This window comes from Gymnodraco acuticeps, unplaced genomic scaffold (genome assembly GCF_902827175.1).
Source record: "Gymnodraco acuticeps unplaced genomic scaffold, fGymAcu1.1, whole genome shotgun sequence".
Taxonomy (NCBI): Eukaryota; Metazoa; Chordata; class Actinopteri; order Perciformes; family Bathydraconidae; genus Gymnodraco; species Gymnodraco acuticeps.
The window spans coordinates 4,680,545-4,731,652 of NW_022990583.1; the positions used below are offsets into that span (position 1 = coordinate 4,680,545).

At 39.4% G+C, this 51,108-nt stretch overlaps 2 protein-coding genes across 2 annotated transcripts; both read left to right on the top strand.

Annotated features, from left to right (window-relative positions):
• The first annotated feature begins 12,237 nt into the window (after positions 1-12,237).
• Positions 12,238-13,535, top strand: LOC117554049 (protein S100-G-like). The gene is made up of 3 exons (XM_034228265.1): positions 12,238-12,338; positions 12,974-13,113; positions 13,214-13,535. The coding sequence occupies exons 2-3, from the start codon at positions 12,979-12,981 to the stop codon at positions 13,334-13,336; spliced, it is 258 nt and encodes an 85-aa protein (XP_034084156.1). The 5' UTR covers positions 12,238-12,338; positions 12,974-12,978; the 3' UTR covers positions 13,337-13,535.
• A 2,054-nt stretch (positions 13,536-15,589) lies between these two features.
• On the top strand, positions 15,590-16,941 carry LOC117554088 (protein S100-A2-like). Its single transcript, XM_034228328.1, has 3 exons — positions 15,590-15,657; positions 16,543-16,685; positions 16,796-16,941. Exons 2-3 carry the CDS (start codon positions 16,548-16,550, stop codon positions 16,925-16,927), a joined length of 270 nt encoding a protein of 89 aa, XP_034084219.1. The 5' UTR covers positions 15,590-15,657; positions 16,543-16,547; the 3' UTR covers positions 16,928-16,941.
• The last annotated feature ends 34,167 nt before the right edge of the window (positions 16,942-51,108 follow it).

Genomic DNA, 51,108 nt, shown 5'->3' on the forward strand with positions numbered 1-51,108 from the left:
TCTCTCTTCCTCTGTCTCTCTCTCCCTCTTTCTCACTCACTCTCTCTCTCACACACAATGTGAAGATGTCCTGTTCTAACCTCTCTCTTTCCTTCCTTATGTATCTGGGTTGCTGTACACTTTCTCTCTGTGCTTCACCACCCTCACCTTGGAAGCTGCCCTTTTCCTTTCCACCTTTTCTGAACTTAATTTCAAGAGGGATTCAGTATTCATTAAATAAATTAGATTAAAATAATATATATAAATTATTTCTTTATAGTTAAAGCTCACCATACATAGCTGCACACATTTCTTTCATTACCGCAACAATTTTGTTAATTACCGTAACAGCCTCCTATATGACATGGTAATGAATGCAGAGCATTATGGTAATGAATGACCATAACACTAGCTAGCATAATAGTTAGCATAGCCATGATGCTACAAAAGAAATATTTGCACTATCATTCTGGCTCTATAAAAGCAACTTTTCTATTGATTTTGGAATCAATAACTTTAAAAAAAACATTATATAATACCCCATTACGGTAATGACAGTTAGTAGTGTACACTGGGGTGTCAGTAAATTGAATCTTTAACATATCTATAGCTTGACCTTGAAAGGACATCTTACCTTGTAGCTATCTTGCATCTTCTCTTCCATGCAATGCATCATGGGTAAAAAAAAAACTAATTTAAACAAACAGGAATTGTAATGGGGCCAAATAGGCAGTGCATCGGTAATGAACTTCACATGCTCCGGACACACATATTAATCCAAAAATATTTTAATTCATAAATCTTAGACCCAAAATAATTATATTACCAGTAAGAATGTACCATTTCAACAATTTTTTGTATTTATGTATGTATTCAATTGTGCAGATTTATTGTGATATTTTGGGGTTAAATGTAAAAAAATAAACTCCGGACGCATTACGGTAATGAATTTCTACATGGAAAAATGGTGAAAAAAATATGAATTACTACCTCAACTACAAAAATAGCAATAGTACCACATACAATACACAATGCAGTTTGATATAGAATTGATTATTTTGATTATTTTTGTAATTTTGTCTGTCAATTCCTCACAGACATGACCAAAGGTGGTTTCGTGAGAATCACCCAGCTGATGTCTTCTAATGTGCCTGCATCTGGCGCTGAGTTGCCATATTCCTTTCATGAACCACTTTCTGATATCCATTGTTGCAGATACATATAAATGATAATAGCCAAACTAACCTAGCAAGAGTGAAGTGACAGGCTGCTGTGCCGCATCTCACTCAAGACCCCACACGACTCAACCCAGCGAATAACCAGTCGCGCGCGCAGCCTTTCATTCAGAATTTCATTCAGAATATCATAGCAAAATAAAAAAAATGATATTAAACTAATCTTTCAACATAGTTTAAAACAAAAATAAATATTAGGACAAAGCCCTACAAATATAACAACAATAAAAATAATCAGTGGCGGCTCCAGAGTGTTTTTGTTGGGTAATCTATGGTAGGGCTAACCCATACAGTGCATGGTGGGGCTCAAGTCAGTATTTGCAATGTAATTACATACACGCTCCCCTTGACAGTGAAACGCCACGCGGGAGGTTTAGATTATTTCCCTGTCTCAATCCAAGTTGAACTGTATGAAATAAAAAGGCACATTTGTCTTGTAGTAAATAAAAAGGGCGACCTGGAGCCAATCCTGCAATTTCCCCACAGGTGAAAGAGTTGACATGCTGAAAACCCAACCTCTGTAGGGGGGTCTGGGGGGATTCTCCCCCAGGAGATTTTTTGAAATACTAACATAAAATACACATTCTGGTACTCTCTTGAGAATAAAAATAAATAAATCTATTACTACGCGACATATTTAAAAAAAATGAATGCCATTTTAGTTTTGTGTTACTTTGTTCTGAAAGCTGAACCTGCTGCTCCTCACAGAGAGAAGAGGGAAGAGGCTGTGAATTACTTTACATTGTGGATAAGGGTGGATAGCCCCCAGTGTTCTGTGTGTCAAAATGAAAGACAGCCACACACCTTGAATCATCAAACCGTGGAGTCTCATTTCATTATGTGTTGATTTCTATCAACACGTAATGTTGTATCGATGTATATAGAGATGTACTACAGCAAAAGTATTCTCCGTCGGGACTTCCTGCAACAACACAACGTCGTTATGGTGATTCTGATTGGCCAGAAGACATTATCAAAGATGTTCTATTGAGAAGATGATCACTACGTGACAAAACATTTCAAACCGTTTATAGTCTTCGGTATTTACTGCTGTCTGTGCAATTTACTCCGCGCGAGTTGGCGGACTTTATTTAGCTTACTTTAAAATCATTTTTCATGGTGGGGCTAAGCCATTTCTTGGTATGGCTGTAGCGCCGCCAGTGAACATAATAATGAAACAGTTAAAATGTTGTATTCAGCCCTGATTAAAACAGCGAGCCCAAATCCTGGATGGGCGGGCCCGGCCCCATGGGGCCCGCCCATGACGCCGGGTCTGTCGGTGCTAACGATTGTAATCGTAGCCTCCAAGTTAAAATCATAGACTGTATATATAAAGGTTAAAACTAAATAGACAAGCGTTAAGTAGGATAATACTGTTGAACAAACGGCTTCTGTTTGAGGTTGATAAAATAAGGTTACATCCTTGTAACTTAGAGATATTTTATTATGTAGGTAGAACTGTATGCATCTTAAGGTTAATTTAAATTGGCTATGCTCAAGTGTGTAGACAAGCTAATGTCGAAGTAGTGTATGTGAAATCAACCTCACAATAAGATGTGTGTATATTACAATTATTAATGTCATATTTCAAGATGATTACTTAGATATTACAATATGGTTGGTTGAGCTGGAGTTCATTATCGAGCTTACACGTTAACGTCACAGTCATCTGAAGAACGAACCCAAACCTTGTTGTTTTTATTAATTGCATTACCAAATGGGTATCAAATAAACAGTAAGCATTGGTAACACAACTTCCAAAGTTACAGTAAAATAAAAAGGCCCCTGACTCGGACAATACACAATCCAACATGTTCAACAGAAGAGAATCAGTTATATTGTTTGTACACATGGTACTTCACATATATATATATCTGTTTGTTTAAGGTGTCCAGGTGATGCAGACAGGCTGGACCAGAGAGTGAGAGACAGAACTGGACTCCTCACAGCAGTGAACTTCAGCACAGGTACAAATACTCTTTTTTCATACTGTACAAAGAATCAAGAAAGATATTGGTTTAAATGAATGAAGTATTGACTTGAATACACTGATATACATTCCATTAAACAATACTAAATACTAGATCACCTACACATCAGTGAAGTTGAGGGTTTTTTCCATGCAAAAAGTTACATTTAGATATTTAGCAATATGACTTTGTCAGCTTTCTAATTTAATGTATTGAAGGCAAAGATATTTAACACATAGTGAGAACTGCTACTATTTATCTCTCAATATTGTCTGTAAAAAACGTGGTAAAAGTTATTCTTTCAGTGAGACAACAGAGCAAGCTTCTACAGCTGCACTACGTTTTGATAACAGTTCAATATTATTTTGATAATAACATATATTTCAATGTTGATGAACTTCATACTGTTCATTCATAATCTGATTGTCTTTGTAGCTCACTGTTGAAATAAAAAAAAAAACATTACAATTACAAAATAATTATATCTACAGCCCCTAAACACACAAACACACCGCTTTCATAAATAACACACTTGTTCTGCAATAATGTTTTATATTTCCTGTCATTTTTGTTAGGAAAGGACATGCCTGAAAGACACAACATTTTCTCCTTCTCTGAGGGTCAAGAAGAACATCCAAGAGGAACATTAAAAGCTGATGCTATGAGATTTTAAGACCAGTACAGGACATTCACTAAGAAACTACTTTTATTGTAAAAACAGTCAGCTGATCGAATGCAGCTATTTCCACATCTACACTCCATCAGCTGATTATTTCTATTTGCCTCACTTTATGAGCTTCACAACATGTACCTTGTTTTGCAACGTCACAAATAAATGGGGCCAATCTTCAGTCAGATGTGAATGTGTAATCTAACATTTTCAGTAAGAATAATGGACAAAAGGAGAGCAAATACAATTTATTGAAATGTGAACCAAAAGTTAATCAAATGTTTTAAATAAAAAGCACATATGGACAGAAGGTGGAAACCTATTAAATGTATAAGTAAACACATTTAGTCAAATAAAGTGACAGACTAGGCCTGTGCAGTTGGTATCAGCTTTGCCCAGCATGGGCTCCTTCATCAGCCCTGGTCCTCCTCGCAGAGGAAAGACCCTCAGTCCTCTCCAAACCAACAGACAGGACGTCCATCACACGGAGGTTTCTCCCTGAAATCTCTGCTGCTCTCTGGACACCAGACTGTCTCAATCCGTCCGCACTGAATATGAGAGGGAAAAAATGAAAATAATAAATTCTTCAGACAATAAGAAACATAAAGTTGACTGTTGAGTTGCTCAGTTTTTTTTTAGATTGTCAATACTATTACTGTATAACTAATATCTCAGGTTAAGAGGCACATTCAAATAAAGATTGGTCTTTAAATACATTTTGTCTTTTGAATTGTTTGTCTAAAGTCAAGGATCTAGAACTGGTACTTAGTTTTAATGATACAGTCTGGTTATTATGCTGTTTGGAGGAGGCCTCACAGGTAAGAGCACTAACTAGCTACCATCACATGTACCTTAGCTTGACTTAAATGTATTAAACGTATAGTTAAGTGATATCAAAATATAAATAACTAATGTCATGCAAACATATTAATATTTGCTTGATTCCAGTGTTGAATTTAGCACAATTGCATACAAACGTTAAGGGGTTTTAAGATTCTGAAGTATTATGCTAAAACTCAATAACTTAGATTATTATTTATAGTTTTGCTGAATAGTTTCATGTCCGTTTACCTTAGAAACGTAAAATGTGACGGCAGCGTGCAGATGGGGAGCATGTTAGCTTAGCTTGGTAGCTTCGGCTAGCTCTGGAACTTCCAGCTCGGTGGCAGCAGGCTCCGCCTCTTTGCCCTTATTTGGAGAAGGCGGGAGTTGAACTCTGACTTCACTGTCGAGCCGTTAGTGGCCGACTCCGCCTACTAAGGGCTTCACGGCAACTCTGCAGAATCCTATGGGTGACGTCACGGACCCTACGTCCATTTATATATACAGTCTAATGGCGCGTTTCCACTGCAGCGGGGTAGCCCCGTTTAAGCGTCCCTAAGCGTCCTCGCTCTGGCCTCGGGCTGCCTCGCTGGCCGGCCCAGGCCGTGGCGCATTTCCATTACAGTTTAGGACCTGGGGTAGCAACGCAATGTAGGCGGGGCGATCGGCTTTGTTTTTGTTCACATTTCGAGTTGTTCCGTCGAGCTCCCGCTGGATTTGATCATCCCCAATGAGATGTAGGAACGTCGTCACCTCCTCGGTCGACCACGGTGTGCTTTTCTTATTAGACGTAGCCATTTTTGTAGCTCATCCGTTTACAAAATGCTGTTTATAAAAATGCTGCAAGCTTGCTTCTAAATATATATGCGACGCTCGGGATGAACTCGCGCGCGATCTTGTGACGATTCTCTCTGACCAATCAGCAGTCGAGAGTGTTGACGTCACTAGTTCAGCCCTGGCCCTGATCTGAGGGAACCACGATTTTATGAGGCCGGAAAAAGAGGGAAAAATTACCCGCTGGCCGGTACTAGGCTATATGGAAACGCCACCAAAAACCGGCCTGGCCGCTTGAGGACGGTTAAACGGGGCTACCCGCTGCAGTGGAAACGCGCCATATGTGAGGGACACGAAGATCTTGGGGGAGGGAATTCCAGAGCCTAGGAGCTGCCACTGAGAAGGCTCTGTCCCCAAAGCTGCAGAGTGTGGATGATCATAACAGATCAAAAAGTTCAGATTCATTTTACAATAAATCAAGGAATGATGCACTTCTACAAACAAAAACAACATAATTAAAACATTTAAACAAACTACTAAAAGTAGATGAACTACATTATTCAAATGTTTACAGTAACTTTTGATAATAACACAGGGGAAATAAACGAGGGCATCTCTTTTCCTCTCTCTCTCTCTCTCTCTCTCTCTCTACTTCTCGATCTCTCTCGTCTCTCCTCGATCGCTCTCTTCTCTCTCTCTCTCTCTCTCTCTCTTCTCGTCTCTCTCTCTCTCTCTCTCTCTCTCTCTCTCTCATCTCTCTCTCTCTCTCTCTCTCTCTCTCTCTCTCCTGACAGCCCGTCACTATCAGGGTTAGTAAACATGAATCCCTTGGAGGTTGTAGTGTTCATTTACCGTTGTGTCTTCTCTTTGCTTAATCGATTTGAAACCAAGTCTAACGTAGCTTAAACTTAACGTTAGCATTCTAGCTAACACAACACATGCACGCACCTTTCTCTGTGGTTTTTTTTGTAGTGACGAATGAAGTTGGATGTTGTGGTGGTCGTGTCACTGATCTTTATGCTGCAGACCCTGCATACCGCTGTTCTCTTCTTATTACCGTCATCGACAACATAATCCTTGAATCCAAACTTCATTATTTTTGGAGTAAAGCTAGCTGCTGCCATGTTAACTGAGACTCCTGCCTTCTAGTGGGTTGCCAGGTTTGCGCGCATGGCGCTATAATCACGTTTTTCGAAAAAACTAAACGTAATATCTCACTACAAAAACAAACGCCAATATTTAATTTTAAACAGTCAAGTCCTTTCAAGTCATCTATCTCAAGCTTAAGTCAAGTCTCAAGTCATGAATACCAAGTCAAAGTCAAGTCAAGTCTTTTATCAATGTTAGTCAAGCAAGTCTCCAGTCAAAAAATATGTGACTCGAGTCAAGTCATGTGACTCGAGTCCCCACCTCATACATTAGTGTACAAGTGTTTTTGCCTGGTCATTCATGGTGTGTACACCGTTATAAAAGTAGGCTTTCCCCTCAGTCCAACATATGTCTCATCTGGGACCAAGTTAGTGACACGGACGTGAACTCTCTACCTGGGAACCTCAACTCTAAGGTGAGTCCTGTTGGAAAGCAACATATTAGTGAATATGTTTTGTAAAAGGAAATACATTAAGTGTCATCTGTTTCGATATTGAATTGTCTTTTTGTACAGATACAGCCATGTCTCGTCTGCAAGAAATCATTAAAAACATGGTGGAGTGGTACGTGGAGTACTCTGATGCTGATGGCAAGTTGAGCAAGGAGGAGCTGATGACAATGGTGGATAAAGAAATTGAATGCGCTGAGATGAAAGTAAGAACCTCAACCTACTCACTTTACATGATGACAAATCACTTACTATCCTGCTTCTTCTTTATTAGGCAGGTGTGTTTCATGATTTAAACAGTAATATCATTTTTTTTTCAGGACAAAATCAAAGCTAAAAGATTTGAGAAGCAGGCACGTGATGGAGAGATCGACTTCAGAGAGTTTTCTCGTTGTGTGATTTCTCTTGCCAACAACTGCTACCACAAGAAGACAGGCAAGGGCAAAGACTGCGGGGACTGCTCCGATGAATGAATGTAAAACCTTTGAAGAGTTATCATTATAACGTGTGTATATGTAACACTAACTGCACTGAAAATGAAACTTTCACTGTCTCACTGTCAATTGGTTTTCGTAGGCTGTTCAATACTGGTCAAGAATGAATACAAATAATTGAGTTGAAATCAACGTGAGCGTCTTCATCTGTTCGGTTGTATGGCTATCACTTGCATAGTTGTGTTCAACGTTATTGCTGTGGATGAAAATGTGCATAGACTGCATATCTCCAAATTTGACAGATTTCTTAAGATGTAGGTCTCCACAACTCTCAGTCTACCTGTAACTTGTGTTAGGAGTCATCTTTTTGTATGAAACCATTTATCTTTACCTATTTGCAAAAATGTGTTTGAAAGCTCTGCATTTATGAATCCATCAGTCAGTTCCATCTGAATAAACAGAATGCACTTGATCTGAAATAGGTCCAAGTATCATGTCTGTAATTCAAAACCAAAGACAACTTCTTGCTGTGCTTTTCAATCAGAAACAATCTATTTTCAAACAGGAATCCTCAACCGCCAAATGCACACAGGAGTAGTTGCTGAATGTAAATTATGAACAAAACACAGAAGGCATTTGATGTAAAATTTTAAGGGGCTTGTACAAAATATTCAGAGTTTACCATTATGGCACAGAAATTCTATATTAACCATAGAATAATCAATACACTTGTTCATAGAGTCTTTTCGCAGGTGACCACTTATTCCATCAAACAACAGGAATGCTTCCATATCACTGTTTTGATTACATAAAATGCTACATTTTCATGAAATCACTATGAATTGTATCCACTCCCACTTGAGTCAGGGTGCGGCAGGCCATACCAGTAGGGGAAATTATTATGTAATATATTGTATGATACAGTGTTTAATTCAACTATTTGTGTGAGCAAGCAGGTGTATAATGACAACCAGTTGTGATATAAAGAGTTGGTATAAAATATCATTAAAGATTTTTAAATGCAGCTACTGTCAGTGACAGAAATATGAGTCTGTATGACATGAAATCTACACATACAGGTACTTTGTGTAAATCCACTCCAACAGTGGTCTGCAACGGACCCACAAGACTGCTGAAGCAAGCTACACCAACAGTAGTGGAAGCCTAAATGAATGCTAATGCAAACTTCAAAATGACTTATAATGAATCCCGTACAGAAGAAACAACACACAAGTAAATTAAGTGTTTTAGTTCAATATGCAACTCCCCCCTGCTTCAAATCAAATCAAGTTTTATTTATATAGCACATTTTTAAACGATTTTTGGTCGAGCCAAAGTGCTGTACATATAATAAAAAATACCCTACAGTAAAGACACTTTACAGCAAATACAACAGCACAGTTTGTGCATATCAGTATGAGAAAACGACACCCTCCGTCCTTAGACCCTCACATCGTACAAGGAAACACTTCCGGAGAAAATCCACAGTTTAAAGGGAAAAATGGGAGAAACCTCAGGGAGAGCAACAGAGGAGGGATCCCTCTCCCAGGACGGACAGACGTGCAATAGATGCCGTGTGTAAATCGAAGAGATAATACATTTTACAGCGTAGATAGACCAAATGTTTGGAAATGCATGTATCTGTAATAAGAAGGTGAAGGTGCTTCCTGTCGTTGTACACAGAATATGTCATGGAGGAATCAAACTACTTTGTAAAAATGAAAGGTGAATTTAACAATGTACATGGGATGCAAACAAATCAAATCCCTCAGTTGAGTTTATTTCAAAAAGTACCAACTTGACCACTGGTCTAAAAAAATGTGCCTTTTGTTTGACTTGCCAGTTTGTAACTTGTTTTTGAACAGTATACTTTACTTGCACCCTTTTAGACAATGTGTACAGCTTAAAGACTGGTCTAAACAAGGGGCCTATCTTTTTACATACCAGGGCAGAATGAAAGAGGTTCAACTACAGCAAAGAAAACAATTGTAAAATAAAAATAATCATGCCTTTCCTTGATATGGTGCAAAACTGTTTGAAATTGAAAATGGCAAATGCAAAATGTGCAGCCCAACAGTGGTTTATAAGATCTCAGAGAATAGATACTGATTCAGTTTACGTGCATTTTCACAACAGAAGGGATCAACCTCCCTTAGCAGCACCTTTAAGCAGTGTAAAGAACACACCCCAGCATGGTATTACTTCCGCCTTTGCAAGAAGCTATACAGGTGGCTCTTTTGTTCTATATTTTAAATCTCAGATGTGTGTTGTGTCTGTATTCTAAGGTCAAAGTCATTCAAATCATCAATGGTATCATCGTTAAACATTTTCCATGTAACATCTGAATGTACAAATGTAACTAAACAGAAATCAAATGAAAAGACGGAAATAAGTGAAGCACTATACCTTCACTGAATTACAGTATACAATTAGATTAATGTGATTAATTACATGAATATGAAGTAAGAGAAAGCTCCTAAAATACTCTTCATAGCTACAGCCAGAACAGAGCACTTGCATGACACACACCCACACCACACACAATTAAAAACTGGTTCGTAGTGGAAGGTTTTGTGGGCGTTGGATCAAAGAAAGAGTGAGAGACTATGCAGCACACACAGAAGCCTGCTTTTGCAAAAACAAGGAGGTCACTCCGAACAGTAATGGTAGTGTATGACACTCCAAGCTTTCATCAGTCCACAAATAGTTTATATTCATACATCAAAAACTAATACTGAGCACATTTATTTTACTTTTGTACTTGTATTTGCAGCAGTAAAACGTCTGTTGAATATCTGCAGATACTGCCACTGTGTGTCTCAAGTGTGTGCATTTCAACTGTCAGATTTATGTTTTCAGAAATTAAAAAAGAAAAACATGCAGGCACACGATGGAAAACCTTTGAGGCTTCACAGGGGTCCATCAAGAGATTTGTAGACATTTCAGAGATGAGATGTGAACTGATCTGAACCAAATTCATGGCAATCTGTCCAATAGTTGTGTTATTCATTTCAGTATTTCAGTTCACTGATGGAACAACTACTGACAGAAATCAGTATGGCTAAAAAAAACTGTTAAATCTGTATATTCTTCATGAAAGATAGACACATAATTTCAAAAATAATGCTGAAAAACTGCAAATCAATAAGTAAGCAAAGTAAGATAAAACATATTTTTGTGTGTATGCTGTTTGCTCTTCAACACAGTAAATCTTTGGGACTTCGGCATGCACTTGGATTATACACAAGAACAAAACCATAAGCCGTTGCATTGGACCATGGGAATTCAAATAAAACAACTTCTATGTTTGTCATTCTAGCAACACGCCTACTAGTGTGTTGTTGAAAAAGATTGGCAAGGAAAGGGTTAACCCTCACAATAGCTTTAGAGTTAGTAACTTAGTTACTTAGCAAATGTGTTCTGTAGATATGGGTGTGTTTCTGTAAATGAACAACGGTTGGGTGTAGTCGGTGCCTGCAAACATTCCCCACCAGTGAATCATGGTGTCTCCTGACTCTGCTTATCCTTTGTTGTGGTATTCTTCTTAATGTCTCTACAGGTGAATCTATCTCTCGGTACTTAACACCCATAACATTAATAATCCGATTTTACTGCACACAGCAACCAGTTGCAACATTTCATCCATCAGACTTGTTTTAACCTTTAGTTTCATACTTATGTTACTACTGTTTTGCTTCTTTCATGAAAACAATAATTAGAACAATTAATATCAACTAAAATAGACTAGAATATAAAGAGAGATTCCTTAGTTAGTCGTTTTTTAAACTCTTTAGCCTTGCTGTGAAAAACCCTGACAGATACCAGGCATGCAGGTACCTGTCAATACCTGCATGCCTGTCAGGGTTTTTACATGTAGTCATTTACTTTGTACTGGGATGCACCCTGCGAGGCCAAATGTGCTAGTTTGACTATAGCGAAGGATATTATTCTGAAACTTAAATTCGATATTGGCCCTGAAGAAAAAACAACGTTTATAAAGTGTGTCACGTACAAACAGAAAAATAACCAACGCAATAACAAAAAGGAAAGTTCACTGCAGTCAAGATATTGAAACATAAATGAATGAAATCAATGAATACAAGCAGAACACGTAAAGTAAACATCTTAATAATAGAAAAGTTATTAAAATACATTTTTGAAAGTGTTTCAAAAGAGTACACTGAGGTAATAGCATTTGTGTCCCTATTCAGACTTGGTGTAATTATGAATATTATGTAAGGTAATTAACTCCTCTGTTAAATAAGTTGTGAGCCATAGTTAGTATGTAGCCTACAAGTTTCTTGGAAACACCGTTGCCTATTCTAATGCTGATGGTTGATGGTTTGTTTAGGATTATAAACCATGCTGGTTATTTTTGGTATTTCATCTATTTCATTACTCATTGTTACATAGAGTTTGGATAATATGTATCCTACCTCTTTGTGTAATTGCCCTTTTCTCCTCTTAATAAGATCATTGTTAGTCTTTTTAAATGACTCATCTAGTTTTCACCTTAGAAGCTCTCTCAAAGGCTGGTACTCTATAAATAACTTTTACCTGCAGGGTCTCAGCTTAACTGCAAGGGCAACTTTTATTATAAAACATCATCCTTTTGAGAGTTTTCTGATAGGTTTGTCACAAGGTGAAACTCTTTGTACCAGGAAGCTTTATGAATACACCCTCTGACATTGTGTAAGCTTTTCCGGAGAGAACAAATAAAGAAAAATGAAAAAACCAGGGCGTGGGTGCTTGAAAAGTGGGTGTGTCAACCTCTCTATATAAACCAAGGTGTCCGTGATCTCTTCACAAATCCTACTCTTCCATTCTCTATACCTACTCAGGCTTTCATTTAATTTGGTAAGTGAACATTTTTCTTTAAGTCCATTTAGACATTAACCATTGTGCATTTGAATTGTCTAAATAGTTGATATCTAAAATGTAGCATTATGTTTTATTAGTGCTATGTATAGGATTTAAATGTCAATGCATAGAAAGATTATAGCAATTCTCTGATTTACATATTATAGTGACATTCATCAAATTGTGGGAATTCTGTCAATTTGAAAATGCAAAGTTATTTGAAAAGTCATGCAAAAGGTAGGAGAAACTGAGATGAATTGAAGGAGGAACAACAAGTAAAGGAGTCTGGAAATCAGACTAGATGTGTTTGGTTGCCTTGAATTGTTTTGGAAAGATGCAGAATTGCCTACCACACCAAATCACTAATGAGCTTTTCTGTTGCCCCACCCAAACATGACTTTATCATGTCTGTTGTTCAAAACCAAGGGTACATTTAGTAATTACCCCTTAAAGAAAAGATGAGAAGGCAACATATGAGCAAGACTTTATCGCACCGTTTTAAAATAATCAGTAATGTTCACAAGACAAATGATGGTTGGGCAGTAAGAATCTTGATCCTAGCACGCTCCAAGAATCCTTTATAAATAAATAAACACTGAACTACACAGTCAACAGTATATTTTTCATTTCAGCAAACATGGGCATGATTGAACAACAACTGACAGTATTGAAGACCACCTTCGATAAGTATGCTGGAAAAGACGCAGACAAAGGTTCAATGAGCAAGGCAGAACTTGCTGATTTGCTCCGCGAGGAGTTTCCTGGAATGGCCGTAAGTAAAAAGATGAAGCACTATTGTAATATAGATCTGTTTATGCCTCTGTTTATGTTTTAAAATCTAATACAAACTTCTGTGGACTTTATCTCTTTAGGGGGACAAAAAACAGTTGGACGCATTCTTCACCGGCCTGGATGGGGACAAGGATGGCACTGTTTCTTTCCCAGAGTTTGTCCAGTTTGCAGCAACCTTGCTGTTGATGATGGGCGGAATGTAATTTGGGAACATTGCCTCAGAATTATTTGCCTTAAGGTTATATTTATAAAATCTAGAAAGTACATGTCATTGTTATGTGTTCTGAAGAAACAACGATGAATCATTGATGGGTTCTTATGTTAGCTTAAAGAACCTGAAAGATGCTATAAATCATTGATTGACAGATGTTAACTAACAAAAATAAATGTTGTCACATTTTATAATTGTGTGTGTTATTAAACCAAAGAGATATTGTGAGAACTCTTACAGCCAGCCCTCTCTTTAAAATGCATTTAAAAATATTATTTAGAGCATACTCTGAAATGCCATAGAACATGTTAAAATAATATCTCTTGGCTCCTAATTAAGAGATCTATCCTAAAAGTGCTGTACAGATAAATAAAAAATTACACATTGCAGCTCACAAAACAAAAAATAAATAGTAAGAATACCAAATAAACAAGAATACAAATATCAGCCATATAGTAAAAATATATACAATTTAAAAAGCAACAATCTGCAAAGTGCAGAACGCTAAGAGAAGAGGTGGGTTTTAAGATTTAAAAACGGACAGTGTAGAAGTCTAATGTGGAGGGGCAGAGCGTTCCACAGTTGAAGAGCCGCAGCAGCGAAAGCACGGTCTTTGAGCTTTAGCTTGGTTCTGGCCTGGGTACATTCAGGAGCAGGTGATCAGCTGACCTGAGTGGGCGAGTGGGCGTATTTCAGAATATTATATGTTATGATTATATGTATTAATGATAACCACAGCTGGTAAATGTGGAACTATGTTTAATTACTGTATTTACCGCTGGGTAGCTTGTGTACTTTATCCAGGTGTAACTAAATTGTAGTGAAGTGTAAAAGTACGATATTTACCTCTGAATTGTAGTGGGCTAGAACTTCTTCAAAAACTTGATTAAATTCAAAGGCTTTATTGTCATACAGTATGCACAGTACAGTGTAGATATGGCAATGGAAAACCTAAGTCCCAAGCTCCTCCAACAATGCAACATGATATCACATTTGTTTAATTAAATAAAAATAGTGCAATAAGAAACAGAACAACACATATTACAGATTTTGTAGCAGGACCAATTTGCAAGTAATGCAGATGTCAGAAAAATAATAATAAAATAAGCAAAATGATGCAGAGAATGTTAAGTTATGTTACTACTGTTTTGCTTCTTTCATGAAAACAATAATTAGAACAATCAATGAATCAACTAAAATAGACTAGAATATAAAGAGAGATTCCTTAGTTAGTCGTTTTATAAACTCTTTAGCCTTGCTGTGAAAAACCCTGACAGATACCAGGCATGCAGGTACCTATCAATACCTGCATGCCTGTCAGGGTTTTTACATGTAGTCATTTACTTTGTACTGGGATGCACCCTGCGAGGCCAAATGTGCTAGTTTGACTAGCGAAGGATATTATTCTGAAACTTAAATTCAATATTGGCCCTGAAGAAAAAACAACGTTTATAAAGTGTGTCACATACAAACAGAAAAATAACCAACGCAATAACAAAAAGGAAAGTTCACTGCAGTCAAGATATTGAAACATAAATGAATGAAATCAATGAATACAAGCAGAAAATGTAAAGTAAACATGTTAATAATAGAAAAGTCATTAAAATACATTTTTGAAAGTGTTTCAAAAGAGTAAACTGAGGTAATAGCATTTGTGTCCCTATTCAGACTTGGTGTAATTATGAATATTATCTAAGGTAATTAACTCCTCTGTTAAATAAGTTGTGAGCCATAGTTAGTATGTAGCCTACAAGGTTGTTGGAAACACAGTGGCCTATTCTAATGCTGATGGTTGATGGTTTGTTTAGGATTATAAACCATGCTGGTTATTTTGGTATTTCATCTATTTCATTACTCATTGTTACATAGAGTTTGGAGAATATGTATCCTACCTCTTTGTGTAATTGCCCTTTTCTCCTCTTAATAAGATCATTGTTAGTCTTTTAAAATGACTCATCTAGTTGTCACCTTAGAAGCTCTCTCAAAGGCTGGTACTCTATAAATAACCTTTACCTGCAGGTTCTCAGCTTAACTGCAAGGGCAACTTTTATTATAAAACATCATCCTTTTGAGAGTTTTCTGATAGGTTTGTCACAAGGTAAAACTCTTTGTACCAGGAAGCTTTATGAATACACCCTCTGACATTGTGTAAGCTTTTCCGGAGAGAACAAATAAAGAAAAAAGAAAAAACCAGGGCGTGGGTGCTTGAAAAGTGGGTGTGTCAACCTCTCTATATAAACCAAGGTGGCCGTGATCTCTTCACACATCCTACTCTTCCATTCTCTCTACCTACTCAGGCTTTCATTGAATTTGGTAAGTGAACATTTTTCTTTAAGTCCATTTGGACATTACATTACATTTAGCTGACGCTTTTACCCAAAGCGACTTACAATAAGTGCATTCGACCAAGAAGATACAAACTTGAAGAAAACAGAATCATATAAGTACTCAGGTTTTCATAGAGCCAAAACATTTCAAGTGCTACTCAACTGGCTTTAGATAAGCCAGCCCTTTATTAGTATATAAGTGCTTTGTTAGTTATTTTATTGCTCGAAGTGGAGTCGAAAGAGATGTGTTTTCAGTCTGCGCCGGAATGAATCATTAACCATTGTGCATTTGAATTGTCTAAATAGTTGATATCTAAAATGTAGCATTATGTTTTATTAGTGCTGTGTATAGGATTTAAATGTCAATGCATAGAAAGATTATAGCAATTCTCTGATTTACATATTATAGTGACATTCATCAATTTGTGGGAATTCTGTCAATTTGAAAATGCAAAGTTGTTTGAAAAGTCATGCAAAAGGTAGGAGAAACTGAGATGAATTGAAGGAGGAACAACAAGTAAAGGAGTCTGGAAATCAGACTAGATGTGTTTGGTGGCCTTGAATTGTTTTGGAAAGATGCAGAATTGCCTACCACACCAAATCACTAATGAGCTTTTCTCTTGCCCCACCCAAACATGACTTTATCATGTCTGTTGTTCAAAACCAAGGGTACATTTAGTAATTACCCCTTAAAGAAAAGATGAGAAGGCAACATATTTAAGACTTTATCGCACCGTTTTAAAATAATCAGTAATGTTCACAAGACAAATGATGGTTGGGCAGTAAGAATCTTGATCCTAGCACGCTCCAAGAATCCTTTATAAATAAATAAACACTGAACTACACAGTCAACAGTATTTTTTCGTTTCAGCAAACATGGGAGAAAGCATGCTGGGGGCCATGGCAGTATTGATGAAGAACTTCAATAAGTATGCTGGAACAGACGGAGACAAAGGTTCAATGAGCAAGAAAGAACTTTCTGAAATGCTCCACAAGGAGATTCCTGGAATGGTCGTAAGTAAAAAAGATGAAGCACTATTGTAATATAGATCTGTGTATGCCCCTTTAAAAAATGTTTATGTTTTAAAATCTAATAAAAACTTCTGTGGACTTTATCTCTTTAGGGAGACAAAAAACAGTTAGACGCATTCTTCACCGGCCTGGATGGGGACAAGGATGGCACTGTTTCTTTCAATGAGTATATCGTGCTTGTAGGATCCTTAATGATGATGCTCAAGGAAATGTTAGATGAATAAAGTACATGTCATTATCTTGTGTTCTGAAGGAACTTTTTTTTTTCTGCTTGTATTCATTGATTTCATTCATTTATGTTTCAATATCTTGACTGCAGTGAACTTTCCTTTTTGTTATTGCGTTGGTTATTTTTCTGTTTGTATGTGACACACTTTATAAACGTTGTTTTTTCTTCAGGGCCAATATCGAATTTAAGTTTCAGAATAATATCCTTCGCTATAGTCAAACTAGCACATTTGGCCTCGCAGGGTGCATCCCAGTACAAAGTAAATGACTACATGTAAAAACCCTGACAGGCATTCATGATTCATTCATGATTATGAATATTATCTAAGGTAATTAACACCTCTGTTAAATAAGTTGTGAGCCATAGTTAGTATGTAGCCTACAAGTTTGTTGGAAACACCGTGGCCTATTCTAATGCTGATGGTTGTTGGTTTGTTTAGGATTATAAACCATGCTGGTTATTTTTGGTATTTCATCTATTTAAAAAAAAAATACTTTATTCCGAGTTTGCTTGCTTTTCTCTTTGAAAGTCATCACATACCGGCATTGTAATACACGGTTCGGCTGCATTAAATATTACATATCTGCCGTAGTTCTGTATTTATAGAGCCCTGATGAGAAGACTTCTAGACAAACATGAGGAACTGAAAACGTGACGTGGATCATGAATAGATCAGCCATTAAACAACATCTTACATTTATTTTTCACACAATACGTCTCCTTGCAGTATCAACACTAATTCGGCTGACTTTTATATTTGATCCAATTGGTAGATAGGCTGTATTTACACCATAAAGGTGCACAGCTGATATAAAGGGACACCTAGTGGTTAAAGCATGTTATTGAATTTCATTATTTTTATTATTAGATATCAATAGGATCCCTATAAAGTATATTCATTACTCGTTATTCTCTACTAATAGTTAATTAAAGACTATATATAATGACTATTTTGCACATCCCTTTCAAGATTTTCTAAGGTTTATTGACATATCATATACACAAACGGTGTAGTTATGCAATGAATGAAAAACTTTGTGTATACCTCCAGCAATGTTAACTATGTTGAAGCACTTATTTTAACTGATATTATACATATGTATTATACTCTTATATAATATGTATGTAGATAGTATAATAAATGTGCAGAATACGACAGTTTAATGGTGGAGGTACACACATATTGATAGATGTCTTGTAATGCACTGTTGAGGAACCTGCGACCAAAGTTTTTCATCTCCGGCCTTGTCAGGTATTGAACAATCAATAAATAAAGAACACAGAATTATTAAATATAAAACACAAAATGTGTGTGATTATACTAAATGATTTACAAATAAACACCACTGCATATTTACAACTGTTACACATGCTGATGTAACGCAAATGTTTCCAACTTGGGATCAATAAAGTATATCTTATCTTAAGATAATCGATGGCTACTGCCAGATTTGCAAAATGTGCCTCTGAACCTTGACAAGTGCATGTTTCAGGCTCATCAATTAACAACAGGAGGGGTCACAAACATAAGTCCAGCTGTTAAATAAAGCTCTTCTGACCTTAGCTGGCATGTGGGTAATGCTACCCATTATGGGCACAAGCAATTTTCACCCATTTATTAATTATATGTTTTACATTTGAGTGTTTCCTATCCCCTAAACCTCCAGGGATGTACACAGTTTAATACTGGCCACTTCTTATTATGGGAAATACGAAAACGTCTTTTAAAACTACACTCCCAGTAGAGATGTGCCATAGATAGAGAACATGTTGCGAAACACAATAGCCAGCATGTGTAGTTCTGGGGACGGGGTGGACCCGTTCAAATCCAGTTTTGGACATTCTGCCGTGGTCCCATTTCAAGTATCGATAGCAGCATCCCTAGCAACCACCTTGGTGACAATGAAAACGTTGTATAGACACAATTTCCTGAAGTAATCTTCGTAGCCTAATAACTAGCAAACTAAAGATCATGTGCATCCACTGCACACATAATGTGAAATAACAACTCATATTTATCGCATCAAATGACATCAAAAGGCATTTTAATGGCCAAACTAACTTTAAATTAGGCATTTTACACCGAGAATAAAACGAAGTTCGGCCATGTTTTTTTTTTTCTGCAGGGAGAAATGTGAAGATCACGTGACATAGACGCCAGTCATTGGAATGAATGGTGAAAAAAAACGTAGGTATTTTACAATTTCAGAGGCGTTTTTGTAGAAATACTACGTCCTACGTTGTGGACCAACGTAGTTATTACACGTTTTTTTATGAGACTGGGTTGATGAGACACATGGAGGAGTCTCCACTGCCCGTCACCCCCCCTGTCAACGCCTTAGAGGATACTCTTCATTCATCCCCCAGCTCTCTCTACTCTCCACTCACCCTTTCACCCTCGCCCACCCCCCTGGAGTTCGATGACCGCATGAAGGTGAAACGCAGGGTTGGCAGCATGTCCTTTACCCCCGCCCCTCAACGACGCCCACCAAAATCACCGAAGCAAAGACGCGCACCATCTCCCCCGGCTTCATCACCATGCCTACCACAATCAACCAAAACAAAACAATACCAGGAAGATGGAAGCAGATTTCCAAACCCCCCTTTCTACAGTGTAGCCCTCACCCTGCCCTCCTATGATGAGAGGAGCAGGGTGGTGGGTCCTCCCTCCCCGTCAAAGCCTGATAGGGATGTGTGTGTACAAAACGCTGCAAACTGATATCTGCTGGGTCCAGGCTCAAGGGCGTATGGCACTCAACTCTTTCCAGGACATGCCGGGGCCCTGCCTGCCTGTAGCTTTGCCGATATCTGTGTTGATAGGTAATAGATTAAGAGCGGTGAATCATCTTAGATACAGGAAGCGCTCAAACGTTTGTGTGAGTTTATCAAATTTAGCAGTGATTCCATGTCAGCCACAGCTTGTTACAAAACACCTGACTGATAGTGTGTTTAACGAACTTAAACTAGCTTTATTAAATGTCAGGTCTTTGGCAGGAAAAACATTTTTAATCAATGATTTTCTCACTGAGCACAATCTCGATTTAATGTTTTTAACATAAACTTGGATTGAACAAAATCACAGTGCAGCTGTTCTTATCGAATCAACCCCTCCCAACTTTAGTCAGGAAAGAATGCATGATAAAGGGGGTGGAGTTGCTATTCTGTTCAATGATTCCCTTCAATGCAGGAAAACATCTTATGGGAACTTTGCTTCTTTTGAATATGTGGCCCTTCAGCTGAAATGCTCCTCTCGAGCTCTGTTACTAAATATCTATAGACCACCCAAATACTGTGCAAGCTTTTTTGATGATTTTACCGAACTGCTGTCTATAGTGTGTATTGACTTTGACCGTATAGTCATTGTTGGTGATTTTAACATCCATGTTGACAACCCCCAGGACAGAGAGGCAAAATAACTGTTTTGTGTTCTTGATAGCTATGGACTGACTCAGCATGTGACGGAGCCCACGCACAATAAGGGGCACACTCTGGACTTAATTATATCAAAGGGTCTGAATATCTCTAAGGTTGTGGTGACTGATGTTGCACTCTCTGACCATTCCTGTGTTTTCTTTGAGAGCTCTATTTCTGTTCACAAAAATGTTCAAAAAGAGGTAACCACAAAGCGATATTTAACTGAAAACACTAGGGAAATGTTTACTCAGAATTTTTCTTCCACACTTGCCCCTGCTAACATCTCAGTAAATGAGCTATTAGACCATTTTAATTCAAAAATTAAAAATGTTATAGATGCCATTGCTCCAACTAAGGTAAAGGAAGTGTCTGGCAAGAAAATATCTCCATGGAGAAAGGCCATGACCGTGAAAACAGAAAAAAGAGAATGTCGAAAAGCTGAACGCAGGTGGCGAAAAACAAATCTCCAGGTTCACTTTGAAATCTATAAAGAGAGACTTGGCCTTTATAATTTGGAATTGAAAAACGCACGACAATCGTTCTTCTCTGACATCATTACCAATAACAAAAACAACACACGTGCCTTGTTTGCTACCGTCGACAGACTAACTAACCCCCCAGTGTCAGTAGCCTCTGAATTTCTATCCACCAGACCGTGCAATGATTTTACCTCCTTCTCCACTGACAAAATTCAGAAAATCAGACAAGCAGTCAGTGCCTCTGCATCAGGTACAGCAAATGTGTTGTCTCTGTGTCCACTTAAAATCAATTCAAACACCATGACACAATTCCATCAGATTAATGATAAAAACCTAGAGGACATTATACAACTTCTGAAGTCCTCCTCCTGTTACCTTGATATTATTCCAACAGGATCTTTCAAAGATGTTTTAACTTGCATGGCCTCAGATCTACTTCATATAGTAAACAAATCTCTTCACTCAGGTATTTTTCAACAGGCCCTGAAAACTGCAGTCATTAAACCGCTCTTAAAAAAGAATAATCTAGATGCTTCAGTAATGAACAATTACAGGCCCATATCAAACCTGCCATTTCTAGGTAAAATCATTGAAAAAGTTGTTTTTCAACAGTTGAGTAATTTCTTGCATTTAAATAGTTGTTTCGATGTGTTCCAGTCAGGCTTTCGTCCAAACCACAGCACTGAGACTGCTCTTGTAAAGGTCTTCAATGACATCCACTTAAACACAGACAGTGGCAGAACTTCAGTGTTAGTATTATTAGATCTCAGTGCTGCGTTTGATACTGTTGACCACAACATATTACTAGACCGACTGGAAAACTGGGTGAGACTTTCGGAAACAGTTCTAAATTGGTTTGAATCCTACTTAAAGGACAGAAACAACTTTGTTTCTATAGGTAAATACACATCTGAGTTGACAAATATTACATGTGGGGTACCTCAAGGCTCCATCTTGGGGCCTCTTCTCTTTAACGTCTACATGCTACCACTGGCTCAGATAATGAAGAACAACAAAATATGTTACCATAGCTATGCAGATGACACACAAATTTACATAAACATATCACCAGGAGACTATGCTCCAATTCAAACACTGAGTAAGTGCATTGAACAAATCAATGACTGGATGTGTCAGAACTTTCTCCAATTAAACAAAGATAAAACTGAGGTAATGGTTTTTGGAGCCAAGGCAGAACGTTTAAAAGTTAGCGCTGAGCTTCAGTCTGCAATGTTCAAAACAACAGATAAAGCCAGAAATCTAGGTGTAGTCATGGACTCTGACCTGAGTTTCAACAGTCACATTAAAACAGTTACTAAATCAGCCTACTATCACCTAAAGAACATATCTAGGATTAAAAGACTAATGTCACAGCAGGATTTGGAAAAACTTGTCCATGCTTTTATCTTCAGTAGACTCGACTACTGCAATGGTGTCTTCACAGGTCTCACTAAAAAATCTATTAGAAAGCTGCAGCTAATTCAGAACGCCGCTGCTTGAGTCCTCACTAACACTAAGAAAGTGGATCACATCACTCCAGTTCTGAAGTCTTTACACTGGCTTCCTGTGTGTCAAAGAATAGATTTCAAAATACTGCTGCTGGTTTATAAAGCACTGAATGGTTTAGGCCCAAAATACATTTCTGACCTCCTGCTAAATTATGAACCATCCAGATCTCTCAGGTCTTCAGGGACTGGTCAGCTTTCTGTCCCCAGAGTCAGAACTAAACACGGTAAAGCAGCGTTCAGTTATTATGCTCCAAATATCTGGAACAAACTCCCAGAAACCTGCAGGTCCGCTGCAACTCCGACTACTTTTAAATCCAGGCTGAAGACTTTTATTTTTGTCGCTGCTTTTAATTGAACTATTCATATCTTAGACTGCACTGTAACTTTTATCCATGTATTTTTTTCTTTTACTGTTTATTTTATTAGCTTTTCTTTTTAATGACTGATTTTAAATGCCATTTTCTTAATGTTTTTCATTTTTTGTAAAGCACTTTGAATTGCCTTGTGTTGAAAAGTGCTATATAAATAAACTTGCATTTATGTGTAAAAGTACGATATTTACCTCTGAATTGTAGTGGGCTAGAACTTCTTCAAAGTTCAAAGATTAAATTCAAAGGCTTTATTGTCATACAGTATGCACAGTACAGTGTAGATATAGCAATGGAAAACCTAAGTCCCAAGCTCCTCCAACAATGCAACATGATATAGGACATCACATTTTTTAATTAAATAAAAATAGTGCAATAAGAAACAGAGTAGAACAACACATATTACAGATTTTGTAGCAGGACCAATTTGCAAGTAATGCAGATGTCAGAAAAATAATAATACAATAAGAAAAATGATGCAGAGAATGTTAAGTTATGTTACTACTGTTTTGCTTCTTTCATGAAAACAATAATTAGAACAATCAATGAATCAACTAAAATAGACTAGAATATAAAGAGAGATTCCTTAGTTAGTCGTTTTATAAACTCTTTAGCCTTGCTGTGAAAAACCCTGACAGATACCAGGCATGCAGGTACCTATCAATACCTGCATGCCTGTCAGGGTTTTTACATGTAGTCATTTACTTTGTACTGGGATGCACCCTGCGAGGCCAAATGTGCTAGTTTGACTAGCGAAGGATATTATTCTGAAACTTAAATTCGATATTGGCCCTGAAGAAAAAACAACGTTTATAAAGTGTGTCACATACAAACAGAAAAATAACCAACGCAATAACAAAAAGGAAAGTTCACTGCAGTCAAGATATTGAAACATAAATGAATGAAATCAATGAATACAAGCAGAAAACGTAAAGTAAACATCTTAATAATAGAAAAGTCATTAAAATACATTTTTGAAAGTGTTTCAAAAGAGTACACTGAGGTAATAGCATTTGTGTCCCTATTCAGACTTGGTGTAATTATGAATATTATCTAAGGTAATTAACTCCTCTGTTAAATAAGTTGTGAGCCATAGTTAGTACGTAGCCTACAAGTTTGTTGGAAACACCGTGGCCTATTCTAATGCTGATGGTTGCTGGTTTGTTTAGGATTATAAACCATGCTGGTTATTTTTGGTATTTCATCTATTTCATTACTCATTGTTACATAGAGTTTGGAGAATATATATCCTACCTCTTTGTGTAATTGCCCTTTTCTCCTCTTAATAAGATCATTGTTAGTCTTTTAAAATGACTCATCTAGTTTTCACCTTAGAAGCTCTCTCAAAGGCTGGTACTCTATAAATAACCTTTACCTGCAGGTTCTCAGCTTAACTGCAAGGGCAACTTTTATTATAAAACATCATCCTTTTGAGAGTTTTCTGATAGGTTTGTCACAAGGTGAAACTCTTTGTACCAGGAAGCTTTATGAATACACCCCCTGACATTGTGTAAGCTTTTCCGGAGAGAAGAAATAAAGAAATGAAAAAACCAGGGCGTGGGTGCTTGAAAAGTGGGTGTGTCAACCTGTTACATTCCCTCCTAAAACAGGGGTACAAAGGGAAGTAACAAAACACAAAAACAACCGGGCGAGAGAAAAAGGAGAGGAAACTGACTGCTGAAGCCACAACGTGATGCTTTAAAGGGGACCTATCATGCAAAATGCACTTTTGTACGTCTTTTATACACAAATATGTGTCCCCGGTGTGTCAGGGAACTCACCAAGTGTCAGAAAACACAACCCTCTCTCTTTTCCTCCATACCCAAATCTCTAAAAATGGGGCTGCAACGGAGCTGATACAGATTTGAATTTTTCTGACGTCAGAAAAGGGGTGCTCCGCCTATATGGACAACTCTCCACCTATCAGGGGAATGGGGGGTTGGGCCACAGCCATTGCCACTCGAAAGCGCTGGAGACGCTGTAGTACATATGCCAGGCCTGTAAGTGGCGCTGTAGTCTGCCACAAAAGCAGAATCAGCCCCTGCAAAAACAGGGCTGGAAAGTGTGAAGGTAAACTTCTGTTGTTGCAATGTTGAGGTAGAATGAAGGAGTCTAGAACTTCGATTAGCCAAAGCACTGAGAGTTTATTGATCACAGTACATTAATTACATACGGCCGGGAGATCATCTTAGTTTCACACTGTCCTGTGCTCCACCAAGATCATTTCTGACCCAAAGCCACAAAACATCGCTGCTACACGAGGAGAGGCCGGTCCACAGAAAGCCCGCGTATACCTAATTAGCTATTAAAGGGGAGACAATAATCTCCTTGTCTCAAAGAGATGCAGCCCAGAGTCCTGCATTGGGTCGGGTACCCGCGGGTACCCGACGGGTGACCCGCAAAAAAGGTGATTCGCGGGTGGTATTTTTTCAAACGCTTTTTTCCGGGTTCGGTTCTGGGTAAAACAAAGATGATGCGGGTCGGGTCGCGGGTATTGCATAATAAATATATTAAAATAATAATAAATTAGTTTAATGTTTAAAATCCTCAGACCTCTCCCCCGCGGGACCGCACATAATCATAACCTCTGCAGCGCATCAATCTGCTGCTGTGCGCGCCACATTCGAAATGGCTGAGGTGAAGCTCTCTAGCGGAGAATACAGCATTTTCAATAACACTTCCTCAAGAGCGAAATCCAACGTCTGGGAGGCTTTTTGTGTCATCCTAGATGGAGGAAATAACCAACATCCCACGCTTTCTGAGACAAATATGAAACTGCGTGTGTTAATAATTGCACGTTTTCACTGCTCATAGGCTATGCGGGTTCGGGTCGGGTTGCGGATCTTGTGCCGACGGGTCGGGTCGGGTTGCGGAACTAATTGGCAATATGTGCGGGTAGCGGGGCGGGTTCGGTATTGCACGTCGCGGGTGCGGGGCGGGAGCGGGTCTTGAAAATCAGACCCGTGCAGGACTCTGATGCAGCCAGGTCTCAACCCTCCCCCACGGATATAGGAGAAGCGTTTGACCTGTGACCTCAACTTACAGAGGAGTCCTTGAGTGACTACAAGCAGATGTTTGCAGTATCACAGACTCTAAGAAACAATAAGAAGCTCTATAAACAGATCAGATTAAAATATTCTCTTACAGATTCACTCTTTTTATCAATCTATTGATAACCAATTAACATTAGTCTAAGAATATTTCAGTCAATACTTAAAATCAATAGGCGTCTTCAGAGTTGGGTGGGCTCAGATACATTCATTACATTAAAAATAGAACAAGATTGAAAAACACTTTAATCACCATGATTGAACACAGTCAATCATAATAAAAAATCATCTCTCTTCAGTGCTTGGCATCTTTTGTCAAAAGGCACAATAATAAACACATGGGATACAAAATATTATAGCAAAATATATGTTTCAAAAATAAGATCTTTTATCATTTATCACTCAGTTAATCTCATTCATCAAACACAAATTCTAAATCAGCTTACATCTCAAAGATTTACTTTAACTAATTACTTATTAAAAACACAATTAGAATTTAGGATTATAAGAAATCAATTGAGGTATAATTTAGGATTATGAGAAATCCAATTGAGGTATAAATCAGAATCATGAGAGATCCAGCTAAGGTTCCTAGTTTAAGGTATAAATTCACAGTGATTAATCGATCAATCTGTAATCTGTAAAGTTACAGTGTCCTCAATCTTTAACATTACTTTACGTTTACTTCATTACGCTTTATCCATGAGTAAGGCACTTAGTAATACATTTATTTCATTCAAATACATTTGTTCAAAATCTGAAAAGGAAAATCAGACATTTTATTTGTATACCAACCTGAAAAGGAAAAAATCAGACATTTGTCCTTTAATCCAGTGTATCAACTGTAATCAATTATCAAAACATCTGTTCTTTATTCAGAATATCAACTTTAAACAACATCTCAATCGCTGAATGGAGGTACCCACGGGTCGGAGATCACGATGGAGACCCAGGGGTCCGGAAGCTCGGCATTGTACATTAATATTGTGTCCTTTACAGTCGAATGTCCAACTAGTCTTTGTGGGGCCTGGAGGGCAGTCTTGGCAACCCTTCGTATGGCTAATTTAACCACAGTGATCAAACAGATCACTAGGATCAGCACAACCAAGATAAACACTGAAACAGTAACAACAAATTTAACCAGCCCCGTTCCCCAAGATCCAAAAGTTCCACTTAATTCCCCAAATGTAAACCCATGAGTTTCATGCAATTCTTTGATTCCCCTGGCAGTATCATGAGCCATGTCCATAACTTCAGGTGTGGCATCAGATATGAAAGAACAGCACTCACTTCCTATCACCTTGCATGTTCCTCCTTGGGCAGCTAAGAGGAGGTCAAGCGCCATACGATTCTGTAGTGCTACTGTCCTAACTTCCTGCAATTCTTTGTGTTCAGCTAACATCGCTGTGTTGGATACATTTAGATGATGTTCTACCACTTTAGACAATGCGACAATTTCCTGCTGAGTAACATAAATACCGTACCAAGGCAAGAATAGGCTAGCTATCTCTTGTCCTTGTGTAATAGACCTGCTGTTCCTGTGTAGAGAGGGAAGTATTGCTGCAATCTCAGTAGCCTCTACTTTACGGATTAAAGGGATTAGGTAGGCTAGATAACAGGTACCATAAAAAACATCATATGGCACACAGCCATAGGCCCGGTCCCCACAAACTAAGTAAACTCTCTGTGGGAGGGGAATTCTGGCCAAATTTACTCTTACTATGGTATTACAGTCGCTGTGTCCCACATCAGGAGAGGTGTGAGATCCTACTGCATTCTGGAAACAGATGGACACATTCTTCCATTCATGCACAACAATTGGGGGAACATATACTGAGCAGTCACGTGTAGGGGGCTTGCCTAAGGGTATTGGCTGCGTACAGTCATGTATTTTAACCTCAACGGAGTCCACTGTTCTAGAGCCAAACCAGGGCACAACTGTTACCAAAGCTTCAACTAACAAAGCGGGTGTGTGTGGTTGCATTGTACATGTTGGACTTGTAAAGTTAGCCGAACAATTAGTCTGAGCTAGAGCTAACTGGAATCTATATTCAAAAGGTTAACGTATTTCTTCATATATATTAGCTTTAAAAACATCAAACGTTTGAAACCGTCAGGCAGGTAATCTTTATTTACTGTATCAACAATGAGAGAGACTAAGCCCTTGTACTGTAAAGGTTTTTCAGAGTCTATGGGGTAGGAAGGAGTATAACAATCCTCAGCCTCATCGCTAATTCTAGATGCTATGTCATTCCAGTTTACTAAACCGTAATCAGCTTTTGTGAAAGGAATTGGGCTAAACATAGGAGAATGCATTGATTCTGGCATATTTTGGCACAACCAACAGTTGCTAACATTACGTTCATGTGCGTAGTCTAACATTAAACTTACTGCAGAATTAGTTTTAGTTTGTTTAAAAGGAGTAATTAAGGCCTTTTTTGAAGAATCTACCTCGCCTCCTGATTGTTTAAGTGGAGTAGATGGAACATTTGTTTTGCTATTTGGTCCAGTAAATGTGCATGCAGTATCACCTAGATTGGGAACACGGTAATCTGGCTTCCGCACTGTACATTTTACCTCATTCCTTATCAGTGTCTCGAACTGTTCTACCGTGCTACACCACAGTTCTGGGGGCATTTCTTCGATGGTGTTAAGAGCCATCCTTACCCCCTCTGGTGCGAACCTGAACCAAGCGTACTGGCTTTTTGGATATATCTCCCATGTTGGGTAAACTGAGGACACAGGAAACACAATAATACAGTTAGATGAGTCACATATTGAACTTGGGCAGTTAAAGGCAATAGTCTCTGACTTATGATCAGGGAGGGAGACAATCCTCCTTATTCTCCCTCCTTTTCTCTCTCTTTGTGTCTCTTGCACCATACTGAATGTCTGTGTGGTGTTTGGATACAACCTGTCCTTGTCGCTAGGCACTGCTTTGCCCGTTGGTGTTGTTTTGCCCTCAGGGTCTGGACCCTGAGTGGTCAAGTCGTCTGCGCTCTTAGATAAGAGCACCTTATTTTCTCCCTCAGACGGGCGAGGTCCCTCGCCACCTGTCGTTGGGATTTTCACAGCTTCATCTAGCAAGGCGTTCTTGGCCAGGTACAGTAAACCCAGAATGACGATGATGGTGACTGCCTTCACACGCCAGCATCCGGTAGAGGAGAGAGACGACATCTTGAAGCGTGAATCCACTCCGCTCTACCTTGTACTCTCAGGGCTCTTCTGGTCACTATTAATACCTGGAAAGGACCTTTATACCTGGGAGACAAAGAATCTTTTTCAAGCGATTTGATTAGTACATTATCCCCAATCTGAAAAGGGTGGGTGGGCTCCTCTCCAGGCTGGGGGAGCCTGTCAGCCACCTGCCTGTGAAACTTTCTCAACATGTCAGTTAGATATTTGACATAGTTAGTCATGTAATCCTCTGTCCACAAAAGAGTGAGTCTGTGGGGCATTACTGGAGGACTAGATCCTGTGAACATTGGCCTTCCCATCGATACTTCTTGTGGGCTGAGCCCTGTCGTTGCATTTGGTGAGTTTCTGATTGAGCACAGAACTAGCGGCAGCGCGTCTACCCATTTTAGTCCTGTGGTCAACATTGTTTTAGTGAGTTTTTCCTTTATAGTCAAGTTCATTCTCTCAACCTGACCTGAGCTCTGTGGATGATAGGGAACATGCAATTGCCATTTGAACCCTAACACTGTAGCTAGACTCTGGGTTATCTTAGAAATGAATGCTGGACCTCTGTCACTGTTAATCCCTGCTGGAACACCAAATCTAGGGACAACATCTTTGAGAAGACACTTTACAACTGTTCTGGCGTCTTCTTTTCTGGTAGGGTAGGCCTCTACCCATTTGGAGAACTGGCACACTATTACCAAAATATATTTGAATCCTTGGCATGGTGGCATGTGCGAAAAGTCAATTTGCATATTTACAAAGGGCCCCGAGGGGGGTGGTAAATGTTCATGCTGAACTGGACCTTTTCTTCTTCTTGTCTGCTGGCATATCATACATTTATCTACAAGGGTCTATGTAGCTAGTGTAATGCCTGGAGCAAACCATTGTGACTTTATAATCCCATTCATCCCTCCTTTTCCTACATGTGATTTGCCATGTGCAACATGTGCCAAAACATGGAGGAATGAACGGGGACAGACCATCCGGCCGTCTGGGTGGAGCCACAAGCTGGACTCAGCGTCAAGTGTACAACCTCGTCTTAGCCATAAATCTTTCTCCCTAACATCAGCGCGGGCTTGCATGTCCGCGACATCATTAAAGGAAGGCAAACAAATGGTTTCTGCGGGTTGTGTCGAGGGGCATTGGAGCACCATAGAAGAGGAGGAAACTGCTGCTTGTTTAGCCGCGGTGTCGGCTAACGCATTTCCACGCGAAATAGGATCATTAGAATTTGTGTGAGCAGCACATTTAACTACTGCTAGCTGTGCAGGGAGCAGGATAGCGTCTAATAGCTCAGCTACTAACGCATGATGTTGAATAGGCTTACCAGCCGATGTTAAGAAACCGCGCATTTTCCACAAGACACCAAAATCATGGCACACACCAAATGCATACCTGGAGTCTGTGAAAATGGTTGCAACTCTACCTTGAGCCAAAATACACGCCCTGAGCAGAGCATACAACTCTGCAGCCTGAGCTGACGTGCCATTTGGCAAGGCCCGGCTTTCTAAAACTTCCCAGTCATTCACAACAGCGTAGCCTGCTAAGTGTACTGTGTCAGACGGCCTGCTCGCAGACCCGTCTGTGTATAGAATCATATCTGAATTAGGGATAGGAGTTTGCAACATATCAGCTCTGGGGGAGGAAGACATGTCAATCGTTGTGACGCAGTCATGTGTTATCTCAAAATCTGGAATTGGCACCAGCGTAGCTGGGTTTAGGGGGGGGGAACGTTTAAGAGTGATGTGTGGACTTGAAAGAATTACCGCTTCATAACCAGATCGCCTTGCTGCCGTCATATGCTGAGTAGCAGAGGTGTTCAGAATATGCAAAACTGCATGTGGGACATGTACTACAGTACACAGTCACTGGCCAGTACAATGGGAGAGGATTGTTTTACAACTATCGCAACTGCGGCCACAGCCCGCAGGCATGAAGGCATACCAAGCACCACAGGGGAGAGTCGAGATGAGTAGTATGCAACAGGCCGGAAATTAGAGCCATGCTTCTGCACCAAGATGCCCGCTGCAAAGCCCCCCTTCTCATAGACGTGCAGGTGAAACGGCTGATGGTAATCAGGTAGACCCAGGGCGGGAGCCGATGTGAGGGCTCGCTTTAAGTCCTGAAAGGCAGTGTGCATGTCCTCAGACCATTGAACAATGTTAGGGGCAGCCTGCAGAGTGGCAGCACGCAGGACAGAATCCATCGCAGCATACTCAAAAATCCAGTGTCTGCAATAATTTGCCATGCCCAAGAAGGAAAGCATGTCCTTCTTTGTGCGAGGTGGTGGTACTTTGTTCAACAGACAAATCCTTGCTGGCGACGAGGAGACGGTGTCCATCCCTCAGAATGTGACCCAAATACGTGACCTCAGTCTGGCAGTATTGCAACTTGGCCAGGAATGCTCTGTGTCCGCATTCAGAAAGTCTTTTCATGAGCAGAATGGAGTCGATGCGACAGGCGTCTTTATTGGGAGAAGCTAACAACAGGTCATCTGCGTACTGAAGCAAGGTACCACCTCCTGTCAGGACCAAAGTGTCCAGATCTCTCCTCACAGCTGCTGCATACACTGTCGGAGATTCAACAAACCCCTGTGGGAGGCGCGTGTATGTGATTTGTTTACCTTTAAAAGTAAATGCAAACAGATACTGGCTGTCTGGATGCAGAGGAACAGAGAAAAATGCTGAACATAAATCAATCACTGTGTAGTACTTAGAGTCCGGGGGCAGAGAAGCTAAAATCGAATTGGTGTCCGGCACAATTGGAGCTGTCGGAATGACAATAGCATTAATAGCTTGCAAATCCTGGACAAAGCGCCACTCATCAGGGCGATTGTGTTTAGGTATGGGTAGAATTGGAGTATTACAGGGACTAGTTGTGTAAATTAACACGCCCTGATCAAGCAAAGATTGGATTACTCCTTCAATCCCCAAAATGGCTCTATGGGGCAAATTGTACTGTCTGATAGCTGGCAATCTGGCGTTGGCTTTAAGTGTTACTCGATGTGGAGGCGCTGAGGCAACAAAACCCACATGATTCTTGTGTTTTGCCCATAATGTAGCCGGGACTTCTGAAAAATCTGAGGGGGGGCCATACTCTGTGGGGGGGGTTTGGTTGTAAATGAAGGAAGGTGCTTTGGGGAAGAGCAATCGGCTCCGCGAGACGCAGCAGGAAATGCTCCCCTCCAAAGTTAATTACGTTAGGTGCCTGTGTGTGTGTGTGTGAGAGAGGGGAAAGTGAGGCTTCCAGCTGGGCCTGGCAGCGGGCTGCCATGGCCCCCACCTCCTTTGGGTTACTGCCTGGCGTAACAGCCACCGTTATGTAGGGGAGGGTTTCTTCAACATGATAGCTGTGTTGTGAGGTTGTTAGCCTGAGTGGTAATACACATCCTTGTCGGGCAATGAATAAATATTGTTCACTTGTCAACCGATCTGATTTGTTGCAAAAACCTCTTACTGATTGCGCGTAGTCATCTGACGGATTAAAGGCTGCTGTGCAATGACAATTCAACACAGGTCGCATAAGAGACATTAAAGACGCACAAACCGGAGAAATGCTAGCAATCTTCTGAATCCCTGTTGTGGAGAAAACAGAAATCATGTTGAAATCTGGAAATGACCAACAATAAAGGTTGTCTCGCGATGATTGAATGAATTGGACTGCCTGATAGACCTTACTGTCAGGAATTGTCAAAAACAATCCATCTGAAGTGCAATGTATTGTTGCCTGTAATTTACATAGTAAGTCCCTGCCCATTAAATTAATAGGACTTCCATCTGAAATAATGAAAGAGTGTTGCACGTTTGATCCATTAATTGAAACATTAGTGGTCTCTGAAATGGGTTCGGACATAGAAATTCCAGCAACACCGATAGTTGTGACAAAGTTATTGGTTGCTTCACACACTTTCTCCTTAGTACGCACGGCAGACAAGGTGGCTCCGCTGTCAATCAAAAATATCTACAGCCGTACCACTAAAATCAAAGGGCATAATCGGATCTTCACGCGGGTTATTGGAAAGGCGAATTGTTGCTGCTTGAATGGGGAAATGCTGTGAATCTGATCCTATATCTTCCTGGCACCCCTATCTTCTATTAAATCCACTTTGTTGAGCGTTCTGCTCCTGCTGAGTTTGTCTGTCATACCGTGGAGGCTGCATTAATGCCAGATGTCCGGACTGCTGGGGAAGGTTAGGGGGAAGTGCGGGCTGGGAAAAGGGGGGCTGTGTGAGGGGGGGCTGTGTGTGCTGCTGGACCCCCCACCGCTTACCACACTGTCCTGCCCAGTGATCCGTTGCTCCGCAAACATGACATGGCATCAACTTTTTGGGATTTTTGTTCTGCTGCTGTCTGCTCTTATTATGATAATCCTGTGATCTCCCCTGATTTTGATACTGCTGTGTGTGGTTTTGTCCCTGAATTTGATAAGCCTGGGTGTTTTGAGGAAATTGTTGAAGCAGTTGTGAAATTCTGGGAGTAAGAAATATTTGGCTCCTATGCAACGCACGCATTGTGGCGATAGTCATTTTCCAAGATTTAATTTGCCAATCCGGAGTCGACATCATGTAGGCTTGAGCTGTCTCTGGGATTAAATTATGTAACAAGGTCTGTATGGCAAACAAATCATTACCCTCTCTTTTAATTCCCGCATTATTGTCCCATACTGTCATTAAACGCTGGATAAATTCTGGGACATTTTCTGCTGGGTCTTGTACACAAGCCGTCACTTGGGAGAAATCTGTGTGAGTTTTAGCGCATGCTCTGATAGCCAATGCAGCGACGCTTTGTATCCACATGTCTCGCGTCTGTGTCGTGGGCCAGTCCCCTGCGGCCGTACACTCAGGAAATTTAAACTCGTCTCTGCACGTGGGCCAATCTGCCTTGTATGTTAAGATTATCAGCTGTTTAGCATCATGAACCAAACAGTTATAAACCGAGCAGACATTAGTCAACCACGACAGATACTCATCTGGGCTTTTGGTGGGACTGGGAGCGTGATTAGTGACATCAATGACCTCAGCGGGTGTCCAGGGTTTGCAAACTGGAACATCTCCTATCAGAATTTTCGGGGCGGTCACACTTTCTTCTGAATTATTATCCTGAGATGTTTGCATTGTCGTGTACATTTTACGCTGGACATGTTTTGGAAAACTGGTGCCGTACGGCGAACCTGTGTAATCTTGTAAACGGGGTGGCGCAGTGCCAGGAGTGGGGGTCAATAGCGGACTGCCATGTGAAACATTCCCCTCCCCCGCTGCTGCACTCTGCCCGGCGTGTGCCGATTCTAATACTCTATATTGTTCTGTCTGATATCTTAACCCATTTTTATTCATGACAGCTGCAGCTGTCATTAACAGATCATCATCGGAGTTTCTTGCAACGGGATTTGAGAGTTCTGTCGCGGGAATTATTTTCGTACAGAGAGATACAGCCTGCTTTCCGTCCAACAGCCCTGCGTCTGTCAAAATACAAATGAGCTGAGATGGGGTTGGAGTTTTACCACATCTTTTAATCCAATCAAAAAATATTGATTTTGCAATGTCTGGAACATTCTCACCGTGTCTTTCCCTGAATCTGGACATGTTTTCTGATCTCACATCAAAAGCAGCCTCTAGGCTAAGCAAATGACAACTTTTTGCACATTGAGAGACTTTATCAATCAGCGCCTTGAGCTCAATGGAGCCTCGCTCGCTGCCAACAGATTTTGCATTCTTCCTTTCCTCATAACCTCTTTTTTCTGCCATAGTCATCCAGGCTTTCACACATTCTGTCATGTATTTCTGATCCCATGAACAATTTGAATTATCTTCCACCAGTTTAAATGCTTGCCACAACACGGCCATATCAAAACTACCTGTCAGAGGCCAATCAAATCGAATCAATCCTTTCTGATTAATCTGTTGTGAGTGTTCGCAAAGTAACGATGTAAACGGCATAACTTTAGACCAATCCAAAGTTCTTCCGACAATTCCAGACGGCATGTTTGGAGAAAACAAATGCGTGTAGTGGTTTTCTGCAATCGGGTTTTTTTTAAGTGTCTTTGTGTGTGAAATGGTTTTCCTCTTACCAACTGAATCGTTTGTGGAGGCAGTATTACCCATGTTTAACGGTTAGTACAATAAAACAAACACTGCAATTAGACAAACAAACATGTACTCGCAACAAAATCAGCGCCCTGGCCAAAAATCATCCAGTTTAATTTAGTCCGAAATTACGGAAACGTCAACGGGAGCACTGAAATATCTGTTTAATATGGGCTCTTCTCAGCCATATTTACTAGTAATCTGTTGATGAGCAATAAACTACCTTATTCTCAATCAAAACCACTATGCAAATGTAGTGGTAAAACTGCTCAACCGACCGAGAGCAGAGATAGTTTTAATTAATTCAGTACTTTTTTTTGTTTTGTTTTTTTAAAACAACAGCCAATTCAATAATCCGTTAGTTTATTAAACACAGTGTGAATGTAATATTCTGCCACCACCCTTCCCATTTAATAGCTCAATTTAGTTCTTGAGCTTATGGTGTGATTAACAGAAAATACAAGTCTGTGTTCTTAAACATTCCTCGTGTGCCGTTCACCACAGGGGGGAGGGGAATTCGCCCTCCCTCGTGCAGGTTTGAGCAGACACCCGAAAACGGATTGGTCTGATTTAAACCCGTTGAAATCTCCAGAATTCGGCAATTTGTTTCAATTACAAATCCTCACATTGCTTTTTGAAACAGAGGTTCCACCTTGCTGATGCTTTCCTTAAGGTCTCTCCGAATATTTGCAGTGTGTCCAGTAATTTAATTCTAGAAACCACACACAGCGGAAATCGTTAAAAGTCGATATTCCGAGGTTATTTATTAGCCCCAAATATTCTTATTGTTTTATACATGAGCTGTGCTTGCTTTTGTTGGCACTTGCCCTAGCAGCAATCACAGGAAAAACCGGCCAGGATAGAATCCCCTAGACACCGATTCCTCAGGTTATGATTAAGCCTTCAAATGTACAGTGGAGAGACCAAAACAAATCGCACTCGCGCAGTTTCACAAGTAATTTTGATACCGTCAATCACAGAGTCTGGTAAGGCAGTTGTTCAAATAGATTTGAAAAAAAGCACTTACCAGTCTTCTGAAGAAATCTCGGTATCCTGTTCGTAACGCCAAATTGTGAAGGTAAACTTCTGTTGTTGCAATGTTGAGGTAGAATGAAGGAGTCTGGAACGTCGATTAGCCAAAGCACTGAGAGTTTATTGATCACAGTACATTAATTACATACGGCCGGGAGATCATCTTAGTTTCACACTGTCCTGTGCTCCACCAAGATCATTTCTGACCCAAAGCCACAAAACATCGCTGCTACACGAGGAGAGGCTGGCCCACAGAAAGCCCGCGTATACCTAATTAGCTATTAAAGGGGAGACAATAATCTCCTTGTCTCAAAGAGATGCAGCCAGGTCTCAACCCTCCCCCACGGATATAGGAGAAGCGTTTGACCTGTGACCTCAACTTACAGAGGAGTCCTTGAGTGACTACAAGCAGATGTTTGCAGTATCACAGATTCTAAGAAACAATAAGAAGCTCTATAAACAGATCAGATTAAAATATTCTCTTACAGAAAGAGCAAATAGAGCGAAATGAGGCATGGCTAAAATGCATGATCTGTTTGGTATTTTGAAAAAAACAAACTTCACAGACATGTTTTATATAGGTATGGCTAGTGATGTTACGTATTGCGCCGAGGCTTTGGAGCGTATGTCGAGTAATCCCCGAAGCTTTTTGTGAAGCATGTATCGAGGCTTGTATCGTTTTGGGCCAGTGACGTCATCGATGACAAACGAAGCCTCGCTGCCTGTCGATACCACGTGACTGCTTCACGAAGCGATTCAGATCGGTTGAACCGTTAAACCACAACGCTCATAATACCCATGGATGTATACTAAGAATCATATTACCCCTCCTGTACCCGGGCCCGGTGACACGATGGAATCAAGAGAGCTCAGACCCTCACTTATATAGAGGTCGGAACATGTCATAAGTATAAATAGATACAAGCATAAATAAATGTAGGAATAAAAACATGAACAAATAAATGAATAAATACAGGAATAAATATGTTGCAGTGTTTTCAGGGAGCTTTAGTGTGTGCTGTGGCTCAGCTAAATTAGATAATGTAGTTAATAAATGTATTCTTTGATATGGTTTAGCCTTTCTCAGGCTACAACATGGTTAAGTTTATGAATATTATTAAGGAATACAAATCCCTCTTTGCAATGTGTACCAGCCTCCTTAGGCTTTTCAATCACAATCATTAAACTGGAATAAATACAATATTGTTAACATGAAAATATGATTTTATGTTCGTTGTTTAGAGTTATTCTAAGGCGTTACTCATTGGGAACTCGGTATGAGAGAGCACACTGTTGAGATGTCCAATCTGCCTGTTTTACACACTTTGACCAACAGGGGGGTTTGTGTTCAAATGAAGCCCATGATGAGGCCTCATGAGATGAACCCTTTTGCGAACCAATTGGCTGAAAAGCTTCAAAGCTTCATAAGGCTTCATCTCACCATCACTAGGTATGGCCCTACAATATGTTTCAAATATAGCATGATAGGTTCACTTTAAAGTAACTAAGAACAACTTCCTTCTAAAATAAAGTGACTAAATTAAAGAATACACAAAAAGGTAAACTGGAGCACATCTCCTAACAATTCACAAAAACACAGGCCTCACGCAGCGACAGAGACATGCAGCCAGAGGAGAAGGAGAGAGGCCACTGCAGCCTTCCTCAGGTCCTTTAAGGAGGCCCTGATTGGGGATTGGGAGCACCTGGGGGAGAGGCTGCACCTGGAGACAATCAGGGAGAGAGAGAGAGACACACACACAGGCACCAACTGCGGCACATGTAACACAACCTCTCTATATAAACCAAGGTGTCCGTGATCTCTTCACAAATCCTACTCTTCCATCCTCTCTAAGCTTGAACTCAAGCGTTCATTGAATTTGGTAAGTGAACATTTTTCTTTAAGTCCATTTAGACATTAACCATTGTGCATTTGAATTGTCTAAATAGTTGATATCTAAAATGTAGAGTTATGTTGTATTAGTGCTATGTATAGGATTTAAATGTCAATGCATAGAAAGATTATAGCAATTCTCTGATTTACATATTATAGTGACATTCATCAAATTTGTGGGAATTCTGTCAATTTGAAAATGCAAAGTTGTTTGAAAAGTCATATAGAAGGTAGGAGAAACTGAGATGAATGGAAGGAGGAACAACAAGTAAAGGAGTCTGGAAATCAGACTAGATGTGTTTGGTTGCCTTGAATTGTTTTGAAAAGCTGCAGAATTGCCTACCGCACCAAATCACTAATGAGCTTTTCTCTTGCCCCACCCAAACATGACTTTATCATGTCTGTTGTTCAAAACCAAGGGTACATTTAGTAATTACCCCTTAAAGAAAAGATGAGAAGGCAACATATGAGCAAGACTTTATCGCACCGTTTTAAAATAATCAGTAATGTTCACAAGACTAATGATGGTTGGGCAGTAAGAATCTTGATCCTAGCACGCTCCAAGAATCCTTTACAAATAAATAAACACTGAACTACACAGTCAACAGTATTTTTTTCATTTCAGCAAACATGGGCATGCTTGAAGAACAACTGAAAGTATTGAAGACCACCTTCGATAAGTATGCTGGAAAAGACGCAGACAAAGGTTCAATGAGCAAGGCAGAACTTGCTGATTTGTTCCGCGAGGAGTTTCCTGGAATGGCCGTAAGTAAAAAGATGAAGCACTATTGTAATATAGATCTGTGTATGCCTCTGTTTATGTTTTAAAATCTAATACAAACTTCTGTGGACTTTATCTCTTTAGGGGGACAAAAAACAGTTGGACGCATTCTTCACCGGCCTGGATGGGGACAAGGATGGCACTGTTTCTTTCCCAGAGTTTGTCCAGTTTGCAGCAACCTTGCTGTTGATAATGAGCCAAATGTAATTTGGGAACATTGCCTCAGAATTCTTTGCCTTAAGGTTATCTCTAGAAAATCTAGAAAGTACATGTCATTATTATGTGTTCTGAAGAAACAACGATGAATCATTGATGGGTTCTTATGTTAGCTTAAAGAACCTGAAAGATGCTATAAATCATTGATTGACAGATGTTAACTAACAAAAATAAATGTTGTCACATTTTATAATTGTGTGTCTGTTATTAAACTAAAGAGACATGGTGAGAACTCTTACAGCCAGCCCTCTCTTTAAAATGCATTTTAAAATATTATTTGGAGCATACTCTGAAATGCCATAGAACATGTTAAAATAATATCTCTTGGCTTCTAATTAAGAGATCTATCCTAAAAGTGCTGTACAGATAAATAAAAAATTACACAGTTCACAAAACAAAAAATAAATAAAGGTACAGTAAGAACACCAAATAAACAGGAATACAAATATCAGCCATATCGTACAAAATGTATACAATTTTAAAAAGCAACAATCTGCAAAGTGCAGAACGCTAAGAGAAGAGGTGGGTTTTAAGATTCAAAACGGACAGTGTAGAAGTCTAATGTGGAGGGGCAGAGGGATCCACAGTTTAAGAGCTGCAGCAGCGAAAGCACGGTCTTTGAGCTTTAGCTTGGTTCTGGTTTGGGTATATTGAGGAGCAGGTGATCAGCTGACCTGAGTGGGCGAGTGGGCGTATTTCAGAATATTATATGTTATGATTATAATTATTGATGTATTAATGATTACCACAGCTGGTAAAGGTGGAAAGATGTTTAATTACTGCTGGGTAGCTTGTGTACTTTATCCAGGTGTAACTACATTCTCATTTAGGTGATATATATATAATTAATCCGAATATATATTATCATTAATCAGAATCTGCAAAGTAACTAAATTTATCAAATAAATGTAGTGAAGTGTACAAGTATACGATATTTACCTCTGAATTGTAATGGGCTAGAACTTCTTCAAAAAACTTGATTCAAAGGCTTTATCGTCATACAGTATGCACAGTACAGTGTAGATATAGCAATGGAAAACCTAAGTCCCAAGCTCCTCCAACAATGCAACATGATATAGGACATCACATTTTTTTAATTAAATAAAAATAGTGCAATAAGAAACGGAACAACACATATTACAGATTTTGTAGCAGGACCAATTTGCAAGTAATGCAGATGTCAGAAAAATAATAATACAATAGGCAAGGTAAGGCACGTTTATTTATATAGCACTTTTCAACACAAGGCAATTCAAAGTGCTTTACAAAAATGAAAGACATTAAGAAAATGGCATTTAAAAACAGTCATTAAAAAGCAAAGATAATAAAATAAACAAAAGAAAAAATACATGAATAAAAGTTACAGTGCAGTTTAAGATGTGAATAGTTCAATTAAAAGCAGCGACAAAAAGAAAAGTCTTCAATAAGCAAAATGATGCAGAGAATGTTAAGTTATGTTACTACTGTTTTGCTTCTTTCATGAAAACAATAATTAGAACAATCAATGAATCAACTAAAATAGACTAGAATATAAAGAGAGATTCCTTAGTTAGTCGTTTTATAAACTCTTTAGCCTTGCTGTGAAAAACCCTGACAGATACCAGGCATGCAGGTACCTGTCAATACCTGCATGCCTGTCAGGGTTTTTACATGTAGTCATTTACTTTGTACTGGGATGCACCCTGCGAGGCCAAATGTGCTAGTTTGACTAGCGAAGGATATTATTCTGAAACTTAAATTCGATATTGGCCCTGAAGAAAAAACAACGTTTATAAAGTGTCACATACAAACAGAAAAATAACCAACGCAATAACAAAAAGGAAAGTTCACTGCAGTCAAGATATTGAAACATAAATGAATGAAATCAATGAATACAAGCAGAAAATGTAAAGTAAACATGTTAATAATAGAAAAGTCATTAAAATACATTTTTGAAAGTGTTTCAAAAGAGTACACTGAGGTAATAGCATTTGTGTCCCTATTCAGACTTGGTGTAATTATGAATATTATCTAAGGTAATTAACTCCTCTGTTAAATAAGTTGTGAGCCATAGTTAGTACGTAGCCTACAAGTTTGTTGGAAACACCGTGGCCTATTCTAATGCTGATGGTTGCTGGTTTGTTTAGGATTATAAACCATGCTGGTTATTTTTGGTATTTCATCTATTTCATTACTCATTGTTACATAGAGTTTGGAGAATATGTATCCTACCTCTTTGTGTAATTGCCTTTTTCTCCTCTTAATAAGATCATTGTTAGTCTTTTTAAATGACTCATCTAGTTGTCACCTTAAAAGCTCTCTCAAAGGCTGGTACTCTATAAATAACCTTTACCTGCAGGTTCTCAGCTTAACTGCAAGGGCAACTTTTATTATAAAACATCCTCCTTTTGAGAGTTTTCTGATAGGTTTGTCACAAGGTAAAACTCTTTGTACCAGGAAGCTTTATGAATACACCCCCTGACATTGTGTAAGCTTTTCCGGAGAGAACAAATAAAGAAATGAAAAAACCAGGGCTTGGGTGCTTGAAAAGTGGGTGTGTCAACCTGTTACATTCCCTCCTAAAACAGGGGTACAAAGGGAAGTAACAAAACACAAAAACAACCGGGCGAGAGAAAAAGGAGAGGAAACTGACTGCTGAAGCCACAACGTGATGCTTTAAAGGGGACCTATCATGCAAAATTCACTTTTGTATGTCTTTTATACACAAATATGTGTCCCCGGTGTGTCAGGGAACTCACCAAGTGTCAGAAAACACAACCCTCTCTCTTTTCCTCCATACCCAAATCTCTAAAAATGGGGCTGCAACGGAGCTGATACAGATTTGAATTTTTCTGACGTCAGAAAAGGGGTGCTCCGCCTATATGGACAACTCTCCACCTATCAGGGGAATGGGGGGTTGGGCCACAGCCATTGCCACTTGAAAGCGCTGGAGACGCTGTAGTACATATGCCAGGCCTGTAAGTGGCGCTGTAGTCTGCCACAAAAGCAGAATCAGCCCCTGCAAAAACAGGGCTGGAAAGAGCAAATAGAGCGAAATGAGGCATGGCTAAATAGCAGGATCTGTTTGGTATTTTTTTTAAAACAAACTTCACAGACATGTTTTATATAGGTATGGCTAGTGATGTTACGTATTGCGCCGAGGCTTCGGAGCGTGTGTCGAGTAATCCCCGAAGCGTTTTGTGAAGCATGTATCGAGGCTTGTATCATTTTGGGCCAGTGACGTCATCGATGACAAACGAAGCCTCGCTGCCTGTCGATACCACGTGACTGCTTCACGAAGCGATTCAGATCGGTTGAACCGTTGAACCACAACGCTCATAATACCCATGGATGTATACTAAGAATCATATTACCCCTCCTGTACCCGGGCCCGCTGGTGACACGATGGAATCAAGAGAGCTCAGACCCTCACTTATATAGAGGTCGGAACATGTCATAAGTATAAATAGATACAAGCATAAATAAATGTAGGAATAAAAACATGAACAAATAAATGAATAAATACAGGAATTAATATCTTGCAGTGTTTTCAGGGAGATTTAGTGTGTGTGCTGTGGCTCAGCTGGAAAGCAGTTGACTCATGACTGCAGCGTCCCTGGTTCAACGACTGAACAATACGTACTTTTTGTTGTTTATAAAAGCTACAGCTAAATTAGATAATGTAGTTAATAAATGTATTCTTTGATATGGTTTAGCCTTTCTCAGGCTACAACATGGTTAAGTTTATGAATATTATTAAGGAATACAAATCCCTCTTTGCAATGTGTACCAGCCTCCTTAGGCTTTTCAATCACAATCATTAAACTGGAATAAATACAATATTGTTAACATGAAAATATGATTTTATGTTCGTTGTTTAGAGTTATTCTAAGGCTTTACTCAATGGGAACTCGGTATGAGAGAGCACACTGTTGAGATGTCCAATCTGCCTGTTTTACACACTTTGACCAACAGGGGGGTTTGTGTTCAAATGAAGCCCATGATGAAGCCTCATGAGATGAACCCTTTTGCGAACCAATTGGCTGGAAAGCTTCAAAACTTCATAAGGCTTCATCTCACCATCACTAGGTATGGCCCTACAATATGTTTCAAATATAGCATGATAGGTTCACTTTAAAGTAACTAAGAACAACTTCCTTCTAAAATAAAGTGACTAAATTAAAGAATACACAAAAAGGTAAACTGGAGCACATCTAACAATTCACAAAAACACAGGCCTCACGCAGCGACAGAGACATGCAGCCAGAGGAGAAGGAGAGAGGCCACTGCAGCCTTCCTCAGGTCCTTTAAGGAAGCCCTGATTGGGGATTGGGAGCACCTGGGGGAGAGGCTGCACCTGGAGACAATCAGGGAGAGAGAGAGAGAGAGACACACACACAAGCACCAACTGCGGCACATGTAACACAACCTCTCTATATAAACCAAGGTGTCCGTGATCTCTTCACAAATCCTACTCTTCCATCCTCTCTAAGCTTGAACTCAAGCGTTCATTGAATTTGGTAAGTGAACATTTTTCTTTAAGTCCATTTAGACATTAACCATTGTGCATTTGAATTGTCTAAATAGTTGATATCTAAAATGTAGCATTATGTTTTATTAGTGCTATGTATAGGATTTAAATGTCAATGCATAGAAAGATTATAGCAATTCTCTAATTTACATATTATAGTGACATTCATCAAAATTGTGGGAATTCTGTCAATTTGAAAATGCAAAGTTGTTTGAAAAGTCATGCAAAAGGTAGGAGAAACTGAGATGAATTGAAGGAGGAACAACAAGTAAAGGAGTCTGGAAATCAGACTAGATGTGTTTGGTTAGCCTTGAATTGTTTTGGAAAGATGCAGAATTGCCTACCACACCAAATCACTAATGAGCTTTTCTGTTGCCCCACCCAAACATGACTTTATCATGTCTGTTGTTCAAAACCAAGGGTACATTTAATAATAATAATGCATTTTATTTATGGGCGCCTTTCAAAGCTCTCAAGGACACCTTACAGAGCATAATTAAAAACAATCAACAAAGAAGAGCACACAGTAATACAAGACTTAAAAAAAATACTTAAATAACAGAGACTTAAAAAACAGAGACTTAAAAACAACAATCAGTTTAGCAGAGATTAAGAAATAGAATACGCCAGTTTAAAAAGGTGTGTTTTCAGGCTGGATTTGAAGGGTGGGAGGGAGTCCATATTGCGGATGTCTTGTGGGAGAGAGTTCCAGAGACGGGGGGCAGAGTGGCTGAAGGCTCGTGACCCCATGGTGATCAGGCGGATAGAAGGTACAGTGAGTTGGAAGGCAGAGGAGGATCGGAGAGTACGAGAGGGAGTGTAGATGTGAAGGAGCTCAGAGAGATATGGAGGGGCAAGAGTGTGAAGGGCCTTGAAGGTGAGGAGCAACACTTTGAAGTCTATGCGGTGCTTAACGGGGAGCCAATGGAGTTGTTGGAGAACCGGAGTGATATGATTAATGAAAGGAGTTCTGGTGATGATACGGGCGGCTGAGTTTTGGACCTGTTGGAGCTTACGTAGGGATTTCTGAGGAAGACCAGAGGGGATGGAGTTGCAATAATCGATACGGGACGTAACGAGGGCGTGGACGAGGATGGCGGTGCTGTTGGGTGTGAGTGACGGGCGGAGGCGGTTAATATTGCGGAGGTGGAAGTAGGCAGATCGAGTGATGTTGTTGATGTGAGCTTCAAATGATAAGGTGCTGTCAAGGATGACACCCAGACTCTTAACTTGGGGGGAGGGTGAGACTGTGGAATTGTCAATAGTGAGTAAGAATTTTTCAGTTTTAGCCAGAGTGGACTTGGAGCCAACTAGGAGAAACTCAGTTTTATCACTGTTGAGTTTTAAGAAGTTGGATGAGAACCAGGATTTGATTTCCAGTAAGCAGTCGGAAAGGGCAGTGGGGGGGAGAGTGGAAGTGGGTTTGGTGGAAAAATAGAGCTGGGTGTCATCCGGGTAGCAGTGAAATTGGATTGCGTATTTTCTGAAGATATGGCCGAGAGGTAGGAGGTAGATGATAAATAGGATGGGGCCCAAGACAGAACCCTGAGGAACACCAGTGAAGACTGGATGGGACTGTGATTTGAAGTGTTTGAGTTGGACAAAGTGAGTACGGCCGGAGAGGAAAGATCTAAACCAGGTGTGGGATGTGCCAGTGATGCCAATGGAAGATAATCTGTCAAGGAGGATTTGGTGTGAGATGGTGTCAAAGGCTTGCAGTCAGGTCAAGGAGGATGAGTATCGATAAGAGCCCAGAGTCAGCTGCTACTAGGAGATCGTTTGTGATTTTAACCATGGCCGTCTCTGTACTGTGTGAGGAGCGGAAGCCAGACTGAAATTCTTCAAAAAGATTATTGTTGTTCAGATGAGTGTGGACTTGGGCTGCAACTGTTTTTTCGAGTATCTTGGAGACAAATGGTAAATTAGAGATTGGGCGGAAATTATTCAAATTGTTGGGGTCCGCACCAGGTTTCTTGAGAATAGGGGTTATTGCACCTGTTTTGAGGGATGAGGGGACGAGACCAGAGGTAAGGGAGGAGTGAATTATCTCGGTAATTAAAGCGGAGAGAGAAGGTAGACATGCTTTAACTAGGTGGGTAGGAAGGGGGTCAAGCTGGCAGGTGGATGATTTTGATTTCCGAATGAGATTTGATATTTCAGCGACAGTGGGTAATTACCCCTTAAAGAAAAGATGAGAAGGCAACATATGAGCAAGACTTTATCGCACCGTTTTAAAATAATCAGTAATGTTCACAAGACAAATGATGGTTGGGCAGTAAGAATCTTGATCCTAGCACGCTCCAAGAATCCTTTATAAAATAAATAAACACTGAACTACACAGTCAACAGTATTTTTATTTTTTCATTTCAGCAAACATGGGCATGCTTGAAGAACAACTGAAAGTATTGAAGACCACCTTCGATAAGTATGCTGGAAAAGACGGAGACAAAGGTTCAATGAGCAAGGCAGAACTTGCTGATTTGCTCCGCGAGGAGTTTCCTGGAATGGCCGTAAGTAAAAAGATGAAGCACTATTGTAATATAGATCTGTGTATGCCTCTGTTTATGTTTTAAAATCTAATACAAACTTCTGTGGACTTTATCTCTTTAGGGGGACAAAAAACAGTTGGACGCATTCTTCACCGGCCTGGATGGGGACAAGGATGGCACTGTTTCTTTCCCAGAGTTTGTCCAGTTTGCAGCAACCTTGCTGTTGATGCTGATGAGCCAAATGTAATTTGGGAACATTGCCTCAGAATTCTTTGCCTTAAGGTTATCTCTAGAAAATCTAGAAAGTTCATGTCATTATTATGTGTTCTGAAGAAACAACGATGAATCATTGATGGGTTCTTATGTTAGCTTTAAAGAACCTGAAAGGTGCTATAAATCATTGATTGACAGATGTTAACTAACAAAAATAAATGTTGTTACATTTTATAATTGTTTGTGTTATTAAACTAAAGAGATATTGTGAGAACTTCTAGATTAGATTGGAATCTTTAATGACCACACAGCCAGGCTGGTGGAATTCGTGTTCAGTGTAGATTATTACAGCTGGTTCCATACAATAAAAAATACAACACACAGCACAGGGCAAATACATACATCATGACATATATACATAAAGTTCAAGGTGTGATGGATTGTGATTGTCCATTTAGTGTCCGTATTGCAAAGGGGAAGAAGCTTTTTTTGAAATGGGTGGTTTTGGTGGACGGCCCTCTCTTTAAAATGCATTTTAAAATATTATTTGGAGCATACTCTGAAATGCCATAGAACATGTTAAAATAATATCTCTTGGCTCCTAATTAAGAGATCTATCCTAAAATTTCTGTACAGATAAATAAAAAATTACGCAGTTCACAAAACAAAAAATAAATAAAGGTACAGTAAGAACACCAAATAAACAGGAATACAAATATCAGCCATATCGTACAAAATGTATACAATTTTTTTAAAAAGCAACAATCTGCAAAGTGCAGAACGTTAAGAGAAGAGGTGGGTTTTAAGATTAAAAACGGACAGTGTAGAAGTCTAATGTGGAGGGGCAGAGGGATCCACAGTTTAAGAGCCGCAGCAGCGAAAGCACGGTCTTTGAGCTTTAGCTTGGTTCTGGCCTGGGTACATTCAGGAGCAGGTGATCAGCTGACCTGAGTGGGCGAGTGGGCGTATTTCAGAATATTATATGTTATGATTATAATTATTGATGTATTAATGATTACCACAGCTGGTAAAGGTAGAACTATGTTTAATGACTGCTGGGTAGCTTGTGTACTTTATCCAGGTGTAACTACATTCTCATTTAGGTGATATATATATATATATATAATTATTAATCCGAATATATATTATCATTAATCCGAATCTGCAAAGTAACTAAAGTTATCAAATAAATGTAGTGAAGTGTACAAGTATACAATATTTACCTCTGAATTGTAGTGGGCTAGAACTTCTTCAAAAAACTTGATTCAAAGGCTTTATCGTCATACAGTATGCACAGTACAGTGTAGATATGGCAATGGAAAACCTAAGTCCCAAGCTCCTCCAACAATGCAACATGATATAGGACATCACATTTTTTTTAATTAAATAAAAATAGTGCAATAAGAAACAGAACAACACATATTACAGATTTTGTAGCAGGACCAATTTGCAAGTAATGCAGATGTCAGAAAAATAATAATACAATAGGCAAGGTAATGCACGTTTATTTATATAGCACTTTTCAACACAAGGCAATTCAAAGTGCTTTACAAAAATGAAAGACATTAAGAAAATGGCATTTAAAAACAGTCATTAAAAAGCAAAGATAATAAAATAAACAAAAGAAAAAATACATGAATAAAAGTTACAGTGCAGTTTAAGATGTGAATAGTTCAATTAAAAGCAGCGGCAAAAATAAAAGTCTTCAATAAGCAAAATGATGCAGAGAATGTTAAGTTATGTTACTACTGTTTTGCTTCTTTCATGAAAACAATAATTAGAACAATCAATATCAACTAAAATAGACTAGAATATAAAGAGAGATAACTTAGTTAGTCGTTTTATAAACTCTTTAGCCTTGCTGTGAAAAACCCTGACAGATACCAGGCATGCAGGTACCTGTCAATACCTGCATGCCTGTCAGGGTTTTTACATGTAGTCATTTACTTTGTACTGGGATGCACCCTGCGAGGCCAAATGTGCTAGTTTGACTATAGCGAAGGATATTATTCTGAAACTTAAATTCGATATTGGCCCTGAAGAAAAAAACAACGTTTATAAAGTGTGTCACATACAAACAGAAAAATAACCAACGCAATAACAAAAAGGAAAGTTCACTGCAGTCAAGATATTGAAACATAAATGAATGAAATCAATGAATACAAGCAGAAAACGTAAAGTAAACATCTTAATAATAGAAAAGTCATTAAAATACATTTTTGAAAGTGTTTCAAAAGAGTACACTGAGGTAATAGCATTTGTGTCCCTATTCAGACTTGGTGTGATTATGAATATTATCTAAGGTAATTAACTCCTCTGTTAAATAAGTTGTGAGCCATAGTTAGTATGTAGCCTACAAGGTTGTTGGAAACACCGTGGCCTATTCTAATGCTGATGGTTGATGGTTTGTTTAGGATTATAAACCATGCTGGTTATTTTTGGTATTTCATCTATTTCATTACTCATTGTTACATAGAGTTTGGAGAATATGTATCCTACCTCTTTGTGTAATTGCCTTTTTCTCCTCTTAATAAGATCATTGTTAGTCTTTTAAAATGACTCATCTAGTTGTCACCTTAGAAGCTCTCTCAAAGGCTGGTACTCTATAAATAACTTTTACCTGCAGGTTCTCAGCTTAACTGCAAGGGCAACTTTATTATAAAACATCCTCCTTTTGAGAGTTTTCTGATAGGTTTGTCACAAGGTGAAACTCTTTGTACCAGGAAGCTTTATGAATACACCCCCTGACATTGTGTAAGCTTTTCCGGAGAGAACAAATAAAGAAATGAAAAAACCAGGGCTTGGGTGCTTGAAAAGTGGGTGTGTCAACCTGTTACATTCCCTCCTAAAACAGGGGTACAAAGGGAAGTAACAAAACACAAAAAACAACCGGGCGAAGAGAAAAAGGAGAGGAAACTGACTGCTGAAGCCACAACGTGATGCTTTAAAGGGGACCTATCATGCAAAATTCACTTTTGTATCGTCTTTTATACACAAATATGTGTCCCCGGTGTGTCAGGGAACTCACCAAGTGTCAGAAAACACAACCCTCTCTCTTTTCCTCCATACCCAAATCTCTAAAAATGGGGCTGCAACGGAGCTGATACAGATTTGAATTTTTCTGACGTCAGAAAAGGGGTGCTCCGCCTATATGGACAACTCTCCACCTATCAGGGGAATGGGGGGTTGGGCCACAGCCATTGCCACTTGAAAGCGCTGGAGACGCTGTAGTACATATGCCAGGCCTGTAAGTGGCGCTGTAGTCTGCCACAAAAGCAGAATCAGCCCCTGCAAAAACAGGGCTGGAAAGAGCAAATAGAGCGAAATGAGGCATGGCTAAAATGCAGGATCTGTTTGGTATTTTGAAAAAAACAAACTTCACAGACATGTTTTATATAGGTATGGCTAGTGATGTTACGTATTGCGCCGAGGCTTCGGAGCGTGTGTCGAGTAATCCCCGAAGCTTTTTGTGAAGCATGTATCGAGGCTTGTATCGTTTTGGGCCAGTGACGTCATCGATGACAAACGAAGCCTCGCTGCCTGTCGATACCACGTGACTGCTTCACGAAGCGATTCAGATCGGTTGAACCGTTGAACCACAACGCTCATAATACCCATGGATGTATACTAAGAATCATATTACCCCTCCTGTACCCGGGCCCGGTGACACGATGGAATCAAGAGAGCTCAGACCCTCACTTATATAGAGGTCGGAACATGTCATAAGTATAAATAGATACAAGCATAAATAAATGTAGGAATAAAAACATGAACAAATAAATGAATAAATACAGGAATTAATATCTTGCAGTGTTTTCAGGGAGATTTAGTGTGTGTGCTGTGGCTCAGCTGGAAAGCAGTTGACTCATGACTGCAGCGTCCCCTGGTTCAACGCCTGAACAATACGTACTTTTGTTGTTTATAAAAGCTACAGCTAAATTAGATAATGTAGTTAATAAATGTATTCTTTGATATGGTTTAGCCTTTCTCAGGCTACAACATGGTTAAGTTTATGAATATTATTAAGGAATACAAATCCCTCTTTGCAATGTGTACCAGCCTCCTTAGGCTTTTCAATCACAATCATTAAACTGGAATAAATACAATATTGTTAACATGAAAATATGATTTTATGTTCGTTGTTTAGAGTTATTCTAAGGCTTTACTCAATGGGAACTCGGTATGAGAGAGCACACTGTTGAGATGTCCAATCTGCCTGTTTTACACACTTTGACCAACAGGGGGGTTTGTGTTCAAATGAAGCCCATGATGAGGCCTCATGAGATGAACCCTTTTGCGAACCAATTGGCTGGAAAAGCTTCAAAACTTCATAAGGCTTCATCTCACCATCACTAGGTATGGCCCTACAATATAGTTTCAAATATAGCATGATAGGTTCACTTTAAAGTAACTAAGAACAACTTCCTTCTAAAATAAAGTGACTAAATTAAAGAATACACAAAAGGTAAACTGGAGCACATCTCCTAAAATTCACAAAAACACAGGCCTCACGCAGCGACAGAGACATGCAGCCAGAGGAGAAGGAGAGGAGGCCACTGCAGCCTTCCTCAGGTCCTTTAAGGAGGCCCCTGATTGGGATTGGAGCACCTGGGGAGAGGCTGCACCTGGAGACAATCAGGGAGAGAGAGAGAGACACACACACAGCACCAACTGCGGCACATGTAACACAACCTCTCTATATAAACCAAGTGTGTCCGTGATCTCTTCACAAATCCTACTCTTCCATCCTCTCTAAGCTTGAACTCAAGCGTTCATTGAATTTGGTAATGTGAACATTTTTCTTTAAGTCCATTTAGAACATTAACCATTGTGCAATTTGATATTGTCTAAATAGTAGTTGATCGTCTAAAATGTAGGAGTTATGTTGTATTAGGTGCTATGTATAGGATTAAATGTCAATGCATAGAAAGATTTATAGCAATCTCTGATTTACAGATT

Excerpts from the sequence above, each read along its gene's own strand:
- LOC117554049 (XM_034228265.1), top strand. The coding sequence starts at position 12,979 with ATGGGCATGATTGAACAACAACTGACAGTATTGAAGACCACCTTCGAT. Across the intron at positions 13,114-13,213 it reads AGGAGTTTCCTGGAATGGCC|GGGGACAAAAAACAGTTGGA; the intron begins GTAAGTAAAAAG and ends TTATCTCTTTAG.
- LOC117554088 (XM_034228328.1), top strand. The coding sequence starts at position 16,548 with ATGGGAGAAAGCATGCTGGGGGCCATGGCAGTATTGATGAAGAACTTC. Across the intron at positions 16,686-16,795 it reads AGGAGATTCCTGGAATGGTC|GGAGACAAAAAACAGTTAGA; the intron begins GTAAGTAAAAAA and ends TTATCTCTTTAG.